Source organism: Zonotrichia leucophrys, chromosome 4A, assembly GCF_028769735.1.
Source record: "Zonotrichia leucophrys gambelii isolate GWCS_2022_RI chromosome 4A, RI_Zleu_2.0, whole genome shotgun sequence".
Taxonomy (NCBI): Eukaryota; Metazoa; Chordata; class Aves; order Passeriformes; family Passerellidae; genus Zonotrichia; species Zonotrichia leucophrys.
In genome coordinates this window covers 14,801,578-14,872,140 of record NC_088174.1, presented here as the reverse complement: position 1 = coordinate 14,872,140, position 70,563 = coordinate 14,801,578, and the positions used below count along the sequence as shown (strand labels likewise).

Genomic DNA, 70,563 nt, shown 5'->3' with positions numbered 1-70,563 from the left:
AAAATACAGCTATTCTATAAATGTATTTATTTTTGCACTGCAAGAACTGGAAGTCCAGAGCTACTCATGCAGCTGTGGTTGCTGACGATTCCTTCTGGGATGTGCTGGGCTTTCCACAGTTTTTACAAATGGCCTGAACTTTGCAAAAACCACAGGAAAACCTGTGGCTGTGGAGCCTTTGGCACTTCTCTGCCCATTCCCAGGCAGGTGCTCTGTGCCCAGCACACACACGCTGGGCAAGCACAGTGCCAATGCAGGCTGCCTCTGCTCGGCTTCAAACAGCTCCAGCTCCAGCCCTGCCCTTCCTGCTGGAGCACTGGGAGCATCTCTCCACCTGGAGCACGATCCCAGTCCCTGGGGATCAGTGGGATTTCCCTGGGGATCAGTGGGATTTCCAGAGCAACATCCCCCTCTTGCAGAGCATCATCTGGATGATTCAAACTCAAGCGTTGCCGGATTTCTGCTGCCCAGTGAAACACCAGACAATTTGTGTTTCTATTTTTACCCTGGATTAGTCAAGGGTCGCTGCAGGACCAGATCAGGGGTGCTGGGCTTTCCATGGCCTTATGCTTCATCCCATAAATGCTCCTGGCCTTTGGCAAGCAGGAGAAAAGCCTGACAGGATGGGGATGACTCCTCTTTGCTGCCAGGGTTGGATCTCTCAGCAAAGAGCTTGGCACAGCTCACGGCCTCACCCCACCACTGCACTGCCCATCCCAGCCTCCCTCACACAGAGCTGGTCAGAGTCACCCACTCCAGCCTAAAAAGCATCCAGGATTATGAGAAAACTTGGGAACATCTCCCCAGCAGCACTGTGGCTGAATCACCACAGCTCCAAGCTGGCTGGGATGCTCATGGGATAAAAAGAGCCAAGGAGAGTTTGGAATTTCCAGAGAAATCTCTACATTTCCACCTGTCGCTTTTATTTAATGCAGAAACAAGGGAAAACAAACTGGAAAGAACAAATGTGGAAATGGAGTTTGGGATTGTTGGAAAGGGATGAACTATGGCCATGAAAAATATTAGCAATAATTAGTCCCAAATCACTGGGGTGAGCTGCAGATATTGATAGTCTGGCTCTCACATACATCAGAATGCCTCGTAGTTATCAGCAGCTCCAGGGTTTTCCTGCCCTCCAGCAAACACGTTTTTCCTTCTTCTGGAGGTCTGGTCATTTTCTGTTTCATTTCATTGCTGAGAGAAATTAAAATATTTCTTACATCTGCATCAGCATCTGCTAACAGGGAATTCAGGAAGCTGAGAAAATATTATAAAATACATAAACATAAAAATATATACATATAAAAAATAGGAGCTTCCTCCCTGTGTTCCCTGAGCACATGAGGTTGCTTCCAATGCACATTTTATTTTAAGGTGAGTTATTTTGTTGCCATAGTGACATCATTCAGGTTTCCAACCGCTGCCGTGTTGGGTTTTCTCCCAGGCAAGACTTGTCACAAGCAGTCACATCCCCAGCCCCTTCCTGGGCAGCAGCTTCCCAGGGGGCTGCAGGATCCCCTGGGATCCCAGCCTGCAGGATGAGCTGCCACCACTCCCTGCACAGGCACAGGGGGACAAGGACCTGGGGGAGCCAGAGAGGAGAGGCAGGCATGGAAAAACTCTGACCAAAAGGATTTTCCTCTGCTCATTCCTTATCCTTCCTCCTCCACCCATGCAGTGCTGTGAGAAGGTCAAAGAACCCGGTAGCTTTATTAATTAGCACTAATTAATACACTCAGCTGCCTCTGGTGTCACTGTGCTCATCTACCCCAGGCCTTGACACGGACAAGAATAAACCATGTTTGCCCCCAAAAGCTTAAAATCTCTGTAAATCCTATTTCTTGCTGCACAGGTGTCTCATGGATTAATTTTATTACAGAGAGAACTGTACTAAAATAAAGGTTTTAAATACAAAGGTCTGTAATTATGTTAATAGAGATGTAAAGAAATGGGATTCTCTGGTAAGGGAATATCTGTGGGGTTATTTGGTCAAATGGACTCTGTAAGTGTATTGGAAATTAATATTTAATTTTATGTATTTTTATATTAAATATTTAAATTCATTGTGTTATTATGATGCTAAAGACTTTTAATGGAAAATGCCTTTTTTTGGCTCTAATTAATTTAATTAAAGCAGGCAGAGTGTGCCTCATTAGCCTAAAACCTATTTCATGGGTGCCAGGCCCTATATGTAACTGAGAGCCAGGGTGCCTGTTCTACTGCAAGGCCAAAAGGAGCTCAAAAAACAAAAAAAAAAGCTGTTTCAAAGGTTTTCTATGTTTTTAATTTTAAATAAACCATTCTCAGATTATCAAATCAAGGCTACATTCCCATGGCAGACCTGAGCCCTGTGTAAGCCTTCCCAGGATTGCAGCATCTGGCTAAATCCAGCCCAGATTAAAGCAAAGCTTTCATTGCACAAACTCTCCCTGAAAGGAGCAGGATGCACTGATCACGGGAAGGGACAGAGCAGGGAAGTGCAGGCAGAGGATAAGGAATGCCAAAGGCAGCAGCAGGGTCCAGAGGAGGGGAGGCAGAGTCCTGTGCTGCACCAGGGGCTGGGGCACTTCTGTGCACAGGGAATTTGGGAAGCAGAGCCACTCCAGCCACGGCCTTTGGTGTTCCTGAGATCACCCCAGCTCCCTGATGGAAACCCTCTGGAACACAGCCTGGTCCACAGCTCAGCAACAGCCCCCACAACAAGGCTCTTTGCCTGCAGAGGTTTTAGCCAAAGCCATTGTTTTAACACCCTGTTTTAATATTTATTTCCGAATGTCTTTGACTGGGGGAAGGGTGGAAGGGGCTCCCAATTTAATTCCATAATCCCCCTAAGCCTTGCTTAATGCACTCGCTCTGCCTGGCCTCTGTGAATTCTACAGTGGTGTTTTGGGTGGTTGCAGCACTGCACTGGAAAATGTCCCATCATTTATTTTGCAGCTATTTGAGGGAAATGATTCCCAGGGCTGGAAGCCTGGTTGTTAAATCCCTATTGCCAAAGGAAACAAACTCTGTCACCCAGATGGGGCTGGACCTCGGGGCTGCCACGTGGATTCCTGAAGGAGGTAGCTCAGAGTCCAGTTGAAAACTCCCAAAATTAACATTAAAGCAGGAGCAGGAGGCTTTAGCAGTTGGTGAAAAATGTCATTTTTAGCTGAGGGGTGGGTGGGGCTGCAGGGAACAAAGCAGCTCTGGGACACCCATGTCCCCTGGGATGAGGCCCCCAAGCATGGCCATGGCTCACCCCAACTGCCCTTGGCTGGGAGGGATGGAAGTGCTGCTGGAGGGAAATTCCAACAACAGATTTTGTCCTGCTGCTTTCTTCTCCTGACAGGGAGGGAGTGCTGCAGCCTGGTTTGTTTTCCACATGTTCAAGAAAGACAAAACAATGCTTTCAAGAGTCTTGATGCATCTCATGAGCCTCTGGTCTCCCTAAATCCCTCCCTCAGGTCTCAGCTCCCAGGATTTTTCCAATATTTGCTTGAAACCTGCACCAAGAGCACAGCGTCACTCTCAATGGGATTTTTCCATGCCTCATTTCAGGATGCACTGTGTCTCCCATGGGAATATTCTTCAGCCATTCCAGAGGCATCCTGGAGTCAGCAAGGACAAACCCCCAAACACAAGGGCATGGGGGGCTGGCAGAGTCCGTAGGCAGCAGCAAAGTCAAGATGGAAGATGGGTTTGGAAGAAAGTCAAGGTCTGAAAGGTGTTACCTGCAACAACCTCAGTCAGCAAGCAGGAGGAAGGAGCAAAGAGAGGAAAAAATGAAGGGACTGAGATCTGCTGGCTGCACAGAGCAGGAGGGAGAAGGGTGTCCAGAGACATCAGGAAACACATAGAGAGAGGAGGATCCTCCACAGGAAATGGCAGATCCTCCAGACTTCAAGGACAATGTGGAGAACAAACAGGAGAAGCTTTTTTCCACCTCTACACCATATTCCACACTTACACCATTATAATCCAGGGATAACAAAGAAAACCTCAGGGAAATAAGGATGATGGCACAGTTCTGGCCATGTGCCTTCACAGCTTCACCTATGGTGGTTTTCCAGCAGAAACTCAACCACACAGAACTTGGGGACTTCATAAACTCTTAATAGACTTTTATTGGTGTAAGAGAAATGAAAGGGAACAGCCAACAGGGCAAGAACTTGCAGGTGTTGAAAACCACCTCACTGGAAATTAAATTAAATTAAATTAGTCCTTTGATTAAAAAAAAAAAACCACTTTAAAGGACCTTCCAAGAATGTAAGGCCTCTCCAAATCAAGATGACACACAAAACATATTGTAGCAAGTTATGTCTCAAGCCCTAATAATTTAAGGCCAAAAATAAAAAGAGATTCTGAAATCTGAACTCCTGAGGACATCAGGGGAAAGACTTTTCCCAGAGATACAAAACTGGACAGCCACAGGAGAATGTGAATGTCCATTAAATGATGGAAGTGCAAGAATTAAATGAAATACGGGGTCACTTTACTGCAGAGGAATTTATGGAAGCTTCCATGTTAAAGCTTTTCCTTATGAGGGATAAGAGGGAGACATCATCCAAATTGAAGATCACAAGAAGAGGCTTTATAAGCAATAAATAAAGATAATGGGAAGAGAATTCCTGTATGGGACAGCACTTTGAGAAATGTTCCAAAATCCCATCCTTGGATTCCATGATCAGTGACTTAGAAAGTTCATTCCAAACTCACACTCCTGTGAGCAAATTTACATGGGACATTTTTCTAATCCATCATCTCATGCAGTAATTGAGAATTAATTTTATAAGGCTGTATTTAAAGAGTATTAATGAGCTTATTTACAATGTCTACCTGTTAGGGATATCAATAAATAAAAAAAAATTAATCAAAATGTTTTATAACCTTTTATTTCAATAAAAGCAGTGCTGTAAAAAACCCTATTGAACTCCTTTGAAATAGTTCTAATATTTTTTGTAGAATGAAAAATATAATTAAAATATAAAAATCCTCAAAACTTTATGGAAAAGGGTATGGGATACAGAGGGATGTAATTTTATTAAAATTGTTTACTTAGCTGAGGGAGTTACAGTAAAATTTGCATATCCAGGGAGAGAGGTGATGAATTCCCAGCTGCAGTCAGATGCTTTGTGCCCAGGCTTCCAAGAGAAGCCAAAAATGCAGGAGTTGGCCCTAAAAACCTAAAAAAATCACAAAGAAAACATCAAAGGATTATTTAAAAATATTTAGCAGGACTTAAAGTTGCTGAATTAGCCCAGGAGTGATATCAGGTGGTATTTTTGGGGTGAGATCCTTGTGCAGGGGACCCCTGGACTGGCAGCAGTCAGGGTACATCAGGAGAAGCTGGAAAAGGTTGGGAACAGGGAGCTTGATCCCAACCAGGGGCCACAGGTCAGAATGAGCCCTTAGACAGGGATTGTGCAGGGTGCAGAAGTGACACCAGCAATAACAAAACCTACCTGGTCACTTACACCCAGTGGTAAATTTGCTGCTATAAAACTTGGGGGTTCCAGGCACTTTGAGTGCAAAGTTGGAATTCAGAGATGCTGGGGATGGAGCTGACACTGATATCATTGCCCCGGTCCTTCTGCTGGCAGAGCCCAGAGCACACAGGGACAGAGCCACCCCTTTTCCCGTGGTTCCACCCACAGCTGGATTTGGCATTTCTGGGTGAAACAGAGATAAGGAGAAATGTTTAGATAATAGTCAGAAATGTCACTGCTTTGCAAAGCAGGCAGATTCAGCTCCCCAGCCGCAGCGGGGCTGCACGCACTGATCCCAGCTCCCAGCAGCTAATGGCTGCCATAAGGAATGGGAGATATGGATCAGCCCACGGAGCAAGGGATGGCACTGCTCCAGCAAGGTGGAATTTAGGCTGAATGGATTTTAGGATTCTCAAAAGGAAAAAACTCATCATATTTACATCACCAGAACAAGTAATTTTTCAACAAGACGAACTGCTGCAAGATAGAATTTAGAAACAAAGGCGAGCGGCGTCCTGGCTCGTCCTCCATCGCCTTCTATGGGATAATGCCGCTCCCAACTCTTGGGTGTCTGGCACCATCTAGAGGAATGATTGGAACGATGCAGCAGAGAAATTAAATAATAAATTATTAAAAATAGCAAAAATCCTAGAGCAGATCTTGTGTAATATCTAACAGCTATTTAGATATTATTTAACAGCTCTTGTCGAGGAAGAGAACCATAGGAAGGAGTGGGAACTTGGAGATTTTTCCTGCAAAAACAGGATGTTGGTTTGCACACACAAGCCCTGCACTCCAGCAACTGTAATTAGTGCTAATTATTTTGCATCTCATTTATTTTTTAAAATAAACTATGATATCAAAATTTGAGGTTTTTCTGTGTAAAGATCTTAAAATAAGCTTGGACTTTTCAATACTCCTTTAATCACAGCTGTGTAGCACAAGGCACCAACTCCTGAATTCCTTCTGAACAACTCTTATTTTTGAATCAGCTAAACTAAAACTCAGATTTAATTTAACTACCATCCTTATTTTTCATTTACCTCCAGATGAAAGACCCAAGATGAGCAGAATGTTCATAGAAATCCTCGTGGGTTGCTTCCAACTCAGGGGTATTTTATGAAATGTACACAGAAAATATTCTTAAAAAAAAGCCAAAAATGCATAATTTGTACTAGTGTTTAAATCCAGCTGAATTCAGGCATGTGAATCCTTACCTACATTTACTGAAAAGGTTCAATGCAGGTAAACCCACCACACCTGCACAATCCCACTCTAAACTTTGGGTTTTTTTGATTTTAACTGTACATTTCTGGTTCTACTAAACCACAATTCTGTTTCCACAGACGGCTAAAGCAGGATTTGACTCATGAGGGCAAAATAATCATAAATAAAAAATGAGAGAGACACCTTTACCTGGTTTTACAAGCTAATTGTGGAAAAGTTCATTTAATTTTATAGTCAAATTAAACAGGGGGTTGAGTTTTACTTTTAACTACAGCTGAGAGTAAAACTCCCTACAAAACCAAATGGGGAGAAGTGATGGGTATTTGAATGTCATCAGTTCCTACTCCTAAAATCCCTCAAAAGCTTTCATTTTTTTTCTTTAAAGAGCAGTATGGAAAGAAACAGCTACAATCCAGCTTCTTCCTTAAAGCATCCGTGCTCCTGAATCCTTCCGTGGCTCATTAGTCTGTTCTCCCTCCTCCTGCCACCAGCTGCTGCTGGCATTTACATAACAGAGCTCTGCTCTGAGGAAAGATGAATCAGCACATCCATAAAATCCTGCTTTCACTCTGAGATTTACTATCACCCCCAGCATGCTGCTGCTTGGATGCAGAGGATCTGGAAAAAGATGAGTCATGGAGCTGCAGAATCCACGTGTGGTGGGGAAATGGAGCTCCTGGGGAAAGAGAGGATGGGCATTACTCACCACGCATGACTCCTGGAGGGGAAAACCCAGGAAAGGTGGGAAGAGGTATCGGTAACAGCCCTTGGAGCAGGCTTGGGGAGTAATGGAGCAACTGGGAGAGGGTGAAGGAGGGGAAGCTGAGGTGCCAGGGAGTCAGGAATGTCGGGAAGAGGCTCAGGAGTGGCTGCACAGCAGCACAGTCCAGCCCCAGCCAGGCTGAGGGAAGCTCCCTGCGAACTGTTTGGGAAGGAGGAATGCTGGTTGTACCTGCACAGCTGTGCCCTCAGCACACACAGGACACATCCGGGGCATTCCCAACACTCCCTTCCTTATGCAGGAATCCATCTGAGCCACGGTGTGGAGCAACACACAGCATGGCCAAGCACTGACCCAGGGTCCTGGAGTGAGCACCAAGCAAGGAGCAGCCAGGCTCCAGCTGGAAGGCTGCAGGAAGGACACAAGCAAGGCATGGACAAGCTTACTTTGGGAGCATTTTCTATCCCAGGCTTTTGAAAGCCCTGTTTAGTTACTGCAGAAATCCCCATGGGCTCTAGAGAGGCCCAAACACAACAATCCTGCCTGGTGCTGCTGCAGCTTCACCTGTGCCACCCCCAAGCTCAAATGAAAGCAAGTCATGAGTGCAGAGATTCAGTAAGGCACCAAAAGGTGCCAGGGAAATGTCACATTCCTAAACAAATACAGAATCATGGAATCCCAGAATGGTTTGTGATGGAAGGGGCCTTGAAGCCCATCCAGCCCCACTCCCTGCCATGGCAGGGACACCTCCCACTGTCCCAGACTGCTCCCAGCCCTGTCCAACCTGGCCTTGGGCACTGCCAGGGATCAGGGGCAGTCACAGCTGCTCTGGGCACCCTGTGCCAGGGCCTGCCCACCCTCACAGGGCAGAATTCCTTCCCAATATCCCAGCCAACCCTGCCCTCTGGCAATGGGAGGCCATTCCCCCTTGTCCTGGCACTCCAGGCCCATGTAGTCTCTCTCCACCTTCCCTGTAGGCTCCCCTCAGGCACTGGAAGGCCACAGTTAGGTCACCCTGGAGCTTCTCCAGGCTGAACAACCCCAATTGTCACAGCCTTTCCTCACAGCAGAGCTGCTCCATCCCTCTGACCATCTTGGTGCCTCCAATGGATTTGCTCCAACAACTCCATGTCCTTCCTGTGCTGGAGATCCCAGGGCTGCAGGTGGGGTCTCACCTGAGCATGGATGTGGAGCTGTTGGCACCAAAATGCACCAGGACATGGTGCTGGCCACTATTTATGGAGCTGTTTTTCCCCTGACATGGAATTCTGTTCAGCTCAGGAAGATGCATTTGTACTTTCAGGACATATTATAAAACATCATCTGTGTTTTCTCCTTTGCCTGCCCATCATGCATGAAAAGATGAGCTTGCAGGTCTGGGCTCTGAAGACAGGTGGGACAAACATTACCTCCTGGAGAGTGGGATCAGTGTGTGCTTCTCCTGGCTGGGAGTTCATTCTGAGAACAGCAGTTTCACTCTGTCTCTCCAGGGAAGCTCTGCAGCTTTGGAGCCTCTGGGGTCCTGCTGGGAAGCTGGAGAGCTGTTACTATTGGGAAGCCACTGGAATTTGCAGCTTGGTGAGGTGGCACCTCGTGTTTGTCCACTGAGAGCTGAGCAAGGAACCTGCCCTGAAAACATTCCAAGAGTATTTGTTTGGAGCCTACAAGATAAATGGAAAGGGACTTGGGACAAGGGGGAATGGCTTCCCACTGCCAGAGGGCAAGGTTAGGTGGGGTATTTGGAAGAAATTTTTATTGTGAAGGGTCTGAGGCCTTCAGAACAGAAGCTGTGGCTGCCCCATCCCTGGGAGTGTCCAAGGCCAGGCTGGACAGGGCTTGGAGCAGCCTGGGGTAGGGGAAGGTGTCCCTGCCATGGCAGGAGTGGGACTGGATGAACTTTAAGGTCCCTTCCATCAAACCATTCTGGGATCCTCTCAACAGTCACTGAGAACTCAAGAACTTCAGAGGACGATGAAGAGGAAACAGGGTCCATAAACCACCCAGTTAATCCAAGCTCCTGGCACAAAATAACTTCCACAGGTGGATAAGGGGCAGGTGAGTACAGGTGAATTATGTGGAGCAGCTTAATGCCAAATCCCCAAATTCTTCTCCCTGGGTGCCTGGAGGCATGCTGTGGAGCTGCCAGCAGGGACTGCACCCTGACTGCACAGCAACAAAACTGAGCCAGTGCTCCACAGCAAGCCCAGTCCTGAGCAGCTGCTATAAATATGTGCTCAATCTGAATTTATTCTTAATATTACCAGAGCATCGACTCACAGTGATTCAGCTCTTGGTGTTCCAGGCATGAGGAGAGGCTGTCCTTTGTTATGCCATGATGACAGTGGTTTTTACACTGGAGTTCTAACACCAAATGTCAGGTACTTGAGATAAAATACAATTCACTTCATGTGTTTTAGCAACTCATTGCTCAAGTGACACTGATTTCAGGAGCTCTGACAGGATGCATCCCATGGAAAAACATTTATTTCCATTAAAACTATCTATTCTGACCCTGACCCCTTTGTTCCTTGAGAACAGGTGCTGTATCCATCACATTGGAATTTTCCGGTCATTGGGAGCAAATATTTTAACTCCTAAAGCCACCCCAACCTCAGGCACTTCCCTGCAGCCAGGCCTTGTTCACCGGGAGGCCGGAAGGCGCTGTCGCCTCCCCACTGAGCAATCCTGTGTCCCCTCCATGGCACACGCGTGGGCTCCATCCCCCTACCCTTGACAGGATCTCTAAGATTCCTGAATCCCTTCATCCTCTTGAAAACTGCTTCATATGAGGCACACATGGGCCTCCATTTCCCAGGCGCTGCCAGGGAGGAGGCCAAGACGGAGAACACTGCGGCTATGAGGGCTGGGAAGGGCTGAAGCCGTGAGGGCCGGGGCAAGGACACCCGGGAGCGCTGAGGGCGGAACCCGCGAGGACAGAAGCCGTTAGAGCTCCCCCGTGACGGCTCCCGGGCCCTCTAAAGCACAGCCCGGCCCAGCGCAGCCCCGTGACGGTGCCCAAACGCCTCGGGCACATCCCGGCTCTCCGGGCCCGGCCCGGCCCTTCCTCTTCCTCCTCCTCCCTCAGCCGCCGGCCGGAAGTGGCGGGCGCCCCCCCGCGGCGCGTCACCGCCCCGCCCTTCCTGCCCCCCCGCCCGCCCGGCGCTGCCGCGCGCGCCCCCCGGCGGCGGGCGGCGGCGGTGCGGGCGGTGCCGGCGGCGCTCGGTCCGCGGAGCCGCGATGAGCCCGGGCGGGACCCGCGCCCGCACCCGCACTGGGACCCGCGCCCCGCACCGGCACCGCCGCTCCGGCATGAGGCTGCGCCCGCACTAGGAGCCGAGTCCCCCCGGGGCGCCATCCGCCACCTCCCCTCCCCCTCCCGAGGAGGATGGCGGCGGCGGCCGCCCCGACCCAGCTGGAAGCCGGTGGGTATCGCTGGCGGCGGGGGCTGCGCTCCGCACCCCCTCCGTTCTAACCGTGTCTAACCCGCTCTCCCCCTTCCCTCCGCAGAGCTCTACTACCTGATCGCACGGTTTCTGCAGTCCGGACCCTGCAAGAAATCCGCCCAGGTGAGCGCGGAGCCGGCGCTCCGGCCGGGCCGGGCGGGCGGCAGACGGGACGGGACTGGACGGGACGGGGCGGCGGAGCCGCTGCGCTGCGGTCGCCGGACTCACGTCCTTTGTGTGTGTGTGTCTGTGTGTCCCTCTGTCCCCAGGTACTGGTGGAGGAGCTGGAGGAGCACCAGGTGAGGCGCCTGCCCCGGCGGGACGGGGGAAGCCCTCGGGACGGCGGGGTCGGCGTTTGCCCTGCCCCGTCTAACCCAGCCCATCTCCGCCCGGGACACCCGGCGGGAGCGCGGCTGCCCCGCGGCGGGGCCGGGGGCAGCGGCCGGGGGGCTCCATCCCGGGGGGCGCGAGCGGGTACCGGGGGGGGGGGCTCCCCGGGGAGGGGTCGCTCGGGCTCTGACGGCCGCCCCCGTCCCCGTGTCCCTCCCGCAGCTCATTCCGCGGCGCCTGGACTGGCAGGGCAAGGAGCACCGCCGGAGCTTCGAGGACCTGGTGAGACAAGTTTCACTCTTGACTTTTCCGACAACTTCCCTCCGCCCCCCGCGCCGCCGCCGCACCGGGCGCCGCGTCCCCCCCCTCGCCCCGTGTGTGTTTCCCCCCCCCACTAGGGCTGCGGGCTGCGCCCCGTTGAGGCCGCGGCGGGCCGCGGGGTGCGGAGCGGAGGGGCGGGTGGGAGGCGGAGGCGCGACGGGGCCGGGGGCTGCCGGTGAGACCCCCGTGGGCCGCCCGGTGGCACCGGCGGAGCGGCCGCGCCGCGCTATTGTGGGGCCGGGGGTTATCCGAGGGCACGCACCGGGGCCCGGCGCGGCCAATGGCGCTGCGCCTTACAACGCGGGGAGCGGTGCGCGGCGATGTGAGGCGGCCCCTGATTGGCTGCGGCGGCGCCGCGGCGGAGCCGGCGGGGCGGGGGGCGCGGGGCGCGGGTCCCCCCCGGTCCCCCCGCGCCATCGCCGCCGCCTCGCCCGCGCCCCCGGGGCTGCCCCGCTCCGGGCCGGGCTCGGCCGCGCTGCCGTGGCCCGGCTTGGGGGGACGTGCCGGACGTGCCGCCGGGCCCGGCGCTGCCGGGCTGGGTCAGGGATTCCCGGCCTGCGGCGGCCTGCGCGAAACCCGCCCCTCTCCGCGGCGTCTGGGCCTGCTGTCAGGCAGGAAAGGAGGGGTTAGGAAGTGTGGTGTTGTGGCTGTTAGATGCCGGTGAAATTCACCGAGTGGCTGTTTTGGCTAAGTGCTGAACCCTTGAATGTGTGTCATTGAGGAAGGTCAGTCCCTCCGCAAGGCCGGGGCTGGGGGGTGGCCCTTGGCCCCGCACCTCGAGATGTGTCTGTGTGAAAGTGACAAAACTGAAGCTGTTCCAGTCCTTTTCCAAAGGGTCCGGGCGGCCTTGCTTTCATTTCTGGGAGCTCTGGGCAGTGACGTGTGGCGCTGATGTAGCACTTTGCAGTTGGACGGCTGTAAACTTCCCCATAGCGTTTATAGCCCTGGTACCTGTGCCCAGCGCTGGCACTCACCTGCCAGGAATGGGAAGCACGTCCTGGCCTCTCCCGCTCCCATGGAGCAATAGTGACGTGGGATTTTGCCATGGCTGTTGCTCATACTCCTCTGCATCTGGCTCGGGAGCTGATTTGCCACTTTAGCAATATTGTAGAAGCTCAGGTGTGGACAGAACTCTTTGTGCCCAGAGCAGACCTTTGGACCAGCTGCCTTTCCCTTTCTAAAGCCTATGCAGAATTTCAGGTGGAAGCTGGGCTTCCTCACACCTCTTGTGGATAATTCTGGGACTGTAAATCGAGTGAGCAGACATAAAATAAGTTCTGCATTCAATAGATTTTGGTACTCTATGGTATTCCTAGAGAATCTGAAATCTAGCTGTGGGCTGTCTCAGGTTTAGTGTGGTACTGCACCCAATATCCAGGAAGAATATTAGCAGTGCCACTGTGCAGTCTGGTGTCAGACAGAGTAGTTTTGCATATCCCTTTGATTAACATATAATTTTTTTCCTTTCATTCTCTGTAGCACATATATAAAAGCCTTAAAACCTTAATTTTTTTTTAAAATATGTGTGTGAACATGTACTTTTCTTTAACATTTCAGAAACGAGAGAAAAACCATTTTGAAGTGAGTTTTGGAGTTAATGGGAAATTTCTTATTTCTGTGTAAACTCATATAATAATTGAATTTAAGATTTTTTTTCCCTGTGTCTTAAACTAATCAGCACTAACCCATGCTTTTAGTTTGCCCATTTATCTAGTATTATTTGACTGTTTCTCATGGTTTACAGTAAGCACCAGGATTATGAATGAATCATTACAGGTTGATGCCAGGTGGGATGAGCTGAGTTTCTGTCTGAATTCTCAGAGTGTTAAGGATATTGAAGAAGGGCCTTTTCTCCCTCGTTGCTTAGGGTTTGCTGTGTTTGGAATTTGGACTTTTGGCTGCATATGATTGTTTATTAACCTGAGCTCCTCGACTTCAGGGCTGGCTGGATGTCTGAATGCCATGTTCAGAACAGATCCAGGGTTATGAAGGACACAGAGCACTCCAACCTTCTTTTTAATTATCTCAGGCACATAATGAACCAAAATTAAATTGGAGATGCCAGCAGTTGGAGGTAAAGGGGCTTTTTTCAACCCATTTCTGCTTTTTACAGCCAGAAACCCAAAATCATTTACAATCTCAGCTGGGTGATGCAGCTACTCTGGTCAGGCAGGTAATTGAATTTGTGAGAGTTTACAACCCAGAGAAGTCTGATTTGTTTGTGTGCCCAATATTCAGACAGAGTATTTCTTGTTCTGTTGTTTCAGCTTTGTTTTCCATCCTCAGTGTGGCTGTTCAGGTTCTGAGTGGTGTTTTTCAGAAAATGTGCCAATACTGTGACCACTGAGTGTGCTGTTACCGCGCCTGGGCTTTTGGGAGTGATAAAGATGGAGCAGCCCAATGGCCACTGCATGGTTTTTATCTAGGGAATGTTTACTCCCACTTCACTCGAGTTTTTAGGCAAGAATCTGAAAGCTCACTGAGATTCCTTTGTTCCTTTTTTTTTTTTTTTTAATAAACTTAATATTTTACTTTAAATATCAGGTATCACAGGGCAGATGAGTAATATAAGACACGCTAATAAGAATTGTACCTATGGAGCAAAACCACACGGAATGCAAGATTATGTGCATTTGTGTTCCCTTTGTTTTTCCTGTTTATTTTCACGTTGGAACACTTTTTTGCCTGCAGCATGTGTCTGGGTAATCACAGAGTCACAGAGTGTCCTGAGCTGGAAGGAACACACGGGACCATCAGTGCAGCTCCTGCCCTGCACAGATGCTCCAACAATCCCACCCTGTGAGCGTTGTCCAAACCCTCCTGGAGCTCTGAGAGCCTTGGGGCTGTGTCCATTCCTTAGGGAGCCTTTTCAGTGCCAAAACACCCTCTGAGGGAAGAACCTTTCCCTGATCTCCACCTCAATGTCCCTGACACAGCTCCAGCCATTCCCTGGGTGCTGTTCCCTCTCTCAGGGAGAGAGATTGGAGCTGCCCCTCAGCAGGAGCTGCAGCCCCCAATGACTCCCCTCAGTTCCCTCTTCTGAATTCTCCAGGTGTACTCCACAATGGTTTTATTTTCTCACTGGTGGTCTTGAGACACGTGTTTGTAAAGGGGAGGGTCCATGAATCCCAGAATCCCAGACTGGTTTGGGTTGGGAGGGACCTTCAAACCCGTCCCATTCCATCCCTACAGTGGGCAGGGACACTTTGCACTGGACCAGGTTGCTCCAAGCCCCGTCCAGCCCGGCCTTTTGAAGGTCTGAAGTGTGTCCAGCTTGCAGGCAATTAGTGCTCTGGTTTAAATGAGCCACAGCAGCTCGGTGTGGAGTCAGCTGCTCTACAGATGAGTCGAGCTGAACGACTCCGATTATCAGCACAGTCTCCAGTGACCTGCTGTTCCACATTATCTTTGTTTATTCCTGATAAAGGTGACTGGCTCTGCTCTGGTTTTAAGAACTTTCTGATGGGCTGAGTCTTCTGGCTCAGCCTGGTTTGGTCTTTGTGCTGAAAAACACGTAATTCCAGGCAAAACAGAAAATCAGCTGTTGTTGGAGAGTGGGGAGTTTGCATCCATGAGCGGCTGTGCTGGTATGGAACAGCTTATGGGATTTGGCTCCGAGTTCCTGCCTTGCCCATCTGCATTGATTTAAAACTAGCCCTGAGTCCGAGGTGCTGGTATTTATAGATCCTGCCAATCCCAGCATTAGCAGAGCAGAGATGTTATGGTTTTGTCACCTCAGGAAAATGTCATCTGTAGCATGGTTGTTCCAACCTGTTCTCTCTGGGGACCCCAGTGGGTAAAGGCTTTTTAAATTCCAGTCTATTTGCATATTGCTGGCATCTTGTGCAGGTCCAGTGTCTGAGCTTCCTTTTGCTGAGATTCTCTATTTGAGGTTGTCAGTAATTTCCTGCTTGCTCAGCTGCCTGGGCCTCTTGGCCTCCTCCACTGCTTTTTGATACAGTTGTCAATGGATTCTTAACTGATGGTTATTTTGGCAAATGAAGGAAGTGTTGGATGACTACCTGGAGGAGAGAAATCCAGTGCTGAGACCCAGCTGGGCCTGCCCAGCAGGAATGGGGACAGAGCAGCCTCCCAAGGGCCACGTCACTGCCATGTTCCAGTCTGCAGCTCCTGCCTCCAGTCCGTGCTTTGGGGAGATGTTCCACTGGGCTTCCCAAAAGAGATTGTTCCCAGAGCTCCCTGGTTCCCATCTCTGTCAAAACAGACATCTTACTCTAAGCAGTAATCACAAAGAGTCTTTTTTGGGTTGTTTGTTCCCTTCCTTGGAGGAGGAGTTGTCAACAGCTGTAGAATCACAGACTCCTGATTTGGAAGGAACTCACAAGGATCATCAAATCCAGCTCCTGTCCCTGCACAGACACCCCAAAAATCCCACCCAGTGCCTGAGAGCATTGTCCAAACAGGGATCAGAGTCACACCAGGGAATTTGGTTTCAGGGATCCAGAACTTCTTGTCCCAGCTCATGGTCTCTGAGTGATGCTTCCAGCCACAGGACCACGAACAGGTTCAGGGGTTGAATTTCTCCCAGCCCTGACGTGACTTCACTAATAGTTCTTTCCTTGTGCTTATCACTGGAGCAGCTTATCTCAGCCTGGCTCAAGCAGTCAGGACTGGGAGAGTTTTTTAAAAAGGATAGATTGGCTTCACTTAATCTTTCACTTTTTAGATGCCTTGTACCTGTGTGGTTACTGTGTCAGAGAACTCATCTGGTTCTATTGCATTCTTGTGCTCTCATATTTTAACTTTTATAGGATTTTTCACATCCTAAGGCAACAAACCATATTTTCTTTATGATTTATCCCAAGATGCAGCATTTGTTCTCACTTAGCACGTTTTCAGCTCTGCGTTATTTTAACATGCATGGTTTGGCCTGTATTACTCATCTCTAATTTTTTCCAGTTTTCTGATTATTTTCTAAAATGTTTTCTAATTATATTTCAAAATATTTTCTAATATATTGGAGGAGCTGGTAATATCCTTGCTGCTGTTTCATTTTGCCACGTGGGATTTGGACAAGCACACACTAAGAGGTGTAGCTGTACCTTTGCCTTTTTCCATCCTTCTTTTAAGGAAAATCTGATCTGGGAAATGTTGGTTTTTTCAGCTGGATGTTTGCAGCTTTCATGTTCTAGAAAAATACTTAAAATCCATTTACAACTCTCTCAGAGGTGAAAAGAAGGATTTTTGATTCAAGTTCTTCTGGGAACCTGAAAATAGAATTGCTTGTTTAGCTCTGGGCTGTGATTTAAGCATTTTTTTCTGAAAGTTATTATGGAAAAAAGTCACCAGGAGAATTTGCTGCTCTTGCTGCCTGCCTATGGAGCTGTTTGTTAGTAACAGCAGTGCTAATATTCAGATTAAGGGCTGCTTATTTGGGGCTGTTGTGGGTTGTAGAAACAAGGAAATGTGCAGGGAAAGAAAGAAGTGAGATCAGGGAATTCTGTCAGGCCCCACGTGTGTCAGTGTTTGCTCTTTGCTGTTCCAGATAAAACTGTGCCTTCATCTTTGAGCCACAAAGTCCTTTTCCATTTTGGAGGTAGTCAGGAGTGCTTGTGGAGCACCTTGGGCTCTGTCTCTGCAGTGGGATATTTGCTGCCAGCCTTAATTCAGCACCTTCCTAGGCATGGAATAAGGTGAAACTGCCAAACCAGCTCCAGGGTGAACAGGGCAGTGTTTGCTGTGCTACACTGGGAAAATGGTTTGGATTTTTTACATTTCCAGTGAGAATGGTATGGTTTGGGGGTTTTTGGTGCTCTGGAAGTAAAACTTCAGAGCTTCTAGGTTGGTCTTTTTGATCTTTTAACCTTAAGGTTGATACATCACTGTTGGCCGTTGGTGACTGAGGGGCTTGTTGCTGGTTATCAGAGATGGAAATAAGAATTTCATATTCAGATTTTGCTTAAATGCAGATTCTCCCTCTAGAACTTCCCTTTCAGAAATCTTACACACTGAAGGGAGACTACTGCAGCATTGTAAATTATTTTGTAGCATAAGCATATTTACAGTGTTTCAGGAATGAGTCAGAATAAGAGGGAAATACCAAAGTTTGGATAATCCTTTTCTCTCATTTAAACTTCTGTTATATCCCATCATTTACAGTGAGACACAATCCATGCTCATACACTGAACTTCACTGGTTGTACCACTGGGAAGGTGCTGATATAATTTCAGAACTCTGGTTTTAGGGAAAAAAGCTGAAATGACTGGAGAACCCTGTCAGTGCAGGAGAGCGTTCACAGGGTCATTCCTTGGTGCTCACTCACAGGATGGAAAGTCTTGGAGTGAGAACATGGCAATGCCTTCATCAGGCTTCTCATTCCTGCACTGAAAAAATGATGATTCTGGATCCTTAGAATCATCATGATTGATGAGATGATTCTTTAACCAGCAGTGACTGAGAGATGAGTAGAGGGAGGAACCTGTCTCTCCTCCAAGAGTTCCATTCACATTGGAAGAGTTTTTAGTCATATTTAATTAACTGGTTTTAGTCATATTTAATTAACTGGTTTTAGTCATATTTAATTAACTGGTAATTTGTATATTTAATTAGATATATTTCCCTTTTTGGTTAAAATCTGAATTATGGGACAGTCTTGATCCATCTCATGGTGCAGGTGGTGACAGTATCCAGCCCTGCCTGGCTGTGCTGGGTCCTGTAGCTCCACTGCTGTTGCCCAATTAGAATAAAAAAATTCCCAGCAACATGTGCTAATAATCTGTTGGATGACACAGTGAACAATGTTTTGGCAGCAGGGCTGAGGGAATTACAGACCTTTTCCTCCTTCCTGATGCCTGACACTCCCTCCCTCTGGTGTGCTGGGGCAGGAGCTGGGCACATCCCTGGCACCTGATCCATGGGCAGAGGTGGGTTGAGCTGTGTGTGCTGTGTCAGAGGAGCTCTGACGGGCAGAGCTTTTCCTGCCAGTTTGTAAATATGGGAGTCAGGCAGTGCAGGACATTCTGGATAATGAGGCACAATTTGTTTGTTGTTTGAACAGACTGGCAGAAAAACTGTTGTCACTCAGTCTCTGTCCAAAGGGAAAAATAAAGGATGTTCTCCCAACATGACAAAATCTTTAAGACATGTGGGTCTTAAAGATACCTACTCCCAGGAGCTGGGAAGTGGAGACTGAGTATTGATTTTAGGGATTTTAGGTAATTTTTAAGGTTTTTATCCTTTTGCACATGTGCTTCATACAGTGATGTCAATGCAAGGGTGTTTCAGTTAAGCAAAAGATGGGAAGAGAATGAACTGAAAGGTAAAAAAGGCTTTAAAAAAGTTGTTTGAGTAGAGCACTGCACTGGGGATTTTTGTTTCTTGTTAAGGGATATCCTAAATTTACAATTAAGCGGTTACAGCCTGAAATTTCTGGTGTGGCTTTTGCAACACTCCGCATCACTTTAAAATGCAGTATAATTAATGTTGAGGGGATTTTCAGGGGCTTAGGCTTGGTTGCAGTAACTTTACACCTAAATATGAAGCAAAGTGCTACCAGTAGAAGGAAAAATAAAGCAGTTTTCAAATGCCTGTGCTGTTTGTGTGTTTAGGTGGCTGTCAATGCACACATCCCCCCAGATTATCTTCTTAGGATCTGTGAGAGGCTTGGACCCCTCTTGGACAAGGAGATCCCCCAGAGTGTGCTGGGGGTGCAGACTTTGCTGGGTGTCGGGCGCCAGTCTCTCCTGAGGGCAGCAAAAGGTGAGAATCTCAATTTATCTGGGCTTGAATTCTGTTTTAATGATTAACCCCCTTTTGTTGCCATTCCTGTTGGGATATCTGTGTGTTTGCTTTAGCCCTGCTTTGTCTCCTGTGCTTGCCAGCTTTTTTCTTCCTAAAATGCAGTTGTTGCTGGCCCTGTTGGATCTATTTTCTTGGGTTGAAAATGCCATTTTAAGCAATTCTTGCCTAGAGTTGCCTGATATTATTACTTCCTCTGCCTCCTTCCCCAGTGTGTTGGTGTTTGTGTAAATGATGTGAATGGGATTAGGGGTTTGATGCATCTGAAAAATTCCATTTTTTCCATATACATTTACACACATCTGTGTCTAAAACCACTGAGCTGGGTTATTTTTCAGCCTGGCTTTTTCCATTCTTTGACTCCCTGCCTGTGCAGACACAGGACAGGGTGGTGGCATTTGGGGCAGCATTTAGGGAGTAGCAGAAGGCCAGGCTGATTCTTCAGTGACAATTCCTGCTTCAAGTTAATTTAAAAGCCCCCATTCCTTTCATGAAGAGAGCACCAGTCCTTTTCCCTTTGAAAAACTCTCTCTGCTTGAGAGAATGATCCTGAGAGCAGTTTTGTGTTAGAACTAAAGAGATCTGAGAGCCATCTGCTATTGAAGTGATTCCTCCTTTCCCTCCTCACTCCATGCCCCTGCCACTTCCTCCCTGCAGGAGCCAGAACTTCCTTGATCCTCTGATGTGCTGATTCAGAGAGCTGGGATGTTGCAAGATTTTGTTGTAGTGAATTAAATGAGCTGGTGGAAAAGGATCACAGGGCTGGAGGTGACACAGGAGGAGGAGCATCGTCCTGGGAGGGGAGGAGGGACGGCAGAGCAGGACCTTCCTGTTTTGGTGGCAATTGAGCACTTAATTCCCTGCATCCTGTGAAGTCACACCGTGATGCTGACGAGCATCTGCTGATCCATTGGGTATCTCCTGAAGGGATGAGCTGTTCCCAAACACAGAGTGTTGGGACTGAGTCTTGTTTTGCCTCTGCTTTGCTGTAATTAGGTGCAGAAATTCAGGTTTGCAGAGAAACATTCCTTCCCTTCACACTCAGTTTGCAGCTTAGAAGCAAACAGCAGCAAAATGTAAAGAGAAAATAAACATTTTTCTGCAGGGGAACAGAAGGGTTTAGGTGGATGGATCTATTTTAGGAAGTCTGAGTGCTGTTTTTAATGAGTATCATTTAATAGTCTGTGCAGCAGTTTGGGGTTTAATCAGAAGGTGCTCTCAGGAGCCTCTGAGTCACCTCAGCTTGTGCACTTTGTGTTCAGAGACCTACACGGTGCTACACAGATCCACCAACCTGCGGCACTGTCCTTCTGTTTCAGCACTTACTCACCGTGGAAGCTCATTTCTCTCCCTCCAGATGGCCAGAAATGGAAGAAATCCAGGTCTAATTTCTGAGGCACTTTGAACAGTCTCAGAAAAATCACTATTGTTCTAGAGAGGAGCCTCTCTGAGGCCAGTTGGCAGCAGCGGGCTGGAGAGTCTTTAAAGAGAACAGTCCTCACTTTAAAACAATGATTTTTTTTGGGGGGGTGGGGTGCAGAGGAAAATCTGAAAGGAGGGCGCATTGCCACATATTGCAGGAAAACAGATTTATTGGAAAAAACCCTCACTTCTCTCACTTTTAGGCAGCAAAATGTGAAATCTCAAATGTGCAGTTCCTAAGCAGAGGTGCTTTAAGTGTTGGCATTGCAGAAGGAAAACATGGCAGAGTTCAGTTGGGCCTCAATATAAAGTGCACCCACTTTTAAATTCACTTTTTCTCTCCATGGATTTAGAGTCAATAATCATCCAAATTAAGCAAAAATAAGTTGAAACCATTTACAGTGACACTGCTGGGGAACTGGAAATCAGAGTGGCAGTCTTTTAATGAGGAATCTGACAAAGTGTTCAATCAGACAGATCTTATTCTGGGCTGGTGGGAGTGGTGCTTGATCTCTTGACTATTTAATGTATTGATTATTTCTTGTCCCTTGTCACTGGTGCAGACTTCAGACACACGCTATGGAAAGGATCTGCATTTGCAGCTCTGCACAGGGGCCGACCCCCCGAACTGCCCGTGAACTACGGGAAGCCACCAAACGTGGGTGAGTCTGCGAGTCCATAAAAGTTCCTTTTCTCCTCTCTGTGTTTATTCCTGCCCCACAGAAAGTGCCTCTCACTGACTAAAACACTACTCTGGGTTTGCATTCATGTTTTCTCTGACATTTCATAATGAATTAATCTAAAATAGGTCTCTCCCTGACAATAGGATCATTTTTGTGTTATTCAGGCTTGGATTTTCCACAGTGTGTGTAGCCATGTTTTGGTTGTTTGGAGTATTTTTTTATGATATGCCTCCATAATATGTACATGTGGTTGTAAGATTGGATGGGCATGGTCACAGGAGCATGGGATCCTGGAATCATCATGGAATCCTGGCCAGAGCAAAGCGTCTGGCTCCCAGGGAGCTTCTTTGACTCAAGAATTCCTTTCAGTTGCATTATGACAGAAAACAGACTGCTTGCAACATCCCTCTCCAAAAAGGAAATAATCACCAAAGCAACATTTGTGTTCCTTCAGCCTCAGTTGTCCACACAATTAGATAAAGAACTTGTATAAAACTCAGATATATGTGGGCTCTCAGCTTACATCTCATCACAGAGCTGCTCTGTTTTATATAAACTCAAGTGTTTGCCTTGTATGGTTTGAACTTTCATTAACTGCTTTTATAGCAAAAAAAAAATAGATTCTTGCAGGCATAAAAGTAAATCCTGGTTTGTTTCTTTTTAGGGCATTTTATCTCTGTGCAAATGGATACATTTTCCTGCTTTGTCAGGATGCCCTTTCACTTATGAATCCTTCCTCCCTTTGGAGAAGCAGGGATGGTGCTGGCAGTTTTCTATCTCTGTATTTATTATTTTAGGCTGGTTCTGCAGTTACTTTACTGCGAGCAGTTGTGCTGATGGATTACTAATAGTCTGAATTGCAGATTTATTGAACACAACTCCTCTGGTTGTATTTCTGCACGGATTCTTGGATCAATTCTTTCATCAGACTGGGTGTTTTTGGAATATGTGGTATTATTAATGATGCATCCTGGCAGATTGGACTTCAGCATTTGTCATGCTTTCATGGCTTGTGCTGCTTGCTTGGTAACTATTTAGTGAATTAAAGAATAGAACAATTGTTTTGTTTGGATGTTTTAATAATTGTTTCTTTTTTTTAAGAAATGCAAAGGTATTATATGGAAAAGGGTCTTTCATAGCCAGGAAATAATTTATATAGGTATTGATTCCTGGAAGAATACAGTCCTTGGTGTAGCTACATAAACTACTACGAGGAGAGGAAAGTGTACATAAATACTAAAATAAGGAATTTACTTCAGGCAGCAGTTTGATTTTGGGATTCCTTGTGCATCATAAAGAGGAAGTCAGAAAATTCTTTGTGTATTTGTGGAAAATGGATGTTTTTTCCCCTGGTGAGTGGTGCCAGCCAGAGATGCTGCAGTGTGTGTGTCTTAAGTACAGGATGAAGTGTGCCCGACCTCTTCGGTATTTTGGCACAACTGTGAATTCCCACACAGTGCTGGCTCAGGCACATGGACTTTTCTGGAATTACTTGCTGAAGGAATTGGGCTGAAGTAAAAGACTCCCATTAATGTGTACTCAGGAGTGAGATGATTGTTTTAGTACCTGTGCAGAGGGATAAAGAAGGTATAGAATAAGCAGCCAGGAGTATTCTCACATCATTTCCCTTCCATTGATAAGGATTTAATCTTTCCACCTTCAATTCTGACAGAATGGGGGTCACTGATGGGATTAACTGGGAGGGCCCAGCTGCAGGACTTGGGAATTGCAGTGATTTCCTTTCCATGTGGTTGGGATAGGACCTTGTGGTCCATAATCCAAAATCAAAGGTCCTGCACAGTGGAACTGGAGCAGGAAATCCTTGTTGCCTTTTCCCAGCGCGTTTGTGCAGAGCTGGGCATCTTGTGGCTGGGGGAGTCTCTGGGAAAGTGCTGAGCTGTGGAGCTCATTCCCAGGGCTGTGGTGATCTGCTGGAGGGGGACAGGGAGGGAAAACCCTGGCAGAGCTTCCTGCTGCCAACAGGATGCCGAGGAGGAGGAGGAGGAGACTCTGCTCAAGCCTTTCTGGGCAGATTTTGCTGTAGTGGAACTTTCAGGGCTCCCTTTGTGCTCTCCCAGACAGAAAGTGGAAAGACTGGTCATGCAGTACCTCAGGACTGGGAGTGATTCCCCTTTGATAAACCTGCTTTTGATGCTACTTCGGTTTTGTCAGGGCTTTTTTTTTATTTTTATTGCAGGCAGCTCAGAGCAGATTAGAAAGAAGGTTATTTTCACTCTTTAAGAGCTGCTCTAACCTGAGGATGGAAATCTTTCAGTGGGCAGCTGTTGTTAGTGAAAACAACACAAAATTTGGAAGCGGAGGGTTTTCAGCACAGTCTCAGTGAATAAGCATTTCAGCTGGGTGGAAATTCACAGCCAAGGTGGTGCAGGTACCTTGGGCCTGCCAAGGAGCAGCGCTGGGATGAGGGATGAGGTCAGGAATCGATGATGGTTGTGCTGGAAATGAGTTCCATGAGGTCAGCAGCGCCCAGAGCTGGAACAAGCTGTGCTTTCAGTGCTTTTCCTGGGTCCAGGCTCTCTGTGGCCCCACAGGCACTCTCTGAGAAGGTGTTTTCCATGTGGGAGCCAGCTCTGTTTGTGTGCTGGCATTCCTGTGAGGCTTTGTGTCTCTCCTGGGAGTGGCACCCGATCCCTGCTCGGGTTTGTGATGAAGGCAAAATCCAGATCCTCATTCCAAAGTCACATTGCTTCTTGCAAGGGGGAAACAGTCTGATGGGAGCTCATCACCCCTGAGAAACTGATTTTAAAACAGACATTTGCACCAGTTTTCCCATTTTCTAATTTTCCTTGCAAAAAGTGAATCCAGACAAAGTTTTTAGGGAGAACAGGAATTCCAGCTGGTGCTGCTCAGTGACTTTGCCTTACTGAAATGCTTGAATTCCTTCTGAGGTTGTGATTTAACTTTGAAGTCTGGGCTTTGTCTGACGATTGTTTTTTAAATCCAGTTTTCACTGGTGGGTTGTTGTTGCTGGGTTTGGGGTTTATCCTTCCTAGGTGAGCTTTCTTGCAAGGGTTCTTACATTGTGCTGTTATCTGTAGTAGAATGTGAGCTAAATTGTGATTTGGGAATTGCCATTGACAGCTTTTAAGCACTGCAGTTTTCCTCAAGGTGTGGCCTTCCAGGACCACAAAAAGAGAAAAATGCCTGTATTTCACAAGTTGGTAGTTGGAGGAGCTGAGGTGGCCCTTCAGCGTTGGGACAAAATTAACTTTTCTTATCAAGAAGGCTGGATCTCCTCCCTTTTAATGGGAAATAACTGTCTTGAAAGTTTTTCCTGGCAGGGAATAGTGAGGGGGTGGACTTGGCAGCTCTTACATCCAGTGTGGCATGAAATACATCAGTTAATGAGATAGGTTAGTAAAATTTTTTTGGGTTACTAAGTTGCTATTTCTCCATATGGGAATTGTTGGGTTTTAGTGCTTTGGGGCCTTAGGAGGACAATAACTTCATTGTGCTGTAGAAAGGAAACTTGACAGGGATTTTTGTCATGTGGGGGTAATTCCCTATTTAGATATTGTGTATTAATCTTCCTAAAAATACAGGAATGGAGAATGTTTGCTTTGTTCCTTTGAAGCAGTGATAGGTTTTCTTTTGTCCAAAGATGCTGTTGCCTTGATAAAGTTGTTGCTCCTCATGGCTCGACAATAGTTCTGGGTGTCTCTGATTGAAGCATTTCATAAACAGGGCTTTTTATTTGGTAATTATCCATGGGAGATGGAGAAGTTTTATCCCCATTGTGCAAATAGGGAAATAAACATAGAAAAAAAAAAAAAAAGAAATTACTTTCATATCCGCTGAAGCTGAACTGATTGCAAGGCTGGGAATCGACCGGAAAAGTGAGGTGCCAAAAATTGTGGGATTTTCGTGCCTTTTGGTGCTTCCTTCATGGGATTTACAACAAACAGCAGTGGTAAATGCTCAGAAACATTGCAGGGGGACACAGAAAACATTGTGATTATAAGGAATATTTTGACATGAGATTATATCTTTTTGATTCACACAGTTCTTTGTGTGGTTAAAAAAACATTCAAAGCCATTTGAAATTGCTTACAGGCAGATACACTGTTATTATGTGTTTAAATATATAAATATATATGTATTGAAATGGTTGAAACCTTGAAAGGCACAGCAGAATCACCATGTTGCTGAATGACTCCACGTCTCTGTTGGCACACAGGGTCGGGAAAGGGAGGTGTAATCTTTTTAAGAATTCAGCTTTTAAGCTGTCATACTCAAAGAGTAAATAAAATAATGTGTAGGCAAAGCTGAGGTACCTTGAGCATTTATCACTGTGTGATCTCTGTGTTAGAGGTAGGAAAAATATAAAATTTCAGTTTTATTTTGCTCAGGGTGACAGTTTGGTTTAACAGCCCTGTGTAATATTAGGTATCAATTGAATAGTAGGTAGGTAGTAAATTAATTTGCTTTAGTGTGTTTTGCTTTTTAGTATTGCTGAATGTGTGTTTTTACATGCAAAGCAAATATTGACTGAAGGTGAGGTTATGCTGGAGCCTGATGGCTTTTGCAAGCATCTTTTATGCAGCTTTTTTTCCCTTGTGTCATGTTTCAGTTGCTTTGAGTGATTAAAAATAATCCACATTTCAGAGCCTAAAACTGAGTCACAAAAATGCTTTCTTTAAAGCCGGAAACAATTTCTTTTCCTTGCTTGTGTGTAAATACTTCAATGGTATCAATTTACACCGGGAGTTACGGGTTAGGAACTCTTTGAAATGGCACTTCTTGACTTTGTAGATTAATTTTTTAACGTATTCCATGATCTTTTTTTTGGGTAGATTGGCAGTGATATCATGAGACAATTAAGAAATGGCTTGAGTTTTTCACTAGACTTTTAAGCTGAAGGAGTGAAAGGCACTAAAGAGCTTTGTGGGGCTCCTGTGAAGCCCAGCCCACATCAAGGTGCAGGGGAAGATAAGGAATTGCTCCAGGGGATCTGCTATCACAGGGACTCCACAAACCCACCAGCACAGCAATGATAGATCCTCAAGTGCCTCTGAAAAACCCTCTCAAAACTTCCCAATCCAAAGTTCAAGTGCTGTGAGTGAGGATAGGTTCGGGAAAATAGAAATAGGAGAGAATTGGTGGAATTGAATACCCCAAAATGGTCTCAGATTATGCATCCAAAGGCTTTTTTACAGGGTGGGTTGGTGCATTCAGGTTTTAGGCTGTTCTTGGAAGGGCTGCTGGCCATGGAAACAAGAAGGAGTTTGTTGTGGTTGCAGTTCTGTCTCCTACCTGCCATTCCTCCACTGGGAGTTTTCCATCAGTGCCACCTGTGTCCTGTTCTTCAATTCCACTGCCATGGGAATGCAAGGATGTGGATGTGGAAGTCCTTTGGCCCTCAGATGTGATCTGAAAGCCATTCCAAAGAAAGACTTTTATCACTTTTTATCACTTATTTTATCACAAAAAACCCCACTTAAAATAAACTATTATACTCTTCTCCTAATTGATACTAGTAACATGTAATTTCCTAAATTTCCTGAATTTCCTTTCTTCCTTCAAAGATTTTCCTTAAAGATTTTCCATGTCCATGTAGGATAAATGTATCTGTTACCTGTTCATGAACGTTGGAATAACTCCCAGTTGTGGTGGGAACTTTTAATTCTGCTGGTATTTTTGGTAAGGAAGCAGGTGCAGCCTGTGGTGGGTACTGAAAGGCTTTTTATAACACTGGACAGAATGTTCTGATAAGGTGGAAGAGTTTCAGATTTATTGCTGATTCTAATAATAAAGTCATTAATAAATACTATATTTGATTTAATATTTATTTACTCTGAGTTCTGGACAAAATTCCTGTCTCACTCTTCTTTTTGCTTCTTTTTTCTCTCCCAGTTCATATCCTTTCTGCCAGGCAATTAACTGGATGTGGCCGTTTCAGCCACTTGTTCCCAACATCCACCTACCAACACATGAAGATGCACAAGAGGATTTTGGGGCACCTCTCCTCTGTTTATTGCATAGCCTTCGATCGCAGTGGCAGGAGAATTTTTACAGTAAGTTTAAAATCTGGACCTTTTTCTTTGTGAACATTGCTTTGTTTGGTTGGATTTCTTTCTCTCTTGAGTTCCTCAACAGTCATGGATTGAGATGGAGATGTGACTTTGTTCAGCTGCAAGTTGCTTTTCTACTAAATTTACCTTCCTGGATTTGTGGTGTGTCAGTGACAATTATTTTAAATTTTCTGTGGTGATGCCCTTGCTTTTTGTTGGGCATAAATAAAAATCAGCAGATTTTTCAAATGAGTGTTGCATTTTTAGCTGTTGATGTTAATCCCTGTGCATGGAGTGACAGGAAAGGAGGAATTCCCACTGCCAGAGGAGAGGGTTAGGTGGGATATTGGGAGGAAATCCTTCTCTATGAGGGTGCTGAGGGCCTGGCACAAGGTGCCCACAGAGCTGTGGCTGCCCCATCCCTGGAGCCAGGTTGGATGGGGCTTGGAGCAACCTGGGACAGTGGAAAGTGTCCCTGCCTTCCAAATAGATCCATTTCCAACATAATCCATCCTGTGATTCCATGATTCTCTTTTATCAAATTGAAATCCTTGACTCCATATGATGATCCCCAGGCTCCACAGTTCATAGAATCATAGAATCCCAGAATGGTTTGGATGGGAATTGGAATATTTCAAAGTCTTCCAGTCCCACCGCTGCCATGGGCAGGGACACCTTCCACTAGCCCAGAGTGCTCTGAGCTCTGTCCAACCTGGCCTTGGACACTTCCAGGGATCCAGGGGCAGCCACAGCTTCTCTGGGCACCTGTGCCAGGGCCTGCCCACCCTCACAGGGCAGAATTTCTTCCTAAAATTGGACCTCAGTGGGATCCTGTTGAAGGAAGGGGACCAGGACACCAGTTGGTTCATCATGGCCCTCAGGTCCGGTCCGGTCCCAGTCCCTCAGGTCTTTCTGGTCCAGTTTATTGAAGAAAGCATCAAACACTTATACAGCAAATAATAAGCTTATGAATATTCTGTAACCCAAGCAATCTATTGGTTAAACTATACCATGAACTCTTCCTCATTCCTTAGGCGTTACATCTCTCTTTTCTCATGTCTCTTTCACTGTTTGTTATCCTTCTACAGCTAGTCCCAAGGACACGCTATCTTGCAGGTGCAGGACTTGGAATTAGCCATGGTTTTGTACTTTTCCAGTCCTTAGCAGCTAAATTCCCAACAGGATCCCACAGAGTTGCCCTGTCGGTTCATGGGGGTTGTGTTCCCTGTCCATCCGCAGTGATCCGTGTGTGACATGCATGGAACCTATCCCATATTCCCTGTAACCTTTGGGAATTCTGTGCCATTCCAGGGGTCAGATGACTGTTTGGTGAAGATCTGGGCCACGGATGACGGGCGCCTGCTGTCCACCCTGCGCGGCCACTCGGCCGAGATCTCGGACATGGCCGTCAACTACGAGAACACGCTGCTGGCCGCGGGCAGCTGTGACAAGGTGGTCAGGGTGTGGTGCCTCAGGACCTGTGCCCCCCTGGCAGTCCTGCAGGGCCACTCAGCTTCCATCACTTCCATACAGGTGAGGACTGATGGGGTTTTCTCCTAAAACCTTGAATTACAATGGTAGTAAGAGCTGTGGCAGTCGAGGATAAAATTGGTGGTTTTGGCTGTGACTTGTCCCAGTTCAAGGATATTTTTCCCTTGACTCAATCCTATGGTGCTTAGGGGATCATCCTCCTGCTTCCATGTGCTTTTAGCTATGTGATCCCACTGCTGCTTCCTTAGGTGTACAGAATGGGAGATCTGGTGCTCTTCTAGAGCAACTCAGAGAGCAGCAGCACCTCTTTGACTCAGCTCGTGTTTGGCATCTTTGGTGGTGCTCCTGGCACAGCACCTGACCCCACTCCCTTGTGTTCACACAGAATATTTGTTTTGCAGAAGGATCAGTTAAAATTCCTTACTCCCCATTTCTTGCTTCCTTGTTATCTTAGTTTTAAACAGCTGCTCTGCATGTTGTAGCAAATGCAGATTTTCTTTAAAAACAACTTCACAACTGCCAGGCAGAAGCCTCCAAAAAAAAGAAAATTCCAGGATGAAAAAGACAATCCCTGCAATTTGGCAGGTGATGCACATAGAGGGGAGAGTGAGTGGGGCTGTTTGGCTCAGAATCCCTCTCTCCTGGAGTGGTGCTGCCTTGGATTCAGCAGAGGCTTCTCCATCGTGCCAGCATTCCCCAGCAGTCTCATTTCTCCCCATTTTCCCTACACTTACAGTTTTGGTTTTTTTCAACCATGTAAAGGTGATTGTGTTAGAAATGGCTTTATAACTGGTATATTATTTGTTTGCATGTTTATATGTGTATATATATGTGTGTATGTTTGTGTGTGTGTTTTTCTCAAGCTCTTTGTAAAAATGAGTGTTTAATTTATTTAAAGTAAATTTAAAATATGATCAGTCACTGCTTTTTGAGGAAGCAGTGCTGGATTCCTTTATCAAATTACCAGGTAGCCTGAGGATTAAAGGTATTGCTGCAGTTATGAAATCAAGAATAAAAAGCTTTCCCACTCCTTAGAAAGGTTCAGGAATTAGGAAGATAGAGAAGGGGGGATTCTGCTGTGCAGTTGTTCTTCATTGGGCTTGGATGCAGCAATAGTTGTGTTTGCCATGTTTGATCCAGTTCTATCCTAGGAAGAACTGGTTTTGCCCCATTTACAGGGTCTGGGCTAGTTTCATTTCTCCAACTTCCTTTGTGTGGTAAAAACAAAGAATTCCTTACCAAAATGTAGGTGTTGTCCATTTCCTCAGTTTTATTTTTATGGAAGTTCAGGTTCTGTGCTTACCCCTGCTCTCTGTACTCCTGGGGAGAAACTAATGTGTTAGTGAAAAACATTCTTGTCAACAAGTGTCCAGCATGAAAGAAGAAAAAATAGGAGCTTGTTTAATTGTTACAACTTTTATTTTTAGTTCTCTCCAGCAAGGAAAGGAACAACTCGATACCTCACTTCCACTGGTGCCGACGGAACAATCTGCTTCTGGCAGTGGCATGCAAACACCATGAAATTCAAGTGAGACTCTTGAGATAATTACAATTGTTTGAACTCAAGGAGGAATTCATTTTTTATTTTGGCCTGGAGGAGAATGCAGAGATAATGAAATAAGGGTGTTTTCTTGCTCAATAAACTGGTGTGTGTGGGGCAGAAGCGCTTTGGGGTTCTGTGGTGTTGGAACCCAAAGGGTTCCAGAGATTGGGGTTGTTGTTTCTGAGGTTTGTGCAAGCCAAAGTTGTGGAAGAAATTCCAGCTTTTACATTTAGGGTTAAATCCCTGCCCAAAATGTACAGGCAGAAGAATTTATTTGCCTTTAATCAGAAGAATGTACATATGTAGATGTCATCAAATCCATATTTAATCAGGGGGAAATGCTATTGGAATAATGGTTTGGCAGGGTCTGTTTCAAATAGATTTCACTTGGTGAGGATAATGATAAATCAGTTCAGTAATCTTCTCAGTGCAGAGAATTACTGTTTTCTTATTAAACTAAGGAAGGAAATTCCTAAAATGAAAAATAAATTCCAGCAAACTTAGGTGAGAATTATAAACTTAAGAGATTTAAGATGAGGTTGACCTCAGCCTGCTGAGCTGCAGGAAACTGTTTGTGTTGAATAAAGAAGGAAAAATAAAAATATTGTGTTTTGCATGTAGGGATCGTCCTGTGAAGTTTGCAGAGAGGTCCAGGCCTGGTGTTCAGATCTCCTGTTCATCCTTCAGTTCTGGTTCGTGTCCAGCATCAGCTGTTTTGTGAATCTGGGGCTTTGGTGACAGTTCTGTTACTTCTCTTTAAATATAAATAGTGTTAAACCCTTTTCCAGTAATTTTATTCCTGTCAAATTGTGATTATTGGAAATCTTCCCTGCGAAGTGTCTGCCTCAAGCTGCTCTTTCTCTTTTTTCCTGTAATTTAAGCTAAAATATCTTGACCAATTCCAAAGCTTTTAGTCTCTTGTTTTGCACATCAGAAATATTTCTCTGTAACATCCTTTTAAGACTTTACCTTGTAAAGTTTTTGAGTGAAAAGTTGTGGAAATCCTCTGCCAAAGATTACACTTTTGCCAGTCTTCCAAATTTGGCTGAATTCTAGGAGGATCAATTCAATGTGTTGGAAAATCTCAGCTTAACAAACCTCCTTTGCAGCTTTGGATGAGCAAAAATACTGATTTTTACAAAGAAAATGATGTAATTACTCATTAAATTTGCTTTTTGAAATTGAGAACTTTTGTAGAGTCGCACTCCTTTTTTAAAGCCAGAAATCCTGAAGTAACTAATCACATTTCAATGCAGTAAATCACACAATAGTCCCCTTTTTGAGCAATATTGTTAAGAAATTGCAATAAAGTACCTTAATCACTGCATCCCAGCTCAGCAATAATTTCTCTGATATGTGTCAAGCAGATACTGAAACTGTATTTAAATATTATATTCAGCATGTTTACATTGACATTTTCTGTTTAGAACTAGTTTGCTGCCTTGACAAGAAAGCAGCAAATTAAAATAAATGAAATTAAAATAAGTTGTTCCTTGGATGACTTTTCTTCTCACAGAGAATTCTCTGTTTTAGGTGGCATGTTCATTGCAACAGGGAGTACTGACCATGTGATAAGAATTTATTATTTGGGCTCAGAATCTCCAGAGAAAATGGCTGAGCTGGAATCTCACACGGTAAGAGGCAAATCCAAAAGAAAATCTCTTTTTCCCTCCTTCTTTTCCTCATTTCAGAAACTTGATTTCTGTACATCCTATTTTTTTTATTTACTGTCTAGAATTTGTTTGGCTTTCAACGTTGTGGTATTTAAATGCTTGGAAATTTGTGGGATGTTTATTTTTAAATCTCTCTTTGGCAAGAAGTTTTTGCAAAGTAGGCTTCACGTGTTTCATTCCCAGAAAACTGAGGGACCAGGTGATTTTCCCTTATTCTTGAAAGAATTCTGTGCTGGAATGAGGAGTTAAAACAGTTTTAATGCACAATGTCATTGTTTCCTATTAAACTTGCTGTTGAATGTTTAGTTAAATCCACATAAGACAAAGTAATTCAGAATTTGGTCTGTGCTGTCAAAATTTGGATCACAATGGTAACTTCATTTAGAAAATAAAGCTTAAAAGCATATTTTTTTTTAGATAATGCAGAAAGATTCCCATAAAAATTCAAACAAAAAATTTACTGCCTCAGGAATATTTTATGGATTAAGCCCAAGGTCTAAATTGATTCCCTGAACTTCAGTGGGAGTCGTGGCTCTCCCATTGAAGTCTCCAAGCCAACTCATCTAACAAGCATTTTGCTCACAAAAGAAAAGGACATTTTCTGTATTGAACAGGTTTGGAAGAAGATGTAATTCCTTTAATTTCTTTAAATCCACTCTTAATCCTGCAGACAGCTGCCAGCCCCCCCCTAAAACAAATCCCAGTTACCAGGAGATAGAGACATCAGTGGGAGTAAGGAGAGCAAATCATGGAGCCAGCACAAATATTGGGCAAATTAAAAAAAGGGCAGCACTATGTCTAAACCATAACATTTGTTACTCAATGATTTGTGAGTGTTAATAAAGCCAAGGTTAAATTTTTTGATGCACTTTCACGTTAGGTGTAAAAATTGCAGGAAACCATCACCTCTCTGAAGTTTTGTATTTCAGTGTTTAACAAATTTGTCTGGTGAAGTTTTAACTTCAAATACAAATTTTCTGTACTTGAATTTTTGACTTTTTTTTAAATTTTTTAAGTAAAAATCTCATAATGGAGATCTTTTAGGCTGAGTTTTTCACTTCTGTTGTTCTCCTCCCTCCTGTTTAGGACAAAGTGGTTGCAGTGCAGTTCTGTAACAACGGTGACAGGTGAGTGCTGGGTTTTGGACCTGACAATGATGACATTCAATTTTCCAAACAACATTTCATGGAAAATTTGGCACAACAGGAAGATTTGCCCGTGGGCTTGGCCTAATCTTGGACAAATTATTGCAGTGTGTTGCAAGATGTGTGTCATGTCCACAAGCTCGAACTCGTTGTCCTCTGCTGTAACAACAAAAATGTTCTGTAACTGTGCTTTTAATTTGATTTTTCTTTCAAACAGCAAATTGGAACCCAAATTTTATAACTTTTCTGTGTAAGAACCTTCCCAGGTAGCCCCCAGAGGGGTTGCCTGAGGAGGAAGAGTATTGTAATCAATGTAGTCTAAAGCAAAAGTTAGTAAATATAGATATTTTTATCTCAGCTTTTGCTCCTATTCCTTATTTTGCTGGGCAGGAGGTTTAAGGGATGTGCCTTTAAGGCATGAGCCTTCCAAGCCCAACTGTAGCTGTGCACCTGTACTTGGAGAGCTTTGTCATGTGGAATTATATGGGAATGTGCTGGGGTAATTGTACCACCAGTTCCTTCCAAGCCATGGGAGAGGGAAGGAGGTCACACACTCACTGAAAATTAAATTCTCTAACCATGCTTTGAATGGAAAAGGGGTACTTTCCTTTTTATTTTAATATAAAGAGGTAAAATTAAGAAGAAAATTAATTTGTCACGAGCACTTTCAAAGTCTTTTTCATCCCAGTGAAAAAAATCATATCAGGGAAACTGAAAACTGAAAAGTGAAACAATTACTTCATAAAATTGAATAGATTTGCCTTTTAAGTGTAATTTTGTATATAAATGTAATATACTTCCAAAATGTATTACTTGAGGAGCTTTTTCCCCAGTTTCTCAACAAAAATTATTTCAGTGACATCGATGGCCAAAGCATTATGATGTGGTTAAATACATTTGCTGCATACTTGAAATTTTTAAATAAGGAGGGGTTTAAAAATGAAAATATTCCTGTTCAGCTCCACAGGCAGGACAACCTCCTTGTGCTCCATTTGGCTCTTTCCCTTGCCTGTCGTCACCCTGTCCCTCAGTTAATGCATTATAATTTATGCCAGACTCCTGGCACTCAGTTTCCCTTTCTTTGCTGCCACTCTGAGCTGCTCCAGGGATTTGCTGATGTCATTAAAAAGGGAATGTGCAGCTCGTATGAATTACGACATTGAAGTCATTCCAAGGCCATCTGCTGCTGGAGCCAAATGTAATTAATGTTGTGGGCTAGAAACTCTCTTGTACCCTCCAGGATCTGAGAGGAAAATTGTAACCTCATGAGTGAGAGAAGTAGAGATGCACAAGGACACACTTCTAAGTATATATATATAAATTTATTGGTGTCCATGTGGGGATGAAACCATCTTTATTCAGAATTTCATGGCTTTTTTTTTTTTCTCTTTGCCCCACAGCTTAAGGTTTGTCAGTGGAAGCAGGGATGGAACAGCAAGAATCTGGCACTACCATCAGCATGAATGGAAGAGTCTGGTCCTGGATATGGCCACAAAAATGACAGGGTAAAGCAGAGCAAGCAGAACACACCTCGTGGGCACATTTACCTGCAAGCTAAATCCTCCATTATATTGAAAACTGGTTATTTGCTTCCATTTCTAATTGATTTCCATGCATTTATTGAAAATGTCGTGGTTAATTCACCCCCAAAGAAATAATAATCTGTTGGTACTTCCTTATCCTAATGGTTAAGGAATATTTAGTATTTTACACATGAAATAAGAATGTCAAATGATTTATCTCACAGAAGGAGGTAGAGCCCCAGTAATCATTTGATAATAAATAAATATATATATATCCAACATGGTTTTAAACATTGTATTTCTACCTTAGGTTTCCAGATAAGAGGTGAAATTAGTGTTTGGTTCTCAGGTTCCATTAGGGTTTTGAGTTTTCTTTTTGAGATCCTCAGGTGACTTCTTTAAGTGCCCTGTAATTGAATTGTAATTGAATATTCACAACAACCAAGAGCAGAAATGGAGAAATCCATTAGGCACTTGCTTTGCAGAATTCTCCATATTTCAGTGGTTGCATTTGCAGTGTTTGCAGTCGGAAGTGTGAGTTGGATTTATTTAGCAGGTTCCTGCTCATTGTGGAGTTTACTGATATTGATGACTGATAAGAAAAATGCCTTGTAGGAAAAAGCCTAATAGAGCTGAAAGGAAAAATTGGGGTAGGGAAGGACGATGGCTTAGGAACAGAGGAGAAAATGTCCTTTTTAAGGAAATGGAGCTCTATAAATCTCAGTGGCACTGAATATTTCCTGTATTCGGTTTTTACCACTGCAGAGCCATCCTTCATTCTCTGCCTTAGCCAGAGTCACAGAGGTGCCTGTGATCCATCCTCCCCCAGATTTCATACTGAATTAGCCCTCCTAAGTGTTTCCATATGTAGTTACTGATTTATCCCTTTTTAAATTGCTGATTTCCTTAGAAACAATGTGGCATCTGGAGAGGACAAGGTCACCAAGCTGAAGGTGACCATGGTGGCTTGGGATCGATACGATGCCACCGTCATCACTGCAGTCAACAATTTCCTCCTCAAAGTGTGGAACTCATCCACAGGGCAGCTTCTCCATAGCTTATCTGTGAGTACAATTCCAGGGGCAATCCCAAGTGGATGTAGATCACTCTGAGATGGATTTGAGGCTGAACTCATCACCATTCCCATGACAAGGGTTTGGTGTTGAAGTATCCAGCTGTCCCTGCCTGCTGGGAGGAGGGTGCACCATGGGACAGGAGCTGATGTGCAGGATCCTGGTGATTGCTGGGAATCCTTTGGAAGCTCCATTTGTGCCCTGGTGTCTCCTTCCTCCCCATCCCTCCCCATCTCAGCAGTGCCAAACCTGTGGCAGGAATGGTGACCAAACACAGCTCCAGTAAACTGAGGTGTCCTGTGTGTCCCCCTGATCTGGGATGTCCTCTCAGTGACTCCCAGCACATCTGGAGATACCACATGGAGAAATAAAACTGCTTTTTTCCCCCTGCTGTCATTGCAGGGTCATGATGATGAAGTTTTTGTTCTGGAGGCTCATCCCTTTGACCAAAGGATTGTGCTTTCGGCGGGACACGATGGGAATATTTTTGTTTGGGATATAGACAAAGGAACAAAAATTCGCAATTACTTTAACATGGTAAGAAGCATCACAGAAGTTTTGTTTTTTTTTTTTCACAAAAGTGGTCTTTAAATAAAAGCAGATTTCATTAAATTCCTCCAGAGCCAGTACAGTTCTGAGATCTTTGGTGATCTTGCCCTATGACTGCCATTAACATAAAATGTAGATTTCCAGGTGGTTGTTCCAGAACATACATTAAAAGTTGGGCTGAAATTTCAGGACAGAGAGAAAACGTGAAGTTTTACTTTGTTATTCAGTTTAACTCTAATAAATAAAAGTGTAAATCAGTCTTGAGCAAGATAAGAAATCACAGAATGAGGATTCAGTACGTGTTGGAGCACAGGGGAAATGTTTGTGAAAATGCTCTTATAGAGAGTGTCTGGTTGTGAAAGGAATTCTCTGTGCTTGGTACAGATTGAGGGCCAAGGCCATGGAGCTGTTTTTGATTGCAAGTTCTCACCAGATGGGCAGCATTTTGCCTGCACAGACTCTCATGGACATCTGCTACTATTTGGTTTTGGATGCAATAAATATTATGAAAAGGTGGGTTGAATGAATTTTAAACTCTTCCCTGTCTTGACCTGATTTTGTCTTAGAAGTATTTGTGGTACAATTTATTCCCTCAACCTGCCCCAGACAAAATAATAATTAGGTCATGGAGCAGTTGCTGTTTATCTAAATCAAAAAGATTTATACAAGAGACTCTATAGATAGAGGAGAAAAGCATTAACTTCTCTGTCCACCTCTCTTGGGCTATTTTTCTGTTGAATTTCTGCATCAGGCCTTGGTAATAAACCACATTTGTGGTAGGATTCTGTTCTCTGTCACAACATTCCTTGTGCTGATCCCACATGTAGGAGTTGTGCTTTATGGGAGCCATTCCAGAGCAGCAAGACAGCTGCAAATGGCCATTGATTGATTTCCTGAATTGCTTTTCTTTCAGATTCCTGATCAGATGTTCTTCCACACGGATTACCGGCCCCTGATCCGGGATGCCAATAATTATGTGCTGGATGAGCAGACTCAACAGGCTCCACACCTTATGCCTCCTCCATTCCTGGTGGATGTTGATGGAAATCCTCATCCCACGAGATTCCAGAGGCTGGTGCCAGGGAGGGAAAATTGCAAGGATGAACAACTTATTCCTCAGCTGGGATATGTGGCTAATGGTATTCTGTCTGAAGCTCATGAATAATACAAGTGTGGCACAGTATGGAGCACCAGCTCCTGGGATGGTGCTGTGAGGATGTAGAAATTAATGGTTTAAATTCAATATACAGGTAGAAGAGAGGGTGGGGTGGGGTTATGTGTGGAATCAAATTGACTGGAGGCAAGAGTATTCCAAAATGTGTGGATTTTTCCCAGGCATATGGCAGATGTTTAAAGCATTGCCTATTAACCTCTGTAACCGTGGATGTGAGAAAGCAGCAGGAAAGTGAGAAGGACAAGGAAAGCCAGCTTTTGTTTTGTAAAAGAGTTTTTTTTTTTTTTTAAACACAGACTTTAGCAAAATGTTGATCTCCAAAAATACCTTCCATTCTTACCTTCTGAAGCATTATTTCTTTCTGCTGTTCCTAGTGGCTTGTGTTTATGTTCTACATGTGGTCTGGAGTTTTAGGATTTTATTGTAACTTCTCTTCTAAACTTTGCCTCCATTTATTACATGAGAGCAGAAAGCCAGCTGGTGATCAGATGTTTTGCAGAGCAGACAAATTGTGGTGCAGAGCTTTAAATGGGATTATTTCTATGCTGTTTGCTAATACAGAAATCCATCATTTAATCAGCATTTGTGGTTTTGTTCCTGTCAAGGTGATGGCGAGGTGGTTGAACAAGTCATCGGGCAGCAAACCAATGACCAGGATGAGAGTATCCTTGATGGAATGATCAGAGAGCTCCAGAGGGAACAAGATTTGAGACTAATTAATGAAGGAGAAACTCTTCCAAACCCTCCCCTCAACAGATCCCACTCTGTTAATGGAGGTCAGTGTCCAGCCTTATCTCCGTCAGTTCCTTCCTTATCACAGGAAGAACTGATCAAAATGTTAATGTCAGTTCTGACACATTGTCTTTGAAGTTCTTTTCTCTCCTCTTCTTGTACACCTTGTTAACCCCTGTGGAGCACTGGGATGTTCTGTGGATTCCAACAGGGGAATTATAAATTTATGGGGCAACTGAGGGCACCCAATGGTCTAACTGGGCTGTATCTGATTGTTTGGAGTTATTAGACTGGAATTATTCCTGCTATAAACCAGTTTCCTGAAAAATAAGCATGAAGTTCACTGTATTGTGTTGATATCAGTGCAGAGATGAAGCTTCATAACTGCAAAATGCCAAAATGAAAGCATATAATTAGGGGCTGTCAGTGGAATACAGTGTTGTGACAGACTAATGGTTTCCTGCTGCAGCACAAGGCTGAGCATCAGTGCTAATAAAATAAACATGTTGCTCTGTCTTAGTGTTTCCTTAGAAAGCTTGAGATTATTCTCCTGGTAAGTGTTCTGCTACTGTGATTTTATTTTTAATACACAGAGTGATTAAAAATTGAAACCACACTCAATCAGATGTGAGCAGCTGAGTGAGTGCAGCTGATGGGAGGGAGCAGATGCCCAGCACTGTGCTGCAAGTCAGCCTGAGCCTTGGGAGAATTCACAGCTGCTGATAAATCACTTCTAGGTTAAGTGACTGATTACATGTGTTTGAAGTAGATTTCCTGGCAAAGCTCATTAGGATTTGGATGTGGAATTGTTTGTGTTTCAATCCAAGAAGGAGTAAGAAAAATATCAGGGAAAAATATGAAAATGCATTTTTGCTTTGATCGAAGTTGATATTTCAAAAAGGTTGCCTAAAAGGCAGTTTCAGCTCACACAAAGTCTTTTCTGCTGCTTAGGATATGTTGATGTGTTGTACAGCCCCAGTTCCCAGTTTTATTTGTGTGTCCCTGTAGTTGTGTGAAGGAGTTTTCAGATATGGGTAGTGTGGAAATCAAAGCAGTTCCCTTCTGGAGCTTGCATTGATCAGTGACTTTGCCCACATGAACTGCCCATTTGAGTAAGTTAATTGGATTATGCTTAAAGTTTTTAAACAGCCAGATATTTTTATATATCTTTGCACAACCATAAATGCAATATTATCATTTGATATACAGCATTTAAGCCTATGGGAATCATGAAGGAAAAGTGGGGACAATGATGGCAGGGATTCCATTATTATTATCAATCTTTGTTTATCGATCTTTGTGCCTTTAAATTGTGGATGGGATACAGGGAAGGAATTGTTCCCTGTGAGGGTGGGGAGGCTGCTCAGAGCAGCTGTGGCTGCCCTGGGTCCCTGGAAGTGTCCAAGGCCAGGCTGGACATGTCTTAGAGCACCCTGGTCTAGTGGAAGGTGTCCCATGGCAGAGGCTGGCACTGATCTCTAAGATCCCTCCTCACCCAACCACCCTGTGACTCCATGATTTTATTGGTGGTCCATGGAAGTGAAGAAGCCCTTTCCTTCTTTCTTTCTTTCTCTCTCCCAGCCCTTCGCAGCCCGGGCTTGGAGGTGGCCTCTCCCCCCAACGTGGGGCTGCGGCGCAGCGGGCAGATCGAGGGCGTGCGGCAGATGCACCTCAACGCGCCCCGCAGCCAGATGGCCACCGAGAGGGACCTCATGGCCTGGAGCAGGAGGGTGGTGGTCAACGAGCTCCCTCCAGGCATCAGCAAGTAAGAGGCTCAGTGGGAGTGGGATGAGACATTCAGTTGTGTAATGTGGAATGACCCTTCCATGCTCCTGGAATGAGTTTTGGGCTTTGGCGCTTGGTTGGTTGGGTGTCGCAGACATTTTTTCACAGAAATCCTTTCTTTGAGATTTGTGCATCTTCTGGGAAGCAAAAAGCCCCAGAAGAAGAATGTAAACAAATTGTTATCGGCTGCTGTGAAATGTAGCAGGTGATCCTGTGATTGGCTCATCTTCCATGTGTACCATTAAGGGCCAATCACAAGAGCAGCTCAGGGACAGATTCCCTAGACACAGAACTTTGTTATTTCATTCTTTCTTGCTATTCTTAGCTTAGCAAGCCTCTGCAACCTCTCTCCTTATTCTTTTTAGTATAGTTATAATGTATTATATATCATATATCAATAAATCCAACCTTCTGATCAAGAAACAAGATTCTCGTCCTTCTCTCACCGTAGTGGCCTCCTCAGGTCGCTGTAATAGTTGGGTTGTTTGGATCAGAATGGAGTTGAGAATGGTAATTTCTTCTTTTCACAATCCAGTCTTTCCTCAGTACTCCAAGTACCACATTTTCCTCAAGCTTTATTTTAAAAAGACTTGAAAATAATTTTAATACATTGGAAAATAATTATGGCTGCTCAGCTAATGACTTTGTTTCTTTAACTTGTGATTCCAGGAGCAAATGGATGGATGCTGCCAGGGGGGTTTATGCACAAATTTCTTAGAGCAGCACAAGTATTTTAATGTATATGTTAAGGAGGCTGTTGAGTTCCATGATGATTTAATGAATATAATGTCTGTTTCTTGTGTATAATTAGGGTCCAGGAAGAATGTCGAGCTGCCAAAGGTGAAATAGAAATCAGTTTATACACTGCTGACAAGAAGAGAAAGCCATCCCACACATTACAACGGGTGAGTTAGTGCCCTGGAAGAGACAGCCTGGGTGGGAAGCAGTTCTGAGCAACAAAAATAAGACCAGCAAAAAACCCCAAACCAATTTTATTGAATTATTTAGAAGATCAATAGTCCTAATTGTTTCTCTGGCTCACTGTCTTCTTCCTTCAGTAACTGTGATTTGGCTGTCTGTAAAATCCAAATAGTGGTAAATCTCTATCCTTGAGGTTTCAGTGGTGGGAAGATGCTGGGAAAGGAAAATCGCAGAGCCACGGTGGGTTTTCTGTTCGACTTGCGGAAAGCAGAGGTGCCAAACTTTTACAAGGGCTAGATTTATCTTATGCACAGACTGCAGGAATTTTATAGAAAAGAATGGTATTTTCAATCATTTCCTTTCCAAAGACTGCTACTTTATAAAGTAGAATTTCTGTTAAACCAAGAATCCGCACCTAAAACATCCGCAGTGTGTCAGAGATATTGTCTAATTGTTCAAGGATTTCTTACTGCTCCATTGTAACTGGGGTGCAGCGCTCAGCCACTGTACCCAGGCACTTCTTTAGTGTGTGAAACTGCTGGGTGGCTCCCTGACGTGTCCCTGTTTTGCCCTGGCAGAGCGAGCTGCAGGCGGGCGGCGGGCGCTCGCTGCGCAGGAACCAGCGGAAGCGGCAGCACGCGTACCAGACGCGCTCCACCATCGAGCACAGCCAGCAGGGAGCCAGCCACAACCCCTGTGCCCGCCACGACTCCGACAGCTCCTCTGAGGTCTGAGCCTCCCAGCAGCCTCCAGCACCTTCCCCCTTCCCAAATCCACACTGAGGTTCCATGTGTCTGCTGGAGGGAGGAAGTTTGTGCAGCCGAAACTCAGTTTGAGCTGGAGCTGCCAGGGCTGGGGTGGAGGGCAGTAAAAAGAGGTTTTTCAAATGTGTTTGTGGCAAAAGGCAGTGTAAAAATAATATTGGCCCATTCCAGGATGGGAATGGTCACCTCACAAACCTTTGGCACATCCTTTGTCTCCATCTTCAACATGGATGATGGAGCAAGGGTGTCCCAGTGCTCTAAGCTGGAGGGCCATGGGTGAGAGCAATCAGTTGATCAGCCCTGAGCTTGTGTGGGATCTGCTGCTCCAGCTGGATACCTGCAAATCAGTGGGGCCTGAGAATCATCCAAGAATCCTCAAATTGCTGCTGATGCTATCACAGAGCCTCTCTTGCTGATTTTTTGAGCAGTCTTGGGAATTCAGAGAGGTTTTGGCAGGGACAGGACCCAGGGAATGGCTGGAGCTGTTCCAGGGCAGGCTCAGGCTGGAGATCAGGGCAAGGTTCTGTCCCCAGAGGGTGCTGGGCACTGCCCAGGCTCCCAGGGCTCCAGGAGGGTTTGGACAGCCCTGCCAGGGATGCACAGGGTGGGATTGTTGGGAAGGGCAAGGAGCTGAGCTCTGATCCTTGTGGGTCCCTTCCAGCTCAGGATATTCTGAGATTCTCCACATGGGAAGAAACACTCAGGTCATTGAGTCTCTGGGATTTGTGGTGTTCCTGTGGCATGTTGGTCTTGGAGAGTGAAGGATCATTTACCTAAATGCCAGGACAGGGTTCAAAAGTAGCTTAAAACAGCTCCTGTATTTTTGGAAACCTGAAACATTTTCAAGTAAATTTAACTGGGTTGTGTTAAACCACTTGCTATTTTGGGATTTCATGCAGCACATGGATTCTGGGTCAGGACTTTGATTTCATTTTGCAGTGCTTTGATTTCATCTACATCTGTAGACTGCTGTTGAAAGAGATTGAGTATTGGTATTTATCATTGATTTTGGCAAGGGAAGAACTTAAAATATACCAGATAAATATAACTTGTTCTTCTTAAGGAAGAGAGTGAACATTGCTGCTTTGTAAAGGCATTGAAAAGCTCAAAAAGCTGGGCCCTGGGCATAAAATTTATTAATCAAGCACTTAAAGAAGAACTCATTCTGTAGTTCTGATATAATTAAAATTCACATTTGTTCTAAAGGAGCTATATAAGGATATATTATAATATTAATTAAGGTATGTGAAGAAATTGTGGATTTATTTCTTTAAAACTAAACCAGCCTTGAATGGAAAGCATTTCTTGTGTGACACAACTGGCTTGCAAACAAAAATGATACATTTTACCCTTGGCCCCAGAGTGAATCCTCTTGTTTTCACTACAGGAAGATGAGACTGTTGGCACAAGTGATGCATCCATGGATGATCCTGTGGCAGCCTGGCAGAGTGAAAGCAGTTCCAGGTATCTCCACTGGGCTCTGAATTGGGAACCCTGGTTTATTATGGGATTTCAGTAGGACAGTTGATACTGAGATATTCAGCCTTCATCTTGAAGATTGATTTTTAACCAGTTAGTCATGAAACATTTCATATTGTGATTTTTTTCTCTTCTTTTTTTTTCAAAGTCAAGAACAATTCTAAAAAACATTTTATAAGAAGACATTGCCTTTAATTAGAGCTACTTGAAAAAAATCAATGCCAGTTTGCCATTTAAATCCTGTATGTGTATTATTTGGTATTAAAGAAGTCAGAGCTGGATTTTTAGGGAAGTGCTCTAGTTCTTTAAATGTTCCATGCATTTTTTGCTGCCAGTTCTTATGAAGTCAGTCTGTGAATCAGTGAGATAATAAGAATTGGTATCAACCATAGATGTAGCTTTACTGTGACTTTCAAATTGATAAAAGAATTTACTGAAATCACAAATCAGAGAGCACTTGTTTTTCTTTAAATTCACATGATAACAAAATTCTGTGCTAATCCTGAACAGAACCAGGAGAGCAGGTTGAATGTTTGGATTTTTCAGTTCCCTATGGGGAAACTGAAGTTTTCTGTTCTCTTTCTTACAACTTTTTTATTATCTACAGTGATTCATCAAGTGAATATTCAGACTGGACAGCAGATGCTGGGATTAATCTGCAGCCTCCAAAGAGACAAACCAGGCAGGCAGCTCGGAAAATCTGTAGTAGTTCTGAAGATGAAAATATGAAGGGAACAAAAGGGCTGGAGCCAAAGCGAAGGAAACTGAAACAGCCAAGGAAGAAGGTCAGCACGTGTAATTCTTAGTGTCTTTTGCGCTTTAAGAATATAAATTTAGGTTTTAGTGGTTGTTTTCAAAGTAAAATATTTTATAAATGGGCATAGATTAAAAAAATATTTATAGAGATCACAGTAATTGTGCTACTAGTGGTACAAAGAAATTTTACTGTTTGTTTTATTGGGCTTCCATGTTTTCCACAGGTGGTTCTTCATTTCAAATGCCATTTTTTTCCTCTCAGATTTATGCTCTTCACCACAGTCAAGTTTACAACAGGGTGGTTTTGTTGTAAAATTATAATGGATCTGTATTGTATTGACATGGTCAGATGTCTTTTTCCTGGTATTTTTTTTAAAGACATTTAGAATATTTATAAAAATACAATTTATTTCTTTATTATAGAACCACAGCCTGGCTTGAGTTGGAGAGGTCTTAAAGATCACCTTATCCCACCCCCCAGGCATGGGCATTTTAATGATTTATGGATGTTTTAAGGCATTGTAATGATTTATGAAGGTTTTAATTTTCAGTTATATTTATAACAAACCTGTCTATTTAGTGGAGATTTTGGGCAGGACAACACTCCACAATTTGCTCTTCCTTGTATCTTACCTGCAGCAACTGCTGCGCAATGAGCTTTCCATAGTAATTAACTGTACTCTGAATATTGTGTTGATTGCATTCTAAATTAATGCAGATATTGAACTTCTGTATGTAACTTACTGTGTAATGTCCTGATGTGTGTTTAGAAAGCCAGTGGGCTGCTGTCCCTGGAAGGGGAGCCCAGTGAGGAGTGGCTGGCCCCGCAGTGGATCCTGGACACCATTCCCCGCCGCTCGCCCTTCGTGCCCCAGATGGGGGATGAGGTACTGCCCTGCCTGGCTTTGGAAAGCCAGGTGTCTGCTGAGGGAGGCAGGAGCCTGCCCTGAAATGGAAAATACAAACCCCCTCCCTCCGAGTTGTTGTAATTTTTAAAATTAAGGGGCTCTCAGGCAAAGATATGGGAGCAGGGATAACAGTTCTTTATTAGGGAAGGCAAAAAAAACCCAAAACCAATGCAATAATACAAAACAACACTGTCAGAGTCAGAACATGACCTGACACCCTGTTGGGATGGGTGTTGGTGGCAGTCCCATTAAATGGTGGCTGGAGCCCTCCTGGAGTGACAGATGTGGTTCTGTAAAGCACTGTTCCTGTAGAAGGGTGGAGTTTTCCACTGAAGATCCAGTGGTGGTGTAGATAGGCCTGGTCTTCCTCTGGGAACCCACTGGGAAGGGGCTGCTCCTCTGGCAATGCACTGGGCAAAGGCTGCTGTGCTGTCCCAAAGCTCAGATTGGATCCAGGTAGGAATGCTTGGCTCCTCCCCTGGGCGGAGCATCTCCCCATGGGATGCTGGGATTGGATCAGCCATGCAGGGACACTCAGTGGCCATGGACAGAAGGTAATTAATAATCAATGGCCCATGAACAGAAGAGATCTCCTGCAGGGAGGATTGGCTGTGGGAGAGATAAAACTGCCCAGTTACAGAAGATGACTGCCCCACCTCTGGCAGATGGAATAGAATACACAGCCCCATTTCCACATTCCAATCAGCAGCTCTGCTTGCTTTGGACTCTTCTGCCCAGCAATATTTGCAGGGAATTGTGCTCAGGACAGGCTGAGTTTTGATAACTTTGTTAATTCCCAGGCAGTTTGTTGCTTACAGATTGATGTCTTGTGTCTGCAAACTTTTTCTGCACAGGTAAATTGGGATTAACATGAAAAATCAGTTGTGCATCTTCACCTGCACATTTGTTAATGATCCTAGTTTTAAAGCACAGAGCAGGTACCAATTTGGCTGATAAAAAATATTTTTAATTAGAAGAGTGTTTTATGATGAAATAAATAAGTGTGCAATGTGTTCTCAAAGGGATAAGACCTGGTACTATGAGCAGGAAGAGCACAATCATTAAAATAATTTGCTGTACTTTTCTCATTTGCTCTTTTTTTCTCTTTAAATTTTCTCTTTTTTTTTCTCTTTTAAGATCATCTACTTTAGGCAAGGCCATGAAGCTTATGTGAGGGCAGTGAGGAAAGCCAAAATTTACAGTATTAACATGCAAAAACAACCATGGAACAAAATGGAACTCAGGGTAAGTTCAAGAAATTCTTCAAAGAGCTGAATGTCTCTGTAATGTTAAACTGACATGAAAAACCAACAAGAAAAATGTGAAGAAGGGATTGCTTTAAAATGCTAATATCAAAGTTTTAATTGCAAATATTAAAGTTAGTTTTTCTTAACACAAAGTCTTTACATCCGTTCACTTCCTAGTTTTGGATTTGATTCTCAGGGCTCTCTTTCCACACAAATTATTTTTTCCTGAACACTGAATTCATTCAGAACCCTGCACTGCAGAGCTGCTTGTGGTTCTCTCACCACTCTACAGTGACCTGAGCATTGGGGTTCTGTTTCTTGTTTTTCATGCTGTGGTAAGAAATCATGGTGTAAACACCTAAATGTGTGCAGGAGTTCTCTGAAACACTGGATCTCGCTGTGGATGAGCTCCCCAGCCTTAATCCACAGTATTCCTTATTTTTTCCTGCTTTCCTCAGATTTCATATCAAGAGAAGAGCCCATATATGTGCTCATATTCATTTAACCTTGCCAGTGATTCTATTAATGAAAGTAATTGCTTTACTGGGAAAATACCCAGTTCCCAGTCCCAGATATTCAGTGATTCCAGCTGTATTTTTCCAAGGCATCATCAGTTTGTGAGGAAAAGGAAATAGCTGTTCACTTAGAATGGGCTTTGACAGGACATGAACATAAAGGCTATTGTGGAATTCCCATTTTCAGAGGAAGAATTTCCTTTTTTCCCATTGTGCAAGAGTGAGGGGCCTTGGAGTAGTTCAGGGAGAACCTTTGTGCTCAAAACTGGATTTGTTCCTTAGAACCTTCCTAAATAATTTGTAGGAATCCTGTTCACAAACCTGCCAAGGGAACCTTCTTCATTTTTCTTTCTGAGGTGACAGTGATTGATTTTAGTATTGGGGAAAGAAAAATTAATGGAGGAAATTACCTGTGCTGTAGAGTGGAAACATACTTGGGTTTTATTAATATGTTTCACTTAAAAATGGATATTTTTGTTTTTGGCAAGATAAAATAATGCTGTTCCATGCTTCTTGCTAACTAGGAACAAGAATTTGTGAAGACTGTAGGAATTAAATATGAAGTTGGGCCTCCCACACTCTGCTGCTTGAAGCTTGCATTCCTGGATCCAATCACAGGCAAAATGACAGGAGAATCCTTTTCCATAAAGTAAGTCACTGGAATGCTGATGACATTCTTCAAGAGCTTTCCTTGCAGTGTAGATGCTTCCCCCTCCTCCTTTCTTATTTCCTGTGCAAGGCATGATGATGGCAGTAATGGTTATCCCAAATGCATGGAATTTGAGGACTGTGCAGTTCATCTAGAACTGCATTTCTGGGTAATAATAACTTTGTTTGGTCTTATTTCCTGAAGGTACCATGATATGCCAGATGTTATTGATTTCCTTGTGCTGCATCAGTTTTATAATGAAGCCAAAGAAAGGAACTGGCAAATAGGTGAGTTTTTTTTTCCCAATTCCATGTGTTTTGCACCATTTCTGCAGCTGTTTAATGGGACACAGTGTCTTTATTACATGATGTAAAGGACTATGCACACGTGATATTGTAAAGATTATTGGAAACTTTTATTTGATGTTTGCTGCAATTCCTCTAGCAAAGAAAAAAGAGAGAAATGAGAGAAACTGCTCCAAGGGCAGTGATAGCAGGAGAATCTCCTGATCTGTTGGGAATCTGAGGTGTGAGGCAGCTGTGGGTAATTCCCAGAGATGGGCAAGTCCTGCCCTGAGGGTAAGGGCTCAGTTCCTGTGCTGGAAAATGCAGGGATGGAAGTAGGGCATTGACAAAAGAGGGAGCTGATTCTCTATAAGGAAATACTTAGCAATTCTTGCTGTTGTTGTTTTTCTGAGTGCAATGTTTGCCCTTGCAGGGGATCGGTTTCGCAGTATCATTGATGATGCCTGGTGGTTTGGGACTGTGGAGAGTCAGCAGCCTTTCCAGGCAGAGTATCCTGATAGTTCCTTCCAGTGCTACAGTGTCCAGTGAGTATTGCCATGTCCTGGGGCTCCTACACAACTCAGAGAACTTCAGAAATAGGATCAAGAACCTCAGGAATTAGAATCTCTTTTTCCATTTAAATACATACCCAGACACTTTATTTATTTATTTAATTTCACATATTGTACTTCTTATTTATTACTTACTATTTATTTTAGAATATTTTGAGTATTTGCTTATTTAATTTTTTGCTAATTTAATTTAATTTAATTTAATTTTTTTAAATTTTAAAATTTATTCCTAAAGCAACAATTGTGATATAAACAGCAGTGCAGTGACTGTATAGGAGGTACAAGAGGAAAATAGGGAGTTGGAATGTCTTATTCCTAACTGGAGTGACCTTTTGGGTCAAATCTGGTAAAGAAAAGGTGTGTCTTTATATTCAGCTCTAACTTGTGCATTTGAATGAATTTTTTAATAGCTGGGACAACAATGAAAGAGAGAGGATGAGTCCATGGGACATGGAGCCAATCCCAGAAGGAAGTAAGTGTGTGCTGGATTCCTGTCCCTGCACAAAGCAAACAGCTCTGGGGCCCTGCATTTACCCTCTGGAATTGTTCCTCTGCAGCTGCTTATCCGGAGGAGGTCGGTGCTGGAGTTCCTGTGACCCCAGAGGAGCTGACAGCTCTTCTCTACAAGCCCCAGGAGGGAGAGTGGGGCGCCCATTCCAGAGATGAAGAATGTGAACGAGTAATCCGAGGGATTGAGCAGCTTCTTTCCCTTGGTATGTTTGGAGAGAAAAGGGGGAAGGATTAACAATAGCAGGGAGGGGGCACAGGACTGGAGAGTAGATGGGATGGAGTGCTGGGACTTGAAATGTACTCAACTAAATTACTGAAAAGAGCCTTTTAAATTTCATATTTCAGTTTCCAGTCTAAAGTCCCTTTTTTTTTCTGGGGCTTCATCTGATTTCTTTCAGTGGAGCTTCCCCAGTGGGTCATATATAAAGGTGAAAGAGCAAAACATATAATTAAACCCCTCAAAACAGCCAGCAAATCCTCACTAAATACCCTATCCTCCAAATTCCTTGTAACTGGTTTGTAACCATTTAATAGCACACTGTGCTTTAAATTCTGCCTCTGTTTACACCCAGGACATGTCTGTGTTCTTACTCAGTGTTGCATGTTGTAGTATTCCTGTTGTAAGTGCAAATGCCTGTTCCTTTCAGTCAGATTAGCTGCTGGCACACAAATCTCAGATGTGATACTTAAACAAAAAGTGCTTTTTCAAGAGCAGGAATAGATGGTACAAGAGGAGGAACCCTGCCCTGTGGGTAATGACATTCTCAGCTGTAGATCTGTGTTCCTTTGCTGAATTCTTCGAAGGAAACCCCAGAAACCATTAAAAGGAATCTTGGTGGAACATCCCTTGGAGGCATCTCAATCATTGTGGTCTTTTGTCTTGCAGACATTTCTAATCCCTTTGCTGTTCCAGTGGACCTTAGTGCCTATCCCATGTATTGCACTGTTGTTGCTTATCCAACTGACCTCACCACCATCAGGAGGAGGCTTGAAAACAGGTTTTATAGGTGAGTTTGGGTTTGTAGCTGACATTTATTACATTTATTATTACGTGGAGCTGAATGCTGTTTAAAGTCCCTTCAGCAACTGCAGAAGATCAGATTGGCCTTGGGCAAAGTGAATCTTCCTGAATAATGAATTCTGCTGGCCATGTTGATAAGGCAAAAGCTGCTGTAGCAGGATCTGGAGTTTTGGTTGAACACCCTGAGCCTGGCTCTGTGTTGGAGGCAGAGCATGTTTGCTTTGTTTCCATCCGTGCTGCCTTTGAGCAGGGGCTTTGCTTCTGTTGCAGCTGCCAGAAGGAGACTGAATGATACTGGCAATCTCAGCTTTCCCAGCTAAATTGGGAATAAATAATGTCCTGCTCTTATTTTCCCCTCTGAGGACAACCTGTTTCTGCTTGATCTGAATCCCCAGTTCCATTTTTTACCAAAGAATCCTACTGAACATGGAATAAAAATAACATACACCTTCCTGTCCATCCCATTCCTTAAATTTTGTGTATTTTTCAGGAGAATCTCTGCCCTGATGTGGGAGGTAAGATACATTGAACACAATGCCAGGACTTTCAACGAGCCAGACAGCCCCATAGTCAAAGCAGCCAAAATTGTGACAGATGTCCTGCTCCGCTTCATTGGGTGAGTTTGGACCTCACAGACCCCACAGCTCCAATTCTTGGGATCCTTCATTGTGTTCCTTGGTTTTTGTCATTGTCCTGCAGAGATCAGAGCTGTACTGATATATTAGAAATCTACAACAAGGTGAAAGCAGAAGACCTGAGCAGTACTGATGAGGAAGAGGAGGTAAGATAATTTCCTTCCTTTTTAAAATTCAACACATGAAAGAAAAATTATTTTTGTTGAGTCTTTATTTTATGGGTAATTGCACTGAGATTTGGAGATGAGGCTGTTTAGGCTCACCTGAGACAATAAGCTCCCTGAAGTAAAAATGCTTCTTGGAACTGTCTGTCTTTAATCTTCTCTCAGTACATGATGTTTTGTGGGAAGGATGAGTAATGAGGGGAGCTGGGAAGTGGAGCTGTTACTCAGTCAGAAGGACAACAGCTCTCCATTGTCAGCGAGGCAGCAGAGCTGATTTCCTTATGTAATTCTGTGTCATTTCCCATCAGTTGATCCCTGGAGTGAAATGTCAGGTAGAATCCAGGGTGGATATCACTGCCTTGAGCTGCTTCCCTCTCCTGACACCTTCTCCCCTTCAGTGCAGTTTGAAATGTGCTGTAGCTCCTGTTGCCAAGTGCCCTGTGGTTGTTGTTGGCTGGTTTTTAACCCTTTTTCCATGGCTGAGGGTTCTCCAGACCTGCCTGTGTGTGATCATTCCCTTTGCCTTTAGGTGGCAGAAGTGGATGTGGATTCAGATGCTCCAGGCACTTCCTCTGGGAAGAGACGAGTGAGTAAAATTTCTGCTGTGGTCATTTTTAAAAAAAATTTGATTTTAAAGAAAATATCTCCAGCACTCAAATTTTGATGCAACTGATAAATATAGCAAGGCTGGAGCTGAAATATTGCAGCTTCTTATGGGTTTGAGAGTTATATATGACCAGAGAAGGCAAATTTGTTTGTCTCATTTGCATATTGCTGTGCCATCAGCTCTGCTTTAATCTTCCTGGATTTCTGTTTTTAATTGGGTAATGCTTTAATTGCAGAATGCTGGGAGATTAGTAGGAACTTCAAGGGAATAATGTGAATATTGTGATACCATCTGCAGTACCTGTTTCCCTGCAGGTGAGACGAAGGGTGAAGAGGCAGCCCATGAAAGCCAGTGCTGATGCTTGGAAGGAGCAGTGCCAGCAGCTCTTAAACCTGATTTATGAACGAGAGGACTCAGAGCCTTTCAGGCAGCCTGTTGATCTCTTCTCTTACCCTGTAAGTGCAGCTTCCACACCCAGAATTGTTCCTCCTTTGGCAGAACATCCATGCTGGGCATGGCTCTGTCCTCTCCCTTTATGAGCTGATGTTTTCAGGGCATTATCTGCAACAGCTCTGAAAGTAAACTAATGATTTGAGCCACTGGATGAGCACTGAGGGGATGTTACTGCTGTAGGATTTGAGAGCTTTGATTCCTCTTGTGTGTTCTCACAGGATTATCGAGATATTGTAGACACTCCCATGGACTTCAGCACTGTGAAAGAAACCTTGGAAGCAGGAAACTACACCAGTCCCTTGGAATTCTACAAAGATATTCGTTTAATATTCTGCAACTCTAAAGCTTACACTCCTAATAAAAAGTCTCGTGTAAGTAATAAATTTTAATGCCTGGTTTTTTAACAAAGACCTTGGCCCTACATGAATAAAACACATGAAATAAGGTCTGAAGAGCAAAGCACTGCTTGGTGTAATAAAAATAACCAGGACACACCAATTCTGTGGTTATCAACTTGCTTTGTTCTGCTCTTCCAGATGACTTCTAACATCCATTTTCATCTGGGACGATGGTCACTGTTGCAGTTGTTCCTTGCAATATTTGTAACAGAAAACTGGTCACCAGTTGCTTTTATTTTTTCAATAATTTATCCCTGTAAACAAGGCTATCAGCTTGATAACTGCACATATTGTGGATCAGGCTACACAAAAGCAAGGCCTGGAAAGAGGACAGGAAAGTGATTTAAAGATTTTGACATCTGGTTTACAGAAATTAGAATGAGGACATTTTGGGTTGCTTCTCTGTAGCTCTGTAAGGGTGGTGTAAGGACAGTTCACCAGGGATGTAGTGCAAAAACAAACGTGAGGAGATGTGAAATCCAATTGTTTTTCCCTTGGTATTCAAGTTATCTTAAGGCCTGCTTCCATGTTTCATGGGGATTGACAAAGGGGACAGTAATCCAGAAATCCATTTTCCTTCAACTCTGGAAATGCTTTGTGCTGTTACTAAATCCTTTTAAGAAAACACTTTCTTTTGCAAGAACACACATGGCCCATGGAAGGAAATAATCTGTAAAGAGCCTTATAGTGGAACTTCAGTGTGAATTTTTTCTTTGTGCTACAAAGTCTGGACATCTCCGTGATGGTTTTTTGGTTGATCTTCAACTTATTCAACTCTAATAAGCCTGACCATTTTCCCTCACTGCAGATTTACAGCATGACCCTTCGACTCTCTGCCTTATTTGAGAACCACATGAAAAACATCATCTCTGAGTACAAGTCAGCAATGCAATGCCAGAAGAGGAAAAGGCCTCGGTACCGAAAACGGCTGAGGAGCAGCAGCAGCTCCCCCTCAACCAGCAGAGCATCCAGGTAAAGCAGGGATGGGGGGCCTGGCTGGCACTGCCATTCCAGAGCACAGGGGTAATGTCCTTTTGGGAATAACCAGCAGCTCATTTCCTGATGAACTTGTTCTTTTGGGAGATAAAATCACGCTCAATTTGTAGTTTCTATTTCTGGTAAGTGAAAGATGATGTGGTTACAAGTGTTCCCTCTGGAGGACATGAAAGATCAGCTGTCTCTTTACCTTTTAGCTGTTGAAAAGATGTTGTGTAACACTTCCCTGCCTTCATCTGATACATTATCTAAGTAAACTGATGGTTTTAAAAGGGGGGATAAAACCTTGTCCCTGCAAACTCCTGTACCTTTAGCAAACAGCACCATGGTGTAACTATTTTAGTGTTATCACACCTGGGAGGAAGGGATCACTTTGCAGGAGAAATCAGTTTTGTATTTGAGTCTGTGGTGATAACAGTTTTCTCGCTTTGGGATATTCTGTGTTTGCAGCCCAAAAGGGAAACAGAAGCAAGTGAAGATTCAACCTAAACCCAACCAAAATACCTCACTGCCCCTGACCAGGACTAACTCTTCAGTCTCATCTCATGGTGAGGAAATCCAGCCTTTCTCTTAGAGCAGCTTGTCTGTGCAGGTTGAGTCTTGTCCTCATGAGGCACATGCAAAACCTGCCTGTTGAAGGAGCAAGGTCCTGAAATGTGTTGTCTGTAGGTTGTTTTAGCTGAGTTTGGCTGTTGGGCAGTTCTGGGGAAGGATCGGGGAATTGGGAACCTGGGTCTGGCTGTGATAAGAATTATTCCAGTGACAAAAGCTCAGACTTCCTGTGTATGGGCCTCTCTCCTACAGCAGTGAAGGATAATTAATTAAATTAATTCTACTTGGGGTTACACTCAGGAGGAATCTGTCTTTCCATGGCTGCAGAGCAGCTTGGTGAGATTGCCCTGACTTGGGCTGTTGACAGAACCTCCCCAGACACAACCCTGTAAACAGAGCATAGAAATCACCCTGTCCCCTTGTGCTGTCCTGTCTGAAGTTTCAGATACAGCAGAAGAACCTCTGGGTTCAGCCACTGGTGAAGAGCTGGAGGGTCAACCATCTTCATCAGGCTCAAATGCACAGAGCCGGAGTGGAAATGCCGTAGACCCAGGGAAAAGCAGACCAGTCAGGAGCAAATCCACACCAGTGAAACAAGGTGAGAAAGAATAATTCTGTGCTGGGACTGACTGGTTTCACTAGAGATGAAAGATCTTGCTTCTGTCTGATGTTTATTGCCTCAGTGTAGCATTGTTTATATTCCTAAACCATACCAAGAAATTGAATTTACTTTGGTCTTTTACTCTGTGGTGTCTTGTCTGAGGTGTGGAATGCAGATGATTCCATGTACACCTTAAAAAGTCCTTTAAAATCTTTCCAGATGGAAAACCTGATTGCTCTTGAACTCCTACAGTTCTTCAGGAATTACAGACAGCAAACAAACCAAGAGAATCCCCACCACAGAACCTTTGCCTTCATTAATCAAGCTGAAACCAAAGATGAAAAAAATTTCACAAAAATATATAAATATTTTTCTCACATGCAAAACAAAGTAGTTGTGATTAGAAGGGAAACAGTTCAGGTGTGGTAATGTGGGGGATGAGTTACTCAGAGTTTCCACCAAGGTTGGTACTACATGGGCATTTCCTGAGCACTGGAGCCTTTCCCAAGTCCACACTCCTGTGCTGTAGCATTGCTGGATGCTGCAGGTGAGCTTTTCCTGTCTTAAAGAAGATACTTAATCTTCATTGTCACATTCATAACCCTGAAAACATGGAGGATTTTGGGTCCCAGGCCAGCCAGATGCTTTATTGAATTTTCATTTAAGTTGTGCAGCAATTCCTGTGAGCTTTCTTGTGTCACTGACTTCCTTGAGTTATGCTTTCCATTAATATTCTCTGGACTAAGCCTTTTGAGAACATGCATTTGATAGGGAATAAATGCTGCTTGCACAATATTATTTTTGTGTATGTATAGTTTTGAAATGGATTTTAGAGTTTTCCTGCCTTTAGATGTTTGTGTCCAACCTGGTCATTTCAAGCTCCTGTTTTGCCTGGATCTTCACTTAACTCTTGCTCAGGAAAGTTTGCAGTCATTGTTTCCAGGTAAAAACTGTGTTTACTTTGGTAGATTTTCCTTTTAGAGCACCTGCTTGTGTCCACAGCACGTGAAGGGTGAGTAATTCCCAGTGGATCATCCCTGAGCACATCTCAGAGACAGCCAGAGAATCCCAAAGGCAACTGCAGCAAATCCCACTTTTTGTGTCCTGTTTGGCTGTGGTGTGGTGCTGATGGGGTTGTTTTGTTATTTTGCTTAGATCACTCTCCTGATGGGCCCCTCACCAACGGGGATGGCAGAGAGCCCCGGGCAGGAGTCAAGAGGAAGCTGCTGAGCGCCTCAGAGGAGGATGAGCCCCTGGAGGAGGCAGAGGAGGAGGAGGAGGAGGAAAAGAAGAGAGAATTAAAGGAAAAGTCTGGTTTGTCTTCATCAGAAAGTGGGGAATCAGGATCCAGCTCCAGCTCTGACAGCAGAAGTGGCTCTGATTCTGACTCAGAATCAACCTCCAGGACAGACCAGGATTACATCGACGGCGACCACGACTACAGCAAAGTTGTGCAATCCAAAAAACCCAAACGCAAAATCAAACGGAAACTCACCGGGGGCAAACGGAATTGGCAGGGCCGAGGCACAGGGAGGAGGGGCAGATGGGGCAGGTGGGGCAGGTGGAGCAGAGGGGGCCGAGGGGGCAGAGGTGGAAGAGGCTGCGGCAGAGGAAGAGGCGGCGGCCGGGGAGGAAGGAGAGGCCGAGGAGGCCGAGGGGCCTCGCGAGGAGCCACCAGAGCCAAGCGCGCCCGGCTCGCCGACGACGAGTTTGAAAACCTCTTTGGGGGACAGTTTGGGGAGAACGTGTTTGGAGGGAGGTTCAGCCGACCCCCTCGGATCAAAACCAGGAACGAGGGCAGGAGAACTGTCCTGTACAACGACGACTCCGACAATGACAATTTTGTGCACACCGAGGATCCTTTGAACCTTGGTACTTCCAGGTCAGGCAGGGTGCGGAAAATGACAGAAAAAGCCAGGGTCAGCCATCTCATGGGATGGAATTATTGACAGATGGAAAACTTTGGAACAATTTTAAAAGAACTTCAATGGCCTTCTACTGCAGGGATTTTACCAGAAATTCTACCAAGCAAGTTGTGCGGGGACTCCACTCACGTTTTCACAGTGGTGCTTTTCCATCCTGTCAGTTTGTGTTTGTTTTAAAGCTTCAGATCTCCACACTTCATTGGTCAAAACAAGCCTTAGTCATTAGGCCTTAAATTACAGAAATTCTTCCCCACACACTACGAGTTCATCACATTACAGAGGCTTCCAGCTTCTCAGTAAGAACATGACATTTTCGAGTCACGCTTATGACTTCTCTCCCTCGTTTTGTTTTTGTATTATAGAAATAGCACCTTCTTACAGAGTTTTTATGTGGTTTCTGCCATAAATCCTTAGACACAGTAATAATTATAACTTTTGCACAATACACCAATCCTAAAGGCAGCTATAAAATGTTTACAGTTTCTATATTGTAAGAAGGATCTGGATTATTTTAATCTTCCCAGGCCAAACGTTGATGGAAATGTGCTGAACTGAAGTATGTCCATACTACAGTTTTGGGGGTCCTGATGTGCTTTCTATTGGTTCTTTATCCGTGTAAAAACAGTGACAAAGGGTTGGTGCCTTGTAAATATGTAGCAAACCTTTGATGTGGTGTGTCCTATGTGTGCATTAACTTTATTAAAAAGAGAATACTTGAGAAGTATGAATATCTAGACAAAAGGTGCCAAATGCAAAAGTTACTTGCATCTATTTTCTTTTTGTCCTCTCATATTTTTATAGTATTAATCGAGATTGTGCAGCTAAAGGGGTGACTTCAACATTTGAAAGGTTCCTCCTCTTCAAAGCATGATTTTTAATAGTAGCTCAGCTACCTCTTATTTACAACTACTGGCAAGTGAAAAGAAAATAGATGCTGTTATTCAGAGCATGGTGAAGAAGAGGCGAGAAGGAGCGTAGAGGGGTGGAAGTTGTGAGTAGCTGTATCTTCCTTGTGTTGCCACCATGAAAACAAATGCAGTGGTTCTCAGAGGTGTTTGGGGATTTGCTGTGCAGAGGGGCTGCTTGGCCCCCCTGCCCGTGCTCCATGGAAATGTGGTTTGGGCCCCTCGGAGGTGCTGAGGGAGCTGTCGCCCCCCCAGGCTGACTCTTGTGTCTCAAGCTTCCAGAAGAGAATTGCTGTTGCACTGTGCTCTTGTTGTCCTGGGAAATGCTGACTTGAGCCCCTGTGGCAGTGGTAGTGCAGTTGGTGAGGAGATCCCTGCTCTGGCTCCTCGGGGACCTCGGCGCTGGCGTGGGCTGAGCTGCAGGTGAGCAGCCTCTTCCTTCCTTCCTGCCTCTCCTGGAATGCATGTGGGATTCCATTTCCTCCCCTTGCCTGACAGTTCAGAGCCAGGTTACAGAGAGAGCAAGTCAGAACAGACTACAAAGTTCCAGTGGAGTTTTTCAAGGTTTTTTAGTTTTTTTTTTTAAGCTTTCATCCAATATCCTGAAGTTCTTCTGTGCACAGCTTGGTCAATAATTCTGGAAAACCTCAGGCAGCAAAGAGTGACCCATGTATATTCTCAGATGCAGAAGGAATTTAATTTTTGACTTTCTATATTAAGCACTAGCTATTTTATCTCGCTTTCCAAAAAAAAAAAAAAAATCCTAGTTAAATGCAAAAATGACTTGAAAATAAAAAAAGCAGAGGTTTAGTTTTGTGACGGAGGAGAGTATATCCTAAATTGCTCATTAATATGAGTTTATGGTACAGTACAAAACCCACACTTTTAATTTTGTAAGGAATGTTTGGAATCAGCTGTAATCCATTGCTAGACTTGATTTGGTTTTTGATGGGGGGTGGGGAAAAAACCAAGTGCAGAGGCTCTCCTAGTTCTGTGTTGGGCTTTAAAGTATAAACACCTGTCCTATCATCTCTCTCATATATCTGTATATATACACGCATTTATATTTATAAGAAATGTATTATTTGTTTGACTGATTGGTCCTTTTACATATGGTAACCAGGAATAGCATGTATGCATCAGTCCATAGTTGGAATCATATCCCTTAGATCAGTTCTGTGAGCTAATGTAAACACTATGGGTTCTATCCTAAAGCCTGAAAAGCTTGAAATGCAAAAGAAATGCTTTTATCCTCTATTTCTGACTGGCCGAAAATCCACTTATTCCTTATTTATTTTGTGTAGGGGTCGGGGAGAGAGAAACCACAGGGATTCCAGAGAAATTATTTTATAAGTTGGTGTATTTTAGCAGCAATTAGAGTGAGATTAAATATGTTCTTAACTGTATCTTTTCTCTGTACTGTGAAGATACCAGTGAAGCATCACTTTGCTGTGGCGTAAGTATTACTGTGTCCCATGACTATGAGCTAGAGCAGGGGGTGCTGGGACAGCAGAATTTAGTGTAAAAATTGAAAAAAATCTTTTTTTTTTTGTGCATGAGAACCTTTTATAAGCATGACAAATAACTTGGGTTTAGAGCTGTTCTTTTTGCTTGGATTTGTGTCTGGATCCTTTCTCTGAGTTGGGCAGTTGATTTCTCATAGTTCTGTGGAAATAATTACACTTTTTTAGGAACTTGGATGCTCTCAAATCCCAAATCCTATCAGGAGCCACTTATGGGTGTGGTAAACTTAGGATGAGCCCACCAGGTGCAGCAGAAGCAGGATTTAAAGTGATTTAAACCAACCAAAAGCTAAGCTCTGGGCAGGCTGCAGAGTCAGGAATGTCTTTCCTTGAACTCTCAACAAAAACCTCCAGGCTCTGCCTAAGGAATGGGATTGAAGGTCTGATTGTGAGTGGGGTTCCTGGGGGTGAGCAGGCAGGCCAGGGGCTCCTCGGTTCCTGCAGATGTTTGGGCACTGGTGCCTCTGTTCCCTTGAGATGTCCCACTGGCAGATCCAGTCCTGAGCTGCTGGGACACCTTGGGAAAGGCCCCAGGCCCCACACTCCATCCTGCACAGGCAGGGCTGAAATCCTGGGTGTCTTTGCTCTCAGCTTCTCCCAGCCCCAGTCCCCTGTCCCTGCAGCTCCCCTTTCTCTGCAGAGCTTGTTTGGCTGTAGTGAGGTGCTGTTGTCTTGGATATTAGGGAAAATATTTTCATGGAAAGAGTGGTCAGGCATTGGAACAGGCAGCCCAGGGAGGTGGCAGAGTCACCATGCAAGAACTGAGCACATGTGGCCCTTGGTGGTTCAGTGGCCATGATGGGATGTGGTTGAAAGTTGGACTTGATGATCTTGGAGCCTTTTCCAACCTTAATAATTCCATTATTCAGCCCAAACTTCACCTGCTTTTTATTTTCTCCATCACCATTTATTTTCCTCTTTGCCATGCCCCACCTCTGTCCTGTAGTTTCCTTTTATAGGCTATTTATTTATTCTCTTGGAAACTTTGGGTATCATGATGAATTTTATTTTGGCTGCCAGGCTGTTAGGTTTAATCCAAACCTTTCTGTTGGTGCTTGAACTCGGATGAATTTGGGCAGTTTTATTCCTCCTCCCTCTTTCCATCACTCCTTTCTCCATCAGCCAAGCAGAGGCCACCCCCTAATCCCAACCACCTCCACCCTGCAGACACAAAAACTAAAAACAACTGGGGAGAAATAATTCTTGGAGGATGTTTGGCTGCTTCATATTCTGCATCCTGTTTGCATAGTTTAATTTTCCTGGAATGTTTTCCTCAATGTGCATCTCAGCTGCTCCTCCTGTGGGGAAGCAGAAGGGCTGAGTAGTTCAGAGAGCATGAATGGAGCTGGCACCAGGGGTGTGGCAGAGAGTTTTAAATTAATTTTAAAAATTAAAATATTTGGAGGCTCTCTTGACTCCCAAAACAAAGATGACCTTTGCAAAGCATTTGGATCTATCGGGAATGTCTCTGTGCTCCAAATAACAGAGTATTAATGTAAAAAAATCATTTTAAATCACTAATTTTTGGTAAAAACTTGATTCATTCCATCTTTGAGAGGTGAACACCAGGGAAGAGTGAACAGCTGTAGGTTTGAGAATGTTGTGTCCTGATATCTGGAGCGTCCTGTCATGAATTCCATGGGTTAAAAACGTCTTTGTGTGTTTACATGTCTTAATTTTATCTTTTTATTTAAAAAACATCCTGCAGAGTTTTATAAAATACTGATGATTTCCTGAAGGAGCAGTTAACCCTCCAAGGCTGACTCTATATTTAATGGGTAGGGAGCTGTTGTTGTGTTCTTACAATGTGTATTATAGCAAATCCCTGCGCATGAGCGACAGAGACTTTTCAACTCTTCAATATATCCGAGGTTTACACATGGTAAAAAAACTCCTTTATGTACAGTAAGTAACAGCCTGCAAAATTTAGTCTAAAAACTCGTCTTTTTTTAGTCTTAGAAATGCAAAGACCTGTTGGAAGCTTGTATATTTTTACTACGTCGCGTTCGGCCCACAGCGAACTCACACAACTGTGCTATGGATCCCTGAAAAATTTAAATTTCCAGTGGGAATTGCTGTCACAGCCTTAACTCTAGTGTTCTAAAAATGGTGCTGAAATACATTTTTGTGTGTGGATGTGGGTACCTGATCCGAGTCTGTGAGACTTCCAAGGCAAACCAAGCACTTGGAGTTACTACTCCTGGTAGTAACTGCAGCCACGCTGGGGAGCTGGCAAATGTGTAAATAGTTGGGAAATAATTCCACCAGTGGGAAATCAGGAGCAGTTCCTGGGTTTGGGGGTTTTCACTGGCAAGCACTGCGGATCTTCCTGGGTTTGGGTCTGTGAGGAGCTGTTTGGGGGGAGGGAGGTGAAATCCTGCCGGAATATTCGCAGGTAAAATCCAAATCTGCAGTTTCTCTTCCTAAAATTCTTCCTCAGAGAGTGGTGGCTGCTCGGGTGTGTTCAGAACTCAGTGTCTGAGGATTATTTTTCTGTAGAAATATTAATTCAGGCTCTTCATTCCTCCATGAGTCATTAGAGCAGATTTCATGTAGAAATACCACTTGATGTCAGAGCAAAATTCACATGATTTAGGCTCTCCAGGTCGTGTTCTGGATTTAAAATACTCCAAAAAAATGCACAAAACTATTAGAATTATGTCTACTTTCTATATTATTTTTTTTCAGGTGATATTTATGCCCATATCTTCACATCTGCTATCTCAGGTCCCTTTAATGAATACTTCAGGGATTTTGATGCCACATGTTGGCAGACCAAATGTAATATTTATATGCAATGAGCTGTTAGTTTTTTGTATTGTACAAATGTAAATTTGTAAAGATTTTTTTCTAGAGTTTTTTTGAAGTCACTGATGTAATCTAGGATGTTTCATTTTCCAGCTGTGGGATTGTCTTAATAAAAAAAAATAAAAAGAGAAACTCTTACTTTGGTTTTGCATTGCTTCCTGAGTAGTTGACAAATTAAAAGGTTAAAAAAAATGGTAGATAGAATGGAGGTTTTAAGGTAAAAAAAGTTTGCTTTTTGATGCAACTGGCTAATTTTATAGTTTTAATTGGAAGTTTTATAAACTGGATATAGAAACATTATTTATAAATGGATTGAGAAGCTTATATACACTGTGAAGGTCTTGAGCAGGATGGGATGGAGAACCTAATGCCCATCACCATCCGATCTGGCTCCAAAATCCCATTTTTCTGGGAAAAAAAGTGTAAAAGCAGCTAATGATCTCCTGGAAAAAGAAGGGGAATATGCCTGAAAGTAATGTGAAATGGCTAAAAATGCCATGAAAGGAGCAGGGGAGGAGGAGGAGGCTCTGGGCAAGGTTCCTCAGACACTGTAGGACACGGGTGGGTTCAGGGGGTGAGAGCTCCAGGGGAAGGTTGTACCTGTTGTTACCTAAGGGATATTTCATGGGAAACAAGGAATTGCTCCTCTGCTCTTGCCCTTGATAACCAGCAGTGATAAGATTGTTTAAACAGGGATTTTGGGGGTGGATGGGGCTGGGTTTGGGCAGAGCTGCTGGGGGAGGCTCCGTGCTCAGCCAGGGGCAGGTGCTGATAATAAATACATGGAATAAATATTCTCAGCAGGAATTTCTTCCTGGAAAGGGTGGCCAGGCATTGGAAGGAGCTGCCCAGGGAGGTTTGGAGTCCTCACCCCTGGAGGTGTCCAAGGAAGGACTGGAGGTGGCACTCAGTGCTCTGGGCTGTGACAAGGTGGGCATTGGGCACAGGTTGGACTCGGTGGTCTGGGAAGCCTTTTCCAGCATTAATGATTCTGAGGTTCTGTCATTCTAATTTGACTTTTCCCCTCATTAATCTGCTGACTTATTTGACATTTCACTTTATTGTGCTGATTCCTGTGGCATTTCCTCTCTGATGGGAATGAATATCTCCATTTTAACACAACACTCATCTTCCAAACCCCAGGGACAAAAGGGCTTTTATTCTCTTTTCTTTTTTTTAATTTTTTTTATTGATGGTTACAGAGAACAAAATTAAACTTGTTTTGCAGAGATGCTGGAGCCCCCCTTTATGTACATCCATCAGATGGCATTGGAGGGAAGGAATTCTACTCCCTTCAGAGCTGCTTGACCTTTGCTAAACCTCCCTTGGCTGTCCCTCTGTCGATATTATTGATTTGATATTATATTGATATTATATCATAGCTGTTGTACACTTTATATCATCATGTTTAGGTCATATGGGATAATGCATGTTATAAAATTCATTATATAAAATACCAGAGTGGTAGAGGACAACTGTTTTTCCCTGTGCACTTTGGAAATGAGTTTTGTAGAAGCACCTTTTAAAAGGTGTTTTTTTAATAGATGTCTTAGAATTCAGCTGTGATTTTTATTCATTTCAGCAGCGAGTGGACTCAGCACTGCCTTGCAGTGATGTTGGGACAGCTGGGTCATCCCAACGCCCATTTCCATCCTGGAGAACCCCAGGAGCATCTTTTTGAATTCACCCTCACCACCGGAGCCTTCCCGAGCCGCAGAGCAGGGAAAGGCCAACTCTGCCTCCATCCCTGTCCAGTTCCCAACAGGAACGGCGTGACCCGAGCTCCAGGAGTGTTGGACAGCGCCTCGGGCCAGGGTGGGATTTTGGAGGATGTTGCTGTGCAGGGCCAGGAGCCGAGTGGGATTTTGGGGGATGCTGCTGTGCAGGCCAGGAGCTGGGCTCCGTGATCCCTGCAGGTCACTGCCAGCCCGGCAGAGTCACTGACTCCGTGTCATTTGCCCTTCATTTGGTACATCCAGGAGCTGAGTTTGGTACATTGTGAGGCCGCGGCAGTTTGGAGCGGGCCGGAGGCGTTTGGAAGGCCGGGGGTACCGGGTGGGTCACCCCCTCCGTGCCCCGTCTGTCGGGACTCCTGGGTGTCCTTGTTCCTGGGTGAATGAAAGCGTCTTTGTGCCGAGCCTCGGTGGATCAGGTGAGGAGCCGCAGCCCGGCCCGTGACGCAGGTGCGGGCGGTGCTGGCAGCGCTCCCGGCCCGGGCCTTTCCCCCGCTCTGCCCGGGACGAGCCCTTCCCTCCACCGGCCGTGCCCGGCCTGGGGCTGACGCAGGACCTGCCCAGCTCCATCAATATTTGCTCTGGGGCCAGCAGGGAAGGCTCGCAGCGCTCCCGCAGCCTCACACGTCCCCGCAGACGGTGCCGGAGCCCCGCGCAGCATGAGGGACCGGCTGGCGGAGCTGCAGCAGCGAGTGGCGGCCGAGGGGGACCCGCACGACGACTCCCTGAGCTTCGACAACCCCGCGTTCGTCGGGGACGACACCAGCCCCGTGGGCCGGGCGCTGCGGGAGGCGGCCGAGCTGTGGCGGGCGCTGGAGCGGCTGGAGCAGCTCTCGGAGAGCATCGACAGGACGCAGCAGTCGGTGCTGTGCTGCACCTCGGAGGAGAGCATCGCCCGCGAGAAGAGCGGCCTCGGAGCGGCCCGCGCCGCCTTCGCCCGCCAGGCCGCGGCCCTGCAGCCCCGGCTGGGAGCGCCGCCGGCGGCCCCGGTGGGGGGCTCGGGGCGAGCGGGGCCCCGCGTCCGCCAGACCCAGCTGTGGCTGCTGCTGCGCCGCTACGGTGCCGTCCTCGCCCGCCACTACGCCCGGGAGAGCCGCTACCGGCACCGGCTGAAGGAGCAGATCCAGAGGCAGGCGGAGCTGGCAGGCATCAACCTGGGTGCCCAGGACGTGGATCTGCTGGCCGAGAGCCCGCAGGGGCCTCGCATCGTCGGCCGCGACCTGGAGGAGCTCAGGGCCAAGCATCACCTGGGCCTGGCCCAGGCGCGGCAGCGGCAGCTGATGGAGCTGGAGGCGCAGCTGCTGGAGCTGCGGGGGCTGTTCGTGCAGCTGGAGGGGCTGCTGGCCCAGCAGCACGGCGCTGCCGACAGCGTGGAGCAGCACGTCCTGCGCACCCTGGACTACGCGGCCCAGACGGGCGGCGGGGTGAAGAGAGCCGCCAAATACCAGCGGCCGTCGCGGCGCTCGGCCCTGCTCAGGGCGGCCCTCGGGCTCTGCTCCTGCTGCCCCTGCCTGCCCTGCCCCGGCCGGGGCCTGCGCTGAGCCGGGGCTGCGGGGGCATCGCAGCAGCGCTCCGGGATTCACCCCGTGCCGGGCGAGAGACGGTGTCTGGTGGGAGGGAGAATGGCCTGTGCTCCTGGAACAGCGGGGCAGGGGACGTGGACACTTTGTATGATGGTGCAAGGACCGTGTGTACCTTGTAAAATGGTGTAAGGGCCATGCACGCCTTCCTTGATGGCACAGAGGCCATGCACGACTTGCTCAGGGATGCAGGGTCCATGCACACCTCACATGGCAGCATGGGGGTCACACACACCACTCCTGATGGCACAGGGACCAGGCACACCATACCTGATGGCACAGAGACTGTGCCCACCATTCTTGATGGCACAGAGACCATCCAGACCATTCCTGATGGCAAAGGGACCATGCACACCACTCCCAATGGCACAGGGATCATGCACACCACTCCCAATGGCACAGAGACTGTGCACACCATTCCTGATGGCACAGGGACTATGCACACCTTGGATGGCAGCATAGGGACTGGTTGCACCTTGCACAGAGGTAGAATAACCATTCACACCTCACCTGGAAGCACGAGGACCAGGAACCTCTTGCATGGTGGCACAAGGACTGCCAGCACCTTTCCTGATGGCACAGGGACCTTGCACACCTTGTGTGGAGCACGGGGACCAGGCACACCTTGTGCATTTCTGTAAGGGCAATGCACACCTTATAGATCACGCACACCTTGCTCAATGGCACAGGGACCTTGCACACCTTAATGGCTTTATGGGGACCATGCACCTCCATTGCAGCACCCAGCCAAGAAAAGCACTTTTAACACTCCAAAACCAGACTTCAGAACTGTCACATTTCTTGGTTTTTTTACTGTTTCAAGGAGAGAGGACAAAAAACTTGTTGGAAGTGTTTGGCAGGTCTGTGGTTCCATGTGAGGGGACCCAATGGCTTGGTGCCACCAAGGAGCAGCATGAAGGCTCCTCCACCACACCCCAATCCTGATTCTCCCCACTTCCTCCAATTTCTACTACCTGGGGGTTATTTGGTGCATTCATGTGGCCTTTTGGTCATTGCTGGTTTGTCAGGCAGTGGGTCAGCTTTGGGCTGGGTGTTCCTCATGGCTCATCCCATGCTCTGACACCAGGAGAGGATTTGCACAATTGTTCTGGGAATCTGCAGGCTTTTACTTCAACCTGCACAAACCAGCCAACATCCCACACATGCTGGAAATGCTGGAAACTTAGAGTGGCCCTTTTTTCTGGTCCCTGTATCACCACCTGAGTTTCCTAAAACCTCTCAAATTAAAGCCTTGGGCCTGATTAAGTTTTTTGGGAGCCTTTGTAGAAGGTCCCTCTGTGTCCTGACAGCTCATCCCACTGCTCTCAGCCATCCTTACATTTATTTTCATCTTCTGGCTGAGCTTTAATAAAACAATTTCTCAATAACCTCTTGAGTGTGGAGAGTTATTTCTTTGCAGTAGGGAGCCCAAAGCTAAGGAAGAGCAGAAATTGAATAACTTCTGAGTGTGTTGATTGAGTTAAATTCTTAGGAATGTATAAAACTTAATTTTCAGGCTGATAAATTCATATTTTCTGTTGACCTGGAAGACCCCCACATCAGGAATGTCCATCCCTATGAGAGCTCTGGGAGCCAAGCTGAGTGGTCTCTGCTCCTGCCCTCTTCCTCCTTTTTTATTTTCATTTGTGAGGTCTAAATCAATATTCCTTTTTCATTCAAATTTTGATGAATGGAAGTTCACATTTATTTAATTTTCATTAAAAAAAGGAAAACCAAACCCACAACTTCCAGACCATTGGAAACACTTCTTGCATCCCAAATCCAACCCCACATTTTCTGTGTGGCTGCAAGAGCCACCTCCTGGGAAGCACTGAAGTTATTTAACAGCCTCCCAGGATACAAAGAGAAGGGAAATAAACCTGCTGAGCTTGGGAGGTGGCAAATCCAAGCTCAATAAAACATATTTAACCTCCTTTCATGCCCCACTGTCAGAGCTCCGTGCAAACACCCTCCCTGGAGCCCTCTGGGTGGCTGGGCAGCGTCTGGCCCGACTGGTTTTGCTGCTCAGGAGATCATTATCATTTATCATTATCAAACTCAGGGGAAGGCTGGGTCAGCAGCAGTGCCGTCAGCCAGGACGTGTTCCCTGAGGATTCCATGGACACAGCTCCCCTGGAGCCCAGCACAAGGGGATGGTGCTGTGCTCGTGGGGCTTCAGCAGCCAGAGACCTCCTGAGGGTGGGATCGGCAGGAAAATAACCCTGATTGTGTTCAGGGATCCATGAGGAGTTAAAGGAGGGGGAAAAGAGGAGAAACTTCATCCCTTGGAGTGGATCTTCCCACCAGTGGCTTCAGTGGTTAATGAGACTTTATGTATTTTTGAATTATTTTTTTTTTCTGCTGCCTGGTGGCCTTTCTTTAAATACTGGCCTCAGACAGGATCTAATTATTGCAGAGCAAAATAATTAATGATATTGTAATGTGGGCATTAACACCCAACAGGATGGGGAAGATTCCTTTCTCTTCTGCCTCTGGGACTCACCTGGAACACATTTAGGAATATTCCTGGAGATGGTGACACCAAGGTGCAGAACCTGCTGGAGCAATTCCAAGAATATACATGAGAGAGCTGTTTTAATTATGTCACAAATGAGCATCACAAATGTAAGAAGTTCACATTTAAAGGGAAAAATAAGAGAAAGCCAAAGTTAAAAATTCAAGCCCCTCAGCCCACTAGCCCAGGTTACTCCAAGCCAAATCCAACCCAGCCTTGGACACTTCCCAGGGATGGGGCAACCACAGCTTCTCTGGAAAAGGGCTTTGTTTTAATGATTTTGTCAATCCATGTGCACTACAACCTCTCCATGGAGTCTTTGATAACCTTTCACTCAGAATAAAGAGTTTTTCAGGCTGGATTAACACTGAGAAACAAAAGAATTGACTGTTCAAGCCCAGCAAATGGGTCAAGCTGAACTTTGCTGTATCAAATACACCTTAAGGAGAGTTTTTCCTCCTGTTTGTAGTGGCACAGAGCCATTTGTGATGAGGAGCCGTTTTACAGCTCGAATGTTCTGTCTGGCTTGCAGGAGTCTGTCTCCAAGACAGATCCTGTGGCACCTGGTTTTATGGGAGAAGGAGGTGGCCTCTCTGTCCTCCAGGAAAGGCCCAGTGTTTTTTATTCTTCACAAAATTATGGTGGCTCAGTGACATCATTTCCCTCATGTTCCTCAACAGTGAATCCTATTTCCCAAATATTAGCACAGCAATAAACCTGAGACCTGCAGAAAGCTTTGGAGCCACCAGCCAACAACGAGCGGACTGATGGTGACTTCCAGATGGAATCGTGGGCAGAAAGCACCAAACAGGAGCAGCCAATGTCATAAATCACAATTGCTAACTGGCATCATTATCTGGGCCACAAAGATCAGTTTTAACTTGTCTTTATTTTTAACAGAGGTGTGAATCAAACATGAAGTGGGATAACTGGAAGAGTTGTTTCCAAGCATGATTTTCCAGAGTGGTTTGCAAGAGCAATCCTCTCCCTGCTCTCTGGGTGACACAGTGAAAACCTTTGCTCCTTTTTGTCTCCAAGTCATATCCTTCAGAGGGTGGATATTTCTGCATTTAATTTTGATGTTATGCAAATGGGAAGAGAAATAATCATGTCAATGCCTCTCTGAGGTGAGGATACAAAGGCTTTCCATGCCTTTCCACACCAGGATGGCATAACTGCTATAAAACTCTGTTTTACTCACTGCTTTACACTCAGCTTAACTCTAAACCAGCTCCTTTTTAAATCATTTACTCATTTTCTTTTTATATGGAGCCTGACAGCTTCAGAATAACTGAAGTGGAGAATATTAGGAAGAGAAGAGAGGGAAGATAAACAATCTTGAGAGCAGCTACAAATGCAGCTCGTTCAGTGCTGGAACTGGAACATTCAGGCACTTTTTCCAAAAGAAGCAATTAGGCACTTTTTAAATAGCTGCAAAACCTCCTTGTGTTCACTGCCAGGAGGAATGGATGAGGTTTATTCACCACAACAAAAAGGATTTTATTGAAAACAGGGAACAGATAGAAGACCTGAAACCCAAACTTTTGTTGGAAGTCAGTGGCTGTATAATCCGAGTGGAGCAGGGAGCTGGGTTGGTTAAGGTGGGCAGCAGATATCCATAGGCTTCATACAGGAATTTTATGAAGTTTCCTTGGTTCCTGCCCCAGCATCCTCAGAGCTGAAATGTTTCCTGGTTTACTATTTCAATATAGAATCCCAGGATGGTTTGGGTTGGAAGGGACCTTAAATCCCATCCCATTGACCCTTGCCATGGGCAGGGACACCTTCCACTGTCCCAGGTTGCTGCAAGCCCTGTCCAACCTGGCCTTGGACATTTCCAGGGGTGGGACAGCCACAGCTTCTCTGGGCACCCTGTGCCAGGGCCTCCCCTCCCTCAGAGGGAAGATTTGGTGGCTGAAAACCATCAGCAGCCCAGGAAGACCATGGAATTCCTGACCCACACCTATAGGAATGGTTTGGATTCAGCTCTGTCCACAACAGCCACAGGAAATCCCAATCCCAGCCAGGGTGACTGGAGGGACCATGGGGCTCATCCAGTCCAGCATCCCCCGAGCCCGGCTCAGCCAAATCTTAACAACCTTCAGGGATGGAGACCTCAGTCTCTGGGAAATCATCCCTCTGGGGCGTCTGTTAAAGAAGTTTCCATTAAATTTGGTGGATATTTGGGAAACTGAAGTGCAAGTTGGCTGTAACTTGGGACCTGCAACACTTCCTCTAATTTTGCTCCATATTCTTGCATTTTAACCATGCCTTGTCAACGTTCAGAAATGTAAATAGGGACTGGAGCAGATGTGCGTCAGTCTAGGGTAGAAAATCAGTATTTTGTCCTTTTGTCTCTGAGCTGTTGAGGAAGTTCTGGGAGAGGATTGTGGACGTGACCCAGCAGATCTGCTCTGCCATGGAACATGGGCCCTCTCTCTTGTGCTGCCTCAGAATAGAGTTTAAAAGAAATCATTCTTATTTCCATACTGAGTCATTGCTGGCACTTTGTTGAGCGAGTGAATTTCGTTTCAGCTGGTGGTGAATTGGGGACAGGTGCAGAGGATCAGCTTTTTGTTCTCCTGGCAGATGCAAGGAGGGGGGAGAGCAACATGGTTCTCCTCCATAAAGCAGCCACAGAATAATGGTAAATTAAGACTAAAGCATTTCTGATGAATAAAGACAGAAGCACAAAGTTTCAGAAGAAAATATGATTCACAAAAAACCTGAAGTTTCCAAACTTGCAAAATATGAATTTTTTATAAAGCCAGATATTTATCATTTGTTTTAGTGGCTTTGAAACATCTCATGGACTCATTTAGGTTGGAAATAACCCAGCTGGAGGAGCAGAAGGTGGGGGAAGTCACCCAGCCCAGCACATGCTGGTCGCAGGTAGGTGGGAGGTGTTACAACAGGTACAGACCTCAGAGCCTGACCTGGACCCAGCCACCACAGACATTTCTCATCAATTCATTGCAATCTGTTTTTCACACTTATATAATTCATAAAAGTGGTTTGGGGTGATTTGGGCCTGTTGTTTTACTGTTTAAATGGTTATTTCTCAGTTAGAAAGGACTACAATAAAAGTCTTCAGCAAAGCTCTATCTTGAGAAAAGTGATTTAAGTGAAATATTTGGTTAACTGATTAAATTTGGTTTTTAAACACTGGAAAAGCTACTGCCAGAAACTTTTCACTGTTGGACAGTGAACCCTCCTGGCTTTGGGGGCAGCCAGTTTTGGAGTTGATGTGCAAGCACAGGCTTTGGAGTGAAAGAAAACCCGAGTGTTGATTTCAGCAGAGCTCCATCCACCCCAGGGTCCACATCTTGCATCCATTTATCCTTCCAGGGATAAACTCCGAGCTGTAATTCCACCTCAGTTTGTCAATTTCATAATTTTTCATCGTTTTTCACCATTTCATGGTTTTCCGAGCCAGCGACAGCCGTGT

General features: G+C 44.9%; 2 protein-coding genes across 2 annotated transcripts; both read left to right on the top strand.

The window, feature by feature from the left end:
- The first annotated feature begins 10,635 nt into the window (after nucleotides 1–10,635).
- On the top strand, nucleotides 10,636–61,425 carry BRWD3 (bromodomain and WD repeat domain containing 3). The gene is made up of 40 exons (XM_064712692.1): nucleotides 10,636–10,838; nucleotides 10,924–10,982; nucleotides 11,129–11,158; nucleotides 11,412–11,471; nucleotides 19,080–19,230; nucleotides 21,255–21,353; nucleotides 27,249–27,409; nucleotides 28,718–28,939; nucleotides 30,325–30,425; nucleotides 31,062–31,132; nucleotides 31,974–32,074; nucleotides 33,200–33,240; nucleotides 34,659–34,763; nucleotides 35,692–35,845; nucleotides 36,257–36,391; nucleotides 36,788–36,916; nucleotides 37,317–37,542; nucleotides 38,183–38,353; nucleotides 39,891–40,074; nucleotides 40,906–40,999; nucleotides 41,594–41,743; nucleotides 43,167–43,243; nucleotides 43,866–44,043; nucleotides 44,785–44,901; nucleotides 46,060–46,167; nucleotides 47,209–47,333; nucleotides 47,538–47,620; nucleotides 48,051–48,162; nucleotides 48,600–48,661; nucleotides 48,747–48,902; nucleotides 49,586–49,706; nucleotides 50,211–50,336; nucleotides 50,420–50,501; nucleotides 51,049–51,105; nucleotides 51,441–51,581; nucleotides 51,798–51,950; nucleotides 52,786–52,949; nucleotides 53,424–53,521; nucleotides 53,965–54,123; nucleotides 55,282–61,425. Exons 1-40 carry the CDS (start codon nucleotides 10,802–10,804, stop codon nucleotides 56,073–56,075), a joined length of 5,394 nt encoding a protein of 1,797 aa, XP_064568762.1. The 5' UTR covers nucleotides 10,636–10,801; the 3' UTR covers nucleotides 56,076–61,425.
- A 2,067-nt stretch (nucleotides 61,426–63,492) lies between these two features.
- LOC135447762 (syntaxin-1B-like) lies at nucleotides 63,493–65,894 on the top strand. Its single transcript, XM_064712845.1, has one exon. The coding sequence runs from the start codon at nucleotides 63,680–63,682 to the stop codon at nucleotides 64,559–64,561; it is 882 nt and encodes a 293-aa protein (XP_064568915.1). The 5' UTR covers nucleotides 63,493–63,679; the 3' UTR covers nucleotides 64,562–65,894.
- Nucleotides 65,895–70,563: the final 4,669 nt, after the last annotated feature.

Coding starts and splice junctions, on each gene's coding strand:
- BRWD3 (XM_064712692.1), top strand. CDS start 10,802: ATGGCGGCGGCGGCCGCCCCGACCCAGCTGGAAGCCG. Junction 38,354..39,890: donor ATCCCACTCTGTTAATGGAG/GTCAGTGTCCAG, acceptor TCTCTCTCCCAG/CCCTTCGCAGCCCGGGCTTG. Junction 51,582..51,797: donor TTGATCTCTTCTCTTACCCT/GTAAGTGCAGCT, acceptor GTGTTCTCACAG/GATTATCGAGATATTGTAGA.
- LOC135447762 (XM_064712845.1), top strand. CDS start 63,680: ATGAGGGACCGGCTGGCGGAGCTGCAGCAGCGAGTGGCGGCCGAGGGG.